Genomic DNA, 72089 nt, shown 5'->3' with positions numbered 1-72089 from the left:
ATTGAATAATCATCTAGCACATTATGCTTTGAAAGGTAATTGCATTTAGATAATTCTCAGAAGTTAAAGTTATATATACGTATACAGTGTCTTAGAGCCAGATCAATACCAGAACTAGTGTCAAGACCTATACCTAAAATACAATAGCATACCAGGAATTATTGGGCTAATTTCTGTGGCACTTCCACTGATGTTAGAAATGAGGTAGGGAATAAACAAACTTGTCAAATTTCTCATCTGGTTTCCACCTACCTATATAGGGTAAAACATTGAATGGGCAGTGGCCACCTCCCAAAATATTCTTCACGAAGGATGTAAATTCTTCACAAAGGTTGTAATAATCATCATCCTAAAACATAGATCTGAAAGAATGATATATCCCTCTTGAAACCTTGCAATCATGGATCCGCAGTGTCTGTAATGAGAAGTCCAACCCACAGTTCAAGGTGCTTCATGGTCTGTTTCTGCCATTTCTTCAGCCAGATCTTTCATCACTTCCAATCTGACACTCAGTTATGCCAGATCAAAATATTTAATGCCTTTATAGATTCTGTACACAGTACAGCCCTCCTTGAAAGGCCCTTCACCTCACAAACTTCCACTCATTCTTTAAGACGCAGCATAGGAAAGTTTACTTGAATTTTCTCATGGAGTGACCCTTTTTCTCCCTTGTACTTCAACTTCTATCTTTCCCTATATATTCCCATCGTACAGCACTGTAGATATACCTACCTCCCTATTAAATTGTGAGCTCCTTGAATTCAAAAACTGTGTTATTCATCCATTGGTCCCCATTGTGTGGTACACAAGTGGGAACCATTAAATATTTGGTTCTTTAAACATTCTGTGGGTCTAGGCAAACAAGGGATGGAGGCCAAAGAGCCAAGTAGCATGAGAATGAACAAGTCGTTTAAGTGGGTACCACAGACCAGGATTTCAATCTCTGATTCTAGGACAGAGGGTGTTTATAATCCTCCCTAACTATATGATTTCCTAATATGGGATGATGAGTACAGGATGGAAAGATGGCAGGACACTTGGGTGGATATTTGCACCTATGAAGTAATGGTGTCTTTCAGATGAGCTGCAGGTACAAAAACTGGATGTCCGAAAACTTCCTTTAGTATTCATGTTAAGGACAGTATCCTTCTCTCATTTTCAGACTTATGGGGAAACCATACACTTTCACCTCTCCTTCTCTTCTTAGCAAGCATTATTTTGGACCCTGACACAGTTTGAGAACCGGAAGGAGAGAGAGTGAAAGGAGAGCACAGAAATTCTTTCTTGACTGTCCCATTTGTGAGGTGGCTTCAAAGTCTCCAAATATCTGCCCTGTGAATATTGGAAGATGACCTCTACTCTCTTGGGCATTTCATGCCTTCTCTTCAGTTCCCACTGGGAGTTCGTTACTGTACTGCTGGGCTGCAAGGGACGCATCTCCTTATGGCTGCTGCTCAGCCTCTGTCCCTACGTTTTCAGCATTTCACCCCACACAGACTACTAAGATCTCAGGACCTTTCCAGGCAGTATTTTTTATTTTATTTTTTAACTGATAAAAACTTTATATATTAATGATCTACAACATGATGTTTTGATATATTTATGCCTTGTGGAATGGCTCAATCAAGTTTTGTGGGGAGAACATTCAATTTCCAAGTGTGCAATGCAGTGTTACCGATCATGGTCACCATGCTGTAGAGTAGCTCTCCTAAACTTATTTCTTCTGTCTGTTTTTATATCTTTGACCAGCATCTCCCCAGTGCTCACTCCTGCCCTCATCCCCACCCAGCCCTTGATAGCCAGCATTCTACTCTCCCAGGCAGAACTCTTAAACAAGATATAAGAGAGCATCAGACCAGCTCTCTCCACCTGTCCCACGTCAGGTTGGTAGGAAAGCTCAGGCCTTCCTGCTGCCCACCACTGTGAGAGTGGGCTAGTTCCTCTCCCTCTGCCACTTTTGGTCTTAGTCACAGATTTTTGTCCTTAAGCTCCACATGCTATGTCAAATGAGGAATTGATAACTCCACTGTGGCAACATTCAACTCCATGTCCTCCCAAACACTAGGGACGTGTACTAAGCTCTTCGGGGGCTTCCTTAGGCCTTTCTCACCAGAGCAGAAGTGAGGAACAGACACTCTCCACCCTTCCTCCTTGAAGTGGGACCAGGAATGGTAGCATTTGACTCCCTACAAACAAACCTGCCTTCACAATTCACTCTCTTCTTTCCCTTGTATATGCTCCTCTGAAAGGCAGTACCTATTGTAATATCTTTGTATTTCAGCTGTCCGTTCTAATGTAACATCTTATTATCATGTAACATTTTAGTAAGAACCTAAAAGTTGCTGTGAGAAAGGAGTAACAGAATCCAGTAGAGCACTTAGCACATGTTTACAAAGCCCTTTACTGGTAACAATATTATTATTACCACTGATACAAAGACTATTACTTTTAAATAAGCTACTACTTTAAAAATCTGTTTAGGCATTTCCTTTTTAGATTTGTTACAGATTTTCATTTCCTTTAGGGAAGTATATTGTAGTCTCCGGCATACTTGAAAGAACATTTGCTAACTTAAAAGGAACGAAGTTTCATTTCAAACTTTCAGGTGTCAATTTAGAAAAGTATTGGCATGAAGGATCCTTTTGCTGGTACTAAGCATTTTAAAGTGGCATTCGTTTCATTTATATGGATAATGAAACTTCTTTCAGTCAACTCCAAAACTTCCTAATTTAGCTTACACTAATATTTGCATACAATATTTTTTAATGAAAGTGAGGGGCATTTGTGGCAATATAGCAAGGAGACTTTCCACTAAAAGAGCATAGAAATTCTGCATAGATTAGAACAGAAAACATTTTTTCCCATAAATAACTGAGGTTGAATAAAAAGGGAAATCACAATGTACTAGAAAATAGAAAGGGAACAGTGATTTTAACTGACATTGTAGAGGCTCAGGGAGAGTATCAGACTGGAAGAGGATGCTGATGGAGCCTGTGGCTTGGGGAAACTGGGAGGAGGCTAGAGGTTTCATAACCACAGAAAAACCTGTGGGAATGGCATATTTGGGAAAGTAGATAGCTGGTAATGAGATCCCTGTTCTTTGGAAATGTACACTGAACATTAACTAATATTGACCTCATGCTAGGCTGGCTATCAAGCAACTCTTGATGAATTTCAAAGTATTTAAATCTTACAGAATACATTTTCTAAGTACAGCAGAATTAGGCTAGAAATCTATCACACACACACACACACACACACACAGACACACACACACAGACACACACACACACCGCTATGAAATCCTCATATTTTTCAGTAATAAGAAAAAAAAATAACTTCTAAATTATCAATGGGTCAAAGATGAAATCACAAGCAAAATTGGACAATATTTTTAAATGACCAGTAATGGAATATTACATATCAAATACTGCAGCTAAAATATGGCTTACAGAGAAATGTAGAGCCTCACATTTAGAATATTAAATATTAAAAATATTAGAAAACAAGAAAAGTGAAACATGAATTAGCTAATTATCCCTCAGGAGATAGTTAGAAAAAGAATAGAAAATTAAACCCAAAAACAGAAAATAAAGAAAATAATAAAGGCAGTTTTTATACAACAATGACTAATTCAGCTTGTATTAAAACAAATGATAACATACAATACCATACACCTGGTTCAGCAATAGAATGAATCAGGTAAATAAAACATAAAACCAACATATAACAGAATTAGCAAAGCCAAAAGTCAGTTCTTTGACTGAATTTTTATGACTAATAAAATTGAAAAATTCCTGTCAAAACTATCAAGAAAAAAATGAAAAAAAAATAACAAATCATCAATATCAAGAAGAAAACAAGAGAATATTATTATAGATCCTGCAAATACTTTAGAAGTTAAAAGTGGACAACATGTTCCCTTGATATGATGTGATGAAAATGGCATTTAGTCTCTTCGGTCTTCCATTTAAAAACAAGTAACCATGAGAAAACATCAGGAAACCACGAGAAAAACATCAGAAAATCCAAATTAAATAACATTCTACAAAAGGCCTGACCAATATTCTTCAAAGCTGTCAAGGTCATCAAAAACAAGGAAAGGCTAAGAAAGTGGGGATATAGCAACTAAATGTAATGTAATATTCTGGATGAAATCTTTAAACAGAAAAAGGCATTAGTTATATAATACATTAACAACACTATGTTATAAACTTAAAATTTTGTTAAGAGAGTAGCTCTGATGTTAAATGCTCTTACCACCAGAAAAAAAAAAAAAAAAGGAGGGAGAAAACTTTAAAGAGTGATGGCCATGTCTATGGCCTTATTTATGGTAAGGATTGCACAGGTGTATACTCGTCTTTGAACTCATTAGTAAGTATACATTCAATATGCAGACCTTTTTTATATGTCAGTCACACCCCAATTTTCAAAAACACACTAGGGGCAGGGCACAGTGACTCACACCTGTAATTCCAACATTTTGGAAGACCAAAGCAGGAGGATAACTTGAGCCCAGGAGTTTGAGAACAGCCTGGGTAACATAGTGAGACCACATCTCTAGAGAAAAAATTAGAAACGAGCCAAGCATGGTGGTGCATGCCTGTATTCCCAGCTACTCTGGAGAATGAGGTGGGAGGATTGATCGTGCCACTGCTGTCTGGCCTGGGAGACAGAGCAAGACCTCATCTCAAACACACACACACACACACACACACACACACACACACACGGGAAAACTAATGAAATTTAAATATAGTATGGAGTTTAGTTAATGATAATGTGTCATTAGGTATGACAAGTTTTAGCAATGGGCAAAGTGAGGATGGAGTATTATGGGAAATCTTTGTACCAGCTTCTCAACATTTGGTCACTCTAAACTATTCTAAAATAATCGCTTTAATAAAATATTATAAGTGGATAGTATTAACATTATAATATTATGAATAGAATCCCAATAAATTATAAATTTAAATGAGCTAGAAAAATCCCTAGAAAAGCATAACTTACAGAAACTGACATAAGGAGAAACAGAGTATGTGAATAGTCCTATAAGTACTTTAAATATTAAATTTATCATTTAAACCCTTCCTACTAAAACCTTTGGCCCAGAGAACTTCATTGGTGAATTGTAGCAAATATTAAAGAAAGAATGCTAGTCTTGTACAAACTGTTCCAGAAAATTTAAACAGAGAAAATAATTTTTAACTCATTTTCATTCTATATAATTTGATATAAACATTTCAAAAAGGATAATTGTAGGCCCATCTCACTAATAATAGATACAATAATCTTAAATGTTAGGAAACCAAATCCAGAAATATATAAAAAGGTTAATGCCATATAACACAACCAAGTTGAATTTATTTCAAGAATGAAAAGTTGGTTTCAAATTTGAAAATCAATTTGTATAACTCTTCACATTAATGGGATAAAGAAGACAAAACCACAAACATCTCAATAGATGCAGAAAATCTCCTGTTTATGTTAATGATAAAAATCATTAGCAAATAGGAAAAGAAGGGAGTTTCCTTAATCTGATAGCATAATTATATATATATATAAATTTAGATATTGATACATAAAATATTAGAATTAATAAGTTTGCAAGGTCACTGGATACAAGATGAATATATAAAATGCAATTATATTTTTGTGGGACAAGAGCAAGCAGTTAGAAAATAAAAAAAATTAAAGGTACCATATTTAATACCATAAAAATTCCTAGATACCTTGAAACAGACATAATGTAAGATATATTAAAAGTCCTGTGCACAGAAGTTATACAATATTATTGAAAAAAATTAAGAAAACTTCTTAAATCCATCTGGGATCAATTTTGGTATAAGATGTGAGGTAAAGATTTAATTTGACCTTTTCCTATTAGTGAAGAAAACTGAGCACAAACTGGATATTTCTTTGCTGATTTGAAATGTCACATTTCACATATACACTAAGATTTTGATTATTCTTGGGGCTGTTTCTGGGCTTGTTCCACTGCCTAGTCTAGTATTATAATTATACAAAATTAGTATAGCTGTTCATATTGTATAGCTAACAACTAGTACAGATGTTAAAAAGCAAAATGTCAAGCAATTTAGTTTAACGATCTAATTGGCTTTCATTAGTGATTCATGAATTGTGCAACATTCCACCTTAAAAACAGAAAGAGGTTCCTTAGGCGTGGCAAAACAATTGGTTTTTGTAAGGTGGATTGAACAGGAACAAGGAAACAGCATAATATAAAAAAATGGATAAGTTAACATCAGGTTACTTCAGATTGCTTTTCTTCTAGGGATAAAGCAGCAGGGTCATCTTTTTTGTGTCAGATTAGGCTGACTGAGTTAATCTTCATCTCTTGGGGTTGTTTGTTTGTTTCTTTGTTTTGTAAAAACTGTCCTGTTTGCATATTTTCCTTTTCTTTAAGTTTCAGTTTGACTTTATGGCACTAAACATAAGTAACTCCATTACAGTTTGTCTGCTGGGGCCTACTTCAGAAACTCAGTCCAAAATGATGGCTTGCCATAAAATTTTATTTAGCATAGCTTTATAATATATTTCATTATCCAATAAGACAATTCCATCATTGCCGCATTTTTTAATGTCTTGGCTATTTCTGTGTATTTGCTCTTTGAGATGAGCTCTGTAATACTCTTGTTGTTTTGAGAATTGTAAACAAGTAGTTTTTTGGTTTTTTTTTTAATTGGAAGTGAAAAAAATCCTGTCAGGAAACCTGAAGAGGGCAGGAATTGAGGCTTATGTATGATTTTGAATCTGTAATATACAGTACAACTAGCTATTCTTGGCAACTGAATATGAGCAATATTAAAACAAGAATTTAAAATTACTAAATCTTAAAGACCAGTATGGTGGCTCACACCTGTAATCCCAGCACTTTGGGAGGCCGAGGTGAGCAGATCATTTGAGGTCAGGAGTTTGAGACCAACCTGGCAAACACAGTGAAACGCCTTCTCTACTAAAAGTACACAAATTTTCCGGGCGTGGTGGTGCATGCCTGTAATCCCAGCTGCTTGAGAGGCTGAGGCAAGAGAACTGCTTGAACCCAGGAGGTGGAGTTTGCAGTGAGCTGAGATTGTGCATTCCAGTCTGGGCAACTGCATTCCAGCCTGGGCAACACAGTGAGACTCTGTCTCAAAAAAAAACATTACTAAATCTTCCTTTGTAACAAGAACCTTAACTAATTCATGCAGGGTTTTTATTTAGAAAGTCCTAGATTCAAATCATAGCTCCATTGCTTTCTAACTACGTGACCATAAAATACATAAGCAATCTTTCTAAGCTTCAATTTCCTCATAGAAAAATACTTTTGTGTTACATACAAAGTTCTTAGCAGCTCAAATTATAGTAGTTGCCGTTGTTGTTACTTTTATTCTCTACAGCATCAGTTCAACTTGTTTTATTAGAAGGTGTCAAAGGCAATAGAACTGGATAAGGTGGAACCTACTGGGTTACATTCCCAGGAAGTTAGGCATTGTTGATCACAAGATATTTATGGTTGAGGGAACAAGTTAATGGAAAAAGGTATTCTTAGTTTAAAAGCAGGGTTTGCTTTAAAGATAATAGTTCACTCATAAATTCTTGCTGAAATTAATAATTACACAAAAGAATAACTATACTAATAGCCTGCCATAAACCGACCACAAATCTTTGTGATAAAGAACACTATGCTTAGCCCTAATACTCTATGTAATAAGCAAGCATTAAGTTTGAGGTAGGGGTGTTCCTCCTCTTACTTTCTGAGGATACCCTACTCAGTAGTTTTTAATAAACTATTTTGACTTTACAATACTTTGTGACTCACCCTGAATTCTTTCCTGTCCATGATCTAATAACCCACTCTTGGTGTCTGGGACAAAACCCCTTTTCTAATAACAAAGGCACTCAATAAATACTTGGCAAATGAATGTGAATGCATATGTTTTGCTTAGTGACATTTGAAACAAGAAATTAAAATTCTCTTTACTCCACTTGTGGTTTTACTGAAAATATTGCAGGGAACGAACCGTGTGCTTTCCTGATATCCTAAAGCAGGGGTGTCCAATCCTTTAGTTTTCCTGGGCCACATTGGAAGAAGAATTGTCTTGGGCCACACATAAAATACAGTAACACTAATGATAGATGATGAGTTTTAAAAAAAAATTCACACACAAAAAAATCTCATAATGTTTTAAGAAAGTTTACAGGCCGGGCATAGTGGTTCATGCCTGTAATCCCAGCACTTTGGGAGGCTAAGGCAGGCAGATCACTTGAGGTGAGGAGTTAAAGACCAGCCTGGCCAATGTGGAGAAACCTCTTCTCTACTAAAATACAAAAATTAGCCAGGCCTGGTGGCATGCACCTGTAATCCCAGCTACTCGGGAGGATGAGAAAGAAGAATTGCTTGATCCTGGAGGTGCAGTTTGCAGGGAGCCGAGATAGCATCATTGCATTCCAGCCTGGGCAACAAGAGTGATGCTCCATCATAAATAAATAAATAAATAAGGAAAGTCTACAAATATGTGTTGACCTGCCTCAAAGCCATCCTGGGCCATATGCAGCCCGTGGCCACGGATTGGACAAGCTTGGCCTAAAGGAAAATGTGCTGCCATTCTACTCTCCTATCCCAGAGAGTCTTTCCCGTTACCTAAATGGGGCTCAAGGCAGACAACAATACATTCCCAGCTTAAAAAAGAATGACAAAAAAAATCCCTCATTTTTTCTAAGAACAAACTTTTGTTAAAAAAATAAAATAGTGGAAAGTATTTTTTGTTGGGGCTGTTTTGGAGAAAAACAATTTATGTCAAAAAAAGACTAACACTTATCAGGATAGACCTAGATGCTGATCGTGAAGACTTACGTGTTAACATACATACAGAAATCTCAGACACTGGAAACCCCATGAAGAAGATCTGCAGAGGGTTAAGTAACAGAAATGTGATAAGGAAAATGGAGTTTCTCCAGTCCTGGCGCCTCAGCTCCCCCTCACAGAGCCTGTGCTTACATTGTGAGTGAGCAGAGAGCATGGTGCCTTCTGATTAAGCACGAGGAGATAACAACAACAACAAAAAATAAACCTCTCGGGTTCATTCGGTATTCAAGGTGGGCTGCTGTTGAACAATTTGTTTCACAACCAAAAGCTGACAGAACAAATCCAAAACATTTCTGTGTACATGTTTACATGGGCAGCGATTGGCACCGCAGTGGGTCTGAAGGTGTGCCTGAAGTCCCTTATGCTTTTTGTAACATTTTCAAACTCATTGCTGTCTTCTAGATGACAGGAAATTCAGGTCTGCCTTCCTCCTGGGAGATCTTTATTCACAGACAAGTCAAAAACCCTTGACAAAAGGCAACCAGGGGAACTTGTTGACCTTTTAGCTGTCTGCCTAACATCAGTGCAAGTATTGTTCCCTGATAAAACAAGAAATTCAATTTAAGGGGAAATTTAGAAGGCATTTGAAGCACTCTCATTTTATTTTACCTCTTGGGCTGTCTTTCAAACTGAGAACAAATGTAAATAAACAAGACCTGTACTCTCATTCCAAGGATTCGATAACAAATATCTGGTCTCACAGCTTGATGTAAATGAGACGTTGTCTGTCTCCTTATTTATCTCTCTTTTCAGCCATTTGTTGAATTTTTTTTCTTACCCTTTCCTGTCCACACAAATTCACACACACATACACACACACACACACACACACATACACAAATAACAAAGAAGTTAAAGCTTTACTTCTTGGGGTAATTTTTTTTTCTTTCTGTATATCATTTGTTACCTCTTGAAAAACTGAATTAGTTTACAAATTTATCTACAAATTTAAAAAAAGAGAACAAATCACATCCCAACAAAGCACTGAGATATTATCTCAGATACTAAAATGAATATTGTAAAATTCATTGTATTTTATCCAAAGTAAAGATACTCAAATGAAGAGATTGTTAAACTTTTAATTACACAGAGGCTTATTTAGGTTATAATAATTTTTATTTTAACATATATTGACTAATCGAAATAATTTTCTTCTCTTAGAGTTGATAGAACATTCATTCACCAAACAATTATTTAGTGTTAATAATTGTACTGGGATTACAAAGTGAAATAAGACCAAGGTGCCTCCTTCAGGAAGGAAGAGCCTGAAAGAAGACAGTTACAAGACCAGAGCCAGTTCACCGAAACGCATGAGCTACATTCACAGCTATAAAAGGAAACTCGCCTACAAGAAGCACTCACAACGTATTCTATTTCTGAGTTTCATATTCCCATCATTTCTACAGAGACCTTACATTTGAATCTGCCCCCACTAAGCTCAGCAGTTTTGAGTAATATAATAATTCAATTCACTATTGGGGTGCCTTGAAAAGGGCTGAGTAGGAGAAAGAAGTCTTCTTTTAAATCTATCAAACCTTATTTTTTTAAAGCAGGTTTGAAGTGCTTACATGACATAGTACAGTAAAGCATAATAATGAAAGACTCTGAGAGCCTCTTAATGTCTCTGGAATTATCAGTTATGAAAGGAATGTACTGTGCGTGCCCGCATTAAAGAATTCTACCTTCCTAAGTGCTAAAATTGTTGGGGTGGAGGTGGGGAACTTGAGTTATCTTCTTTCCATTATACTCTCCATTCCATCACATCTACTATGATAATTTATCATAGCTTCTAACAACAAAAAAAGATAGAAACACAGTGCACTCTGGGCAGCATGGTGAAACCCCATCTTTACTAGAAACATATTTTTTAAAATAGCTGGGCTGGTGGTGTGCGTGTGTAGTCTCAGCTATTCAGGAGGCTGATGTGGGAGAATCACCTGAGCCTAGGAAGTCAAGACAGCAGTGAGCTGAGATTGTGCCAATGCACTCCAGCCTAAACTATAAGAGTAAGAACTGTCCCCCTGCCCTCCCAGAAAAGAAAGAAACACACAGTGATAACTGCTAAGCTAGAAAATAAAGAACATTTTTTGGTTCGGTTCTCCCATGAAATCTAGTTCTTTGCACATAAACAGGTGCCTGAGTCTGAACTCATGAACATTCATGGAGTATATCATTGTTCCATTTGGCTCCACTTCAACTCACCCGCTAAGGGGATAACTCCAGTTCAATTCATTAACCCAAGGACACATAATGTGGGACTGATTGGGACAGGGAACATGAGCCAAATGGAAAATGTGGTTCCTGCAGGGTTTTGCCACTGAGTGACTCCTGAGGGCTTCCAGTGCAGCTGGGAGCCAGGCTTCAGAACCAACCTGTCCCACCACACCATGGCAAAGGAGAAACTGAGCAAAAGTACCCATGCATCACTATGCACACATGGCAGTCTCTGATTAAAATATAATTCTCAAAACACCAAGGCCACTGCTATGGTTTGAATACTTGTTTTCTCCAAAACTCATGTTGAAATTTAATTGCCATTGTGACAGTATTGGGAGGTGGGCACTTTAAGAGGTCGTTAGGTCACGAGAGCTCCACCCTCATGTATGAAGTAATGTCATTACATTCAACACCTCTTGCTCTCTTACCCTCTCTTTTCCTTTCTGCCGTGTCATAATTTCTGCAATGTTATGATGTAGCAAGAAGGCCCTTGCCAGAAACCAGCACCTTGATGTTGGACATCTAGCCTACAGAACTGTGAACCAATAAATTTGTTTATTATAAATTATACTGCCTGTGGCATTCTTTTTTTATATTAGTACAAATGGACTAAGACAGCAACCCTACTCTCCTTGAAAAATTCTAGAATATCAAAGCAAAATTCTCAGAAGTTCTCAGGGTTACAATTAGAATGTCTGCATACCCCAGTCGCAGGAATTTCAGCTCAGGTTTTCTATCATGTAACACTTAGCCTACAGCCTGCAGCAGCAACTGTGGCATGCCATTGTCATTGCCTTACCATGAGGCCAGACACCAGGCAAAGCCAAGCCTCAGATCTGTTCTGAGGCTTTACCAGGAGGATTGACACCAAGGGCTTTCAATTTGTTTTTACCTTGACACAGTAAGAAATACTTTACATTGTTCATAAGAAACACTGTAGCCGGGCGTGGTGGCACGTACCTGTAGTCCCAGCTACTCAGGAGGCTGAGGTGGGAGGATTGTTTGAGCCCAGGAGTTCTGGGCTATAGTGCACTATTGCGATCGGGTGTCCACACTAAGTTTGGCATCAATATGGTGACCTCCCAGGAGCAAGGGACCACCAGGTTGCCAAAGGAAGTGTGAATCGGCCAAGGTCAGAAATGGAGCAGGTCAAAACTCCTGTGCTGATCAGTAGTGGGATCTCTTCTGTGAATAGCTACTATACTCCAGCTGGGGCAACATAGCGAGACCCTGTCTCTGCAAAAAAAAAAAGAGGAAACACTGTAAACACACTCTCTCTCTCACACACACACACACACACACAGAGAGATAATCATAAAACTGAAATAGAAGTTTTACCAAAAAATAATAATTTTACTTACAATATGCACTGTACTCCAATTTTTTCCACTTTATTTTATTTCAATTTTGAATTTCTGGTTTTGATCAACTAAGTTGATTTCAAGACCCAGTGATTCACTATCTGTGGTTTTATAAATAATCCCAATCTACACACACACATACACACACACTCTCTCTCACACTCACACACACACACACACACACACACTCACATACTCCTAGCTTGCTCAATACAGTTTTGAGACTACTGAGTCCATGGAACAGAATGAAGGCATGTGGTATAAACAATGAAATGCCTACCACATATAAGACTTTATATGCCCATTTAGATGTAGACAAGAATGTGACAAAGATTCTTTGCTTGGCTAAACTTTAGTCAGGCTATGAATATTCTTCTAAGCCCATCTGTATACTTCCTCATAAAATCCAGTTTTAGCAATCTCTACTAAGTCAATTTAATAAGAAACCCTCCGACTCCCACCCTCAATATCTTATCACTCTCAATATCTGATTGGGCTCCTCGTCTCTACCATTTCCCATGAAATATCTGATTGGTCTGGCCTGTCTTCAACAAGGACCCTGTAAGATGAGTTTAGCCATAATCTTCCTTATCTCTGTTGTTTCCTCCTAGTAATCTTCCATCCACTGACCCTTCCAGTGCTTCTTAGCTATGAATTCCCATATGCCCATTCTGTATTTCGAGTTGAGCCCAATCTCTCTCTCCCACTTCAAGACCTGGTTGCAGTAGTCCCTGTACTTATCTTGATGGTCCTGAGTAGAGTCTTTCTTACCATGCTTTAACAAATATTATGGAATAATTTTTTCTTTCACAGATGCTCAGTAAGATCCTTTAATGGGATTTGCCTGCACAAAGTGTGAAAAGTGTAGGGCATCATTCTCTAGCTCTGCTGTCTACCCATAGATGCAAAGGCAGAAAATGAATCTGAAATGGTTAATCTCTCAGTCTCTGTTTGTGCCCCATCCTTTCTCACATAGTGTTATACGTGTACATATACACGTATAACAAAAACATGTCTTCTCTTTACAATTAGGCCGTCTAATGTCAAACCCTCCATCATACCTGATGCCTTTAATTATCCACCTTGTTGAAAGTGCCCATTGCATTAGACTTTAGCTATCAGCCCCAACAGGGTGTGGTATGGCTCGACTGCTTACTCTGTGCTTCCATAGTAACTTGCATGTTCCTTTCTGACTGCCTTCCTCACAGTGGTAGCAATGGTTGCAGCAAAAACAGGTACTTCATATGGGTAATAAAAGGGAGGAATTATGCCTCATTCACCTTTGTATTTCCATAATATAGCTTAGAGTCTGGGTTATGACAGTTGTTTAGTATTGATTGAGTAAATGGATAATAGAGGATATCAAAAGCCCTTTCTATATTCCTTACCTCAACCATGCTAAGTATTGTATTACAGTCTCTCATTGGGGAGAAATCTGCCTTTAAGGTAATTATTTTCTTTGGTTCTAATTGTTTGGATTTCTCTAGAACTACTGCCTACTTAAACAGTAGAACAAGAAGGACTATATATATTAATTCATTTAACAAATACATCTGTGCCCCTGCTATATGCTTTGCCCTCTGCTAGTATAATACATGTTGTAAGTCCTTAATGTCTATTTGGATCAAGGAATTCATCATGAGAAATTCATATGTGAGATCCACACCAAAGAAGATTGTAAACCTCACTGCTTAATTCACCCTGCATCTTATTCAGCATCAGAATCCACTACAACAAGGCCAGGAGCAGTGACTCATGCCTGTAATCCCAGCACTTTGGGAGACCAAGACAGGTAGATCACCTGAGGTCAGTTTAAGGCCAGCCTAGCCAACATGGTGAAACCCCATCTCTGCAAAAATACAAAAATTAGCCAGGCATGATGGTAGGTACCTGTAATCCCAGCTACTGAGGAGGCTGAAGTGGGAGAATCACTTGAACCCAGGAGGCGGAGGTTGCAGTGAGCCAAGATCATGCCATTGCAGTCCAGCCTGGGTGACAGAGCAAGACTCAAAAAAGCTTTTAAAAATCCACCACAGCAGATGCCTGTGATCCTGTCCACAGGCAACTCAACTTTTATTTTAATACATCAATATTTCAATGGGATTCAAGTTTAAGAACAATTCTTTTCCTCACCTTCTCCTGTAACCCTTTGAATATATCTCAGCCTCAGGCAATAATGTCTAAAATTTTAAACAAGGATTTATCGTTTATAAAAGTAGTCCTGCAGATAATCTCAATTAGTCCTCATAACAACTCTGTAAGGTAAGAGGGATTCTATTGATTTAAAGCCACCTTGTCCTATTTTTGTGTTCCTGGTCTTTAAGGCCAATCATGAATTTTGGTGAAGTATAGCTTCGTTCTCTATACTGTTCTAGGACTGGTTAAGTATCAGTAGATTGCCAGGTTCTCAACATTGGCCAGCTTCCAAGATTGTCCAGAATTTATTTCTGGCAGCATTCAGTAAATTATAAATGTCAATTTAATTTCCCTTACCATCTTTATGGCCCTGATCCCATTTTTGAATTGGGCCAACTGATATCACTCATCTCTACTGTAAAAAAATTAAAATATAGTACTTAGTGAATAATGTTCAGTGCAATGATACAATTCTTGTGGGGTTTTTATTCTTTTAAATATATATACTAAAGAAAAGGAATATGTACACACATTTTATTGAATAGTTATTTTTAAAGCAAGAGCAAAACATGAAGAGAGGTTTGTGTAAAAGAGCTCCCAAAGTGAAAGCAAAAGGGCAGGATGTGTAGAAGAAAGAATTGAAAACACAGACCTGTCGAATTCCACTGAGGAATCAAGGGAACCGATTAAATGTGGTGAGTAGAAAGAACTCTTTCTTCCTATACATAATGCCCTCATACTGACCCCATCCTGACTGAAGTTTAATATGCTTTATATCTACCAATTCTGGGAAATATTTCCATCACTTTTGAACTAGGAGTCAACTGTGGTTTAAAAAAAAAATTAGACACCGTGATTTTGAATGGATTAAGATGGCATTGGACTGTGTCGTGCCCTGAACAGACTTATCATCACTCACTGAGAGATGACTCCCTTGTGTGATGCTGAGCTCCTGTAGTTTCTATGTGGAGATGGCATGCTCTTACAAAGGCCACTGAAGTCATTTGTAGATGTACTGTTACCTGTAATGGTCAAGTTTAACCATCTGCTTCAAACTCAATTCACAGCCCTATAGCTAAAATTGAGAATCGCCCTTTCAGGTTGGAGTGGCTGGTTAGTACCCTAGAAAGATATAAAACATGTGGTCATATAACTGATAAAAAGGGTCAAATGGCCTTTCAAAATGATCCATTTCCTTGGCTTTACTGACTGTTCAAAACTGCCTTTTGTGCAGACAGTATAGAAAGAAATGAAAGTCTAGCCATTCATATTTTACCAGTTACTCTACACATCCCTAAAAGTTGACTTCATGGGGTTTAGATTCCTGTGGGGAAGAAGCCATATTGTCTTTCCAAAACTCATAGGCATCTCATGCAGACAAAACCCCCTCCACACTCATCATGTGGAAACTCAACCTGGTGCACTGTACTACCTGTCAGAAATGTAACTTGTATAGATGTGTAAGACCCTGAGGTGGACTCCAAGAAGCTAATGAAGCTTAAGCTTTAGTATCTTAAAGCCCTGAACTTGATTTCTTATTTGTAATGTTGTAGAAAACTTCAGGTTCCATACAACCTGAACCCACCAAGAACAAAGTCACTAGGGCAACCAGGTGGATATTCTTATCTATAGTAAGCCTCACAGCCCATAGTTCAAGTTCCTCTTTCAGAGACATTTACACAAAGGCTGAGAGAGACAGAGATAGAGTCTTCTTGAAGTTTCTGCTCTCATCTGTGATTCCATGGCCTGAAGAGCTATACCCATGATCCTTCTCAATTGTGGCTTAATCGGGACCCAGAAACCGTCTCTGAAAGACGCTAGTTAAGGAAATAGAACCTAGGCCTTTTATTCTGCAGTTAGCAGTAAAGATGTTCTCAAATTAGCATGTGGGATCCCAAAAGATAAACTTCCATTATCGCTACCTTTCATTTGCTAACATGACAAGTAGAGCATGAATACTTGAATTAAGAATGTCTTCAGGCTGGGCACAGCACTGTAATATTAGTACTTTGGGAGGCCAAGGCAGGTGGATCACCTGAGGTCAGGAGTTTGAGACCAGCCTGGCTAACATGGTGAAACCTCATCTCTACTAAAAAAATACAAAATTAGCTGGGTGTGGTGGTTCATGCCTGTAATTCCAGCTACTCTGGAGGCTGAGGCAGGAGAATCACTTGTACCTGGGAGACGGAGGTTGCAGTGAGCTGAGATTGCACCACTGCATCCCAGCCTGGGCAACAAGAGTGAAACTGCATCTCAAAAAAAAAAAAAGTCTTCAAAGGTAGCATCATTTCATTCTTATTCTTTTAATTGTGAGGTGCCAACGTGCCCTTTTCTTCTTCTTAAGAAGTTAATTATTCATAGTAGCTTATTAAATTCAAAAACTGCATAATCAACTGCAAATTTTTTAAACATGGCTGTAAGTTCCTATCTACCTTCAGATACATAAAATAAGCAAAAATTGTTTTGATTTTCAAAGAAGAGGTGTTCTCTCTGAATTTAAAGTCTGCAAAAGCCAAGGAGATTTTCAAATTATTTTAAAGACCCCTTGTGTGAAATTTGCAATACATTTTTGAAATATGCCGCTGTCACAGCTGCCGTCTGATGAGGCTTGGGTTCCAATCTGTGCCTCTCCAGCAGTCTGTGCTACCATCGCTGCCAGGTGGCATCAGCTCCCGCGCAGCATCCTCCTCCTGTCTGCCATGAGGGAATAAAGCCGCATCTCCCTGGGAAGCTCCCACTGGTGACTTGGAAGAAATCTGTCTGCAGAAAAGAGATGGCAAGCATACTTGGAAATTTGAATTATTGCTGTAATCAGCACATTCCTTTCCCCCTTGTATTGAACCTTTGACATTGAAACAGTTTGCTTATACGTGGTTACAATATTTGGGTTGACTGAAATATAGATAGTTATAGTTAGTTGTTTGTGGCTTTGCAGGAAGCACAAAATATTTGCCTGTAAATTTAATGAAAAGGAAATTAGCAAATTGGTACTCAAGTAAGTCACCTTAAAACTTTGGTAATTACCGATTTATTATTTATTTTAAGAAAGGACCGTTAGAAGTGTATATTTTAATTGGGCTGAGCCTAAAATTTAAAAAAACAAAAACAAAAAAATCTTAGAAAACATCTTGGTTGCTCTAAAGAAAAGTAGATAATCCTTGATTTAAGGCTAAGTGTTCCCATAAAGAAAAACAGAAAAGGGAAGAAAAATGCTGAGAGCATCTGTACGCTTGGGCCTGCATCTTTTGTACTCCAAGGACAATTGCAGTAATTGTGCTGATGAAAGAGAATTTATGGATATAAGTCACTTGTGCCAATATAGCTCTGGCATATAGCTGTGGGTGCAATTGGTGACTACAAAATCAGCCATTTGCAAGAAGACTTTTTTTCACCTTCAAAAGCTCCTCAAAGGTTTTCCATTAATCCTTCACTATTAAATAATGCATATCTTACTTTTTTCTTCTTAGACCATTGGAAAGGCATCGGCGAGATTCCCGATCAATTTATACCCCAACATTGTATGACATTAAGGAAGAAATTTTCAATCACTTCAAAATTGATTTCCTAAGCAGCCAACTTGCTTGTACTATTATGGTAAGAATTTATAAAGCAAATCTAATCACCTTCTACCTATAAAAGTGTGACTTAAAATCAACTTGCTGTCTAGTCACAATATGTGGTCATTAGAGAAATGCCAGCAAAAATAGCTCTTTGGAAGAAAGATTATGCAGCCACATCATAAAGTCATTTTCCTACCATTGGTTCTGCATCAACTCTCCCAAATAAGCACTATTTTACATTTCTTAAATATTTAATTTGTGTAATCTGAGCACTTTTTGTACATGGTGGAGAACAAAATTAACATAAGTGCAGGATAAAGTAAAATAATTGATTACGATTTCCAAGGCTGTGCTTCCATTTTAGTTTTTAGATCTCTTACATACAAATATTCTTCAACATACACAATACACTTAACTCATGTAACTAATTTTATTTTTCAGAGCTAGGAGCTGGGGAGGCAAGTGAGATGCCTAAGGCACAAAACTTAAGGAGGTAGACGTTTTTGCGGTCCTATCTGTACACTTATGCTTTGCATCTGAAATGCCTCACCTGCCTCACCATTATCCCAGCACTCCTGCTCCAGTCCCACGGGAGTAATAGCCAATCTACCAACTTCATATTCAGATAAATGTTATTGTCCAATCAGAAGACATAGTTGCTTCCTAGCTCTTCATCCACCGGAAAGATAATAATAATTGATGGCTCTCTTTGCAGATTCTAATTCCCAACTAAGAATTATAGAAAAAAAAATCTCTATTTTATGTTGACAGAAATTTCATGTCATTTTGCTAATACAAATTTCTTCTTAATTTTTGCATAGAAGGATCCTGAGTGCATACTATTATGTCACCTGTTTTTCTAATGACTTGCGGTCATCTATGGCTATGCCAAAAACTGAAACTTAGACCACAAGATTAATGGCAACTTTTCTCCATCACCGATTGTGACTAAAACAAATTATAATATTATGATTTTCAAAGCCCTCTGCACTGTATTTTGGTCTTCATTGTTGTTTCTGTTTTGCTTTTTTGAGTCATGGCCTCACTCTGTCACCCAGACTGGGGTGCAGTGCCATGACCACGGCTCACTGCAGCCTCAAGGCTCCCGGGCTAAAGTAATCCCCTCACCTCAATCTCCCAAGTCCCCTCACACTGCAGGAGTACATCGCAACACCTGGCTAATGTTTTTCAATTTTTTCAAAGCACTCCACATTATTTCAGCTTTTTAAATTGATTCATATTTATGCCTTACATTTAATGCTGAAATATACTTTCTAAAACTTATTCCTACCACTGTATTAATTCAGGCAAGTGGCAATCTGGCACTTTTTGTGCAAGAATACAGTCTGAATAGGGATGAGTCTATGAAACAATAAAGTATTTTGCTGTAAGAACACATTAAGTAGTTTTGAGAGAATTTAGGAAACACAACTAAATCCCAAAATAATGGTTTTTTTTTAAATTTTTATTGCATTTTAGGTTTTGGGGTACATGTGCAGAACATGCAAGACAGTTGCATAGGTACACACATGGCAGTGTGTTTTGCTTCCTTTCTCCCCTTCACCCACATTTGGCATTTCTCTCCAGGCTATCCCTCCCCAGCTCCCCCTCCCGCTGGCCCTCCCCTTTTCCCCCAAACAGACCCCAGTGTTTAGTACTCCCCTCCCTGTGTCCACGTGTTCTCATTTTTCATCACCCGCCTATGAGTGAGAATATGAGGTATTTCATTTTCTGTTCTTGTGTCAGTTTGCTGAGAATGATGTTCTCCAGATTCATCCATGTCCCTACAAACGACACAAACTCATCATTTCTGATTGCTGCATAATATTCCATGGTGTATATGTGCCACATTTTCCCAGTCCAGTCTATCATCAGTGGGCATTTGGGTTGATTCCAGGTCTTTGCTATTGTAAACAGTGCTGCAATGAACATTCGTGTGCATGTGTCCTTATAGTAGAACGATTTATAGTCCTTTGGATATATACCCAGTAATGGGATTGCTGGGTCAAATGGAATTTCTATTTCTAAGGCCTTGAAGAATCGCCACACTGCCTTCCACAATGGTTGAACTAATTTACACTCCCAACAGTGTAAAACTGTTCCTTTTTCTCCACATCCTCTCAAGCAACCAGTACTATATTGAATAGGAGTGGTGAAAGAGGGCATCCTTGTCTAGTGCTGGATTTCAAAGGGAATGCTTCCAGTTTTTGCCCATTCAGTATGATATTGGCTGTTGGTCTGTCATAAATAGCTTTTATTACTTTGAGATACGTTCCATCGATACCGAGTTTATTGAGGGTTTTTAGCATAAAGGGCTGTTGAATTTTGTCGAATGCCTTCTCTGCATCAATTGAGATAATCATGTGGTTTTTGTTTTTTGTTCTATTTATGTGGTGAATTACGTTTATAGACTTGTGTATGTTGAACCAGCCTTGCATCCTCGGGATGAATCCTACTTGATCATGATGGATAAGTTTTTTGTTTTGCTGTTGCAATCTGCTTGCCAATATTTTATTGAAGATTTTTGCATCTATGTTCACCATGGATATTGGCCTGAAGTTTTCTTTTCTCGTTGGGTCTCTGCCGGGTTTTGGTATCAGGATGATATTGGTCTCCTAAAATGATTTGGGAAGGATTCCCTCTTTTTGGATTATTTGGAATCGTTTCAGAAGGAATGGTACCAGCTCCTCTTTGTGTGTCTGGTAGAATTCGGCTGTGAACCCACCTGGACCTGGGCTTTTTTTGTATGGTAGCCTCTTAATTTCTGCCTCGACTTCTGACCTTGTTATTGGTCTATTCATAGTTTCAGCTTCCTCCTGGTTTAGGCTTGGGAGGACACAGGAGTCCAGGAATTTATCCATTTCTTCCAGGTTTACTAGTTGATGTGCATAGAGTTGTTTGTCATATTCTCTGATGATGGTTTGAATTTCTGTGGAATCTGTGGTGATTTCCCCTTTATCATTTTTTATTGCATCTATTTGGTTGTTCTCTCTTTTCTTTTTAATCAATCTGGCTAGTGGTCTGTCTATTTTGTTGATCTTTTCAAAAAACCAGCTCTTGGATTTATTGATTTTTTGAAGGGATTTTCGTGTCTCTATCTCCTTCAGTTCAGCTCTGATCTTAGTTATTTCTTGTCTTCTGCTGGGTTTTGAGTTTTTTTGATCTTGTTCCTCTAGCTCTTTCAATTTTGACGATAGGGTGTCAATTTTGGATCTCTCCATTCTCCTCATATGGGCACTTATTGCTATATATTTTCCTCTAGAGACTGCTTTAAATGTGTCCCAGAGATTCTGGCATGTTGTGTCTTCGTTCTCATTGGTTTCGAAGAACTTCTTTATTTCTGCCTTCATTTCATTGTTTATCCAGTCAACATTCAAGAGCCAGTTGTTCAGTTTCCATGAAGCTGTGCGGTTCTGGGTTGGTTTCTGTATTCTGAGTTCTAACTTGATTGCACTATGGTCTGAGAGACTGTTTGTTATGATTTCCATTGTTTTGCACTTGCTGAGGAGTGCTTTACTTCCAATTATGTGGTCAATTTTAGAGTAGGTGTGATGTGGTGCTGAGAAGAATGTATATTCTGTGGATTTGGGGTGGAGAGTTCTGTAAATGTCTATCAGGTTTGCTTGCTCCAGGTCTGAGTTCAAACCCTGGATATCCTTGTTGATTTTCTGTCTGGTTGATCTGTCTAATATTGACAGTGGAGTGTTAAAGTCTCCCACTATTATTGTGTGGGAGTCTACGTCTCTTTGTAAGTCATTAAGAACTTGCCTTATGTATCTGGGTGCTCCTGTATTGGGTCCATATATGTTTAGGATCATTAGCTCTTCTTGTTGTATCGATCCTTTTTCCATTATGTAATGGCCTTCTTTGTTTCTTTTGATCTTTGTTGCTTTCAAGTCTATTTTATCAGAGATGAGAACTGCAACTCCTGCTTTTTTTTTTTTTTTTTTTTTTTTGCTCTCCATTTGCTTGGTAAATCGTCCTCCATCCCTTTATTTTGAGCCTTTGTGTATCCTTGCATGTGAGATGGGTTTCCTGGATACAGCACACTGATGGGTTTTGGATTTTTATCCAATTTGCCAGTCTGTGTCTTTTGCTTGGTGCATTTAGTCCATTTACATTTAGGGTTAATATTGTTATGTGTGAATTTGATACTGCCATTTTGATGCTAGCTGGCTGTTTTGCCCATTCGTTGTTGTAGATTCTTCATTATGTTGATGCTCTTTAGCATTTAGTGTGATTTTGGAATGGCTGGTACTAGTTGTTCCTTTCTATGTGTAGTGCCTCTTTCAGGAGCTCTTGTAAAGCAGGCCTGGTGGTGACAAAATCTCTGAGTACTTGCTTGTTCACAAAGGATTTTATTTTTCCTTCACTTCTGAAGCTCAGTTTGGCTGGATATGAAATTCTGGGTTAAAAGTTCTTTTCTTTAAGGATGTTGAATATTGGCCCCCACTCTCTTCTGGCTTGTAGTGTTTCTGCCGAGAGATCTGCTGTGAGTCTGATGGGCTTCCCTTTGTGGGTGACCCAACCTTTCTCTCTGGCTGCCCTTAGTATTTTCTCCTTTATTTCAACCTTGTTGAATCTGACAATTTGTCCCTTGGGGTTGCTCTTCTTGCGGAATATCTTTGTGGTGTTCTCTGTATTTCCTGCATTTGAGTGTTGGCCTGTCTTGCTAGGTGGGGGAAATTTTCCTGGATGATGTCCTGAAGAGTATTTTCCAGCTTGGATTCATTCTCTTCGTCACATTCTGGTACACCTATCAAACATAGGTTAGGTCTCTTCACATAGTCCCGCATTTCTTGGAGACTTTGTTCATTCCTTTTTGCGCTTTTTTCTCTGATCTTGGTTTCTCATTTTATTTCATTGAGTTGATATTCGACTTCCGATATTCTTTCTTCTGCTTGGTCAATTCAGCTGTTGAAACTTGTGCATGCTTCGCGAAGTTCTCGTATTGTGTTTTTCAGCTCCTTTAATTCATTAATATTCCTCTCTAAGGTATCCATTCTTGTTATCATTTCCTCAAATCTTTTTTCAAGGTTCTTAGTTTCTTTGCATTGATTTAAAACATGTTCTTTTAGCTCACAAAAGTTTCTCATTATCCACCTTCTGAAGTCTAATTCCATCATTTCATCACAGTCATTCTCCGTCCAGCTTTGTTCCCTTGCTGGTGAGGAGTTTTGGTTTTTTGTAGGAGGCGAGGTGCTCTGGTTTCGGGTGTTTTTTTCCTGTTTGCGCTAGTTTCCTTCCATCTTTGTGGATTTATCCACCTGTCGTCTGTGTAGTTGCTGACTTTTCGATTGGGTCTCTGAGTGGACGCCCAGATTGTTGATGATGAAGTATTTCTGTTACTTGGTTTTCCTTCTACCAGTCTAGCCCCACCACTGTACGACTGCTGAGGTCCACTCCAGGCCCTGCTTGTCTGGGGTGCACCTATAGCAGCTGTGGAACAGTGAGGGATACTACCAGTTTCTTTTTCTGCTATCTTTGTCCCTAAATGATGCCTGCCAAATGTCAATCTTCTGGATATAGAGGGGTCAGGGAGCTGCTTGAGGAGACAGTCTGTACTTTATAGGAGCTCAAGTGCTGATCTGTGAGCCCTGTTGTTCATTCAGGGCTGTTAGGCTGCTACGTTTAATTCTGCTGCAACAGAACTCATTTAAAAAACCCTTTTTTTCCTCAGATGCTCTGTCTCGGGGGCGTTGGGGCTTTCTTTGTGAGTGTCCGTTGTGCTGTCCTGCCCAGCTAGGAGGCAGTCTAGTCACTATTTGTCTGCCGAGGCTCCGCCCTGCTGGTGTGAGGTTCGCCCTACTGCTGCAGGCTCTGCCCTTCTGCTGCGGTCTCTGCCCTGCTGCCACGAGCTACGCCCTGCGGTGGAGTCTCTCTGTTGTAGTGGGTTGCCTCGGCAACGGCAGGCTGCATCAGCAATGGGCATGTACCTCAGTAGGGGCGGATTGCCTCGGTAATGGTGGTCGCCCCTCCCCCATGGAGCTGTATGGTACTGGGTTCAGCTGTGTCCTAAGGGAACCTCTCCACCGGGAGCGTTTGGAATCACCATTTTGTTTGTCCCACTGCACTACCCCAAACGCTGCTTTCCTGGAATCTCCTGGGCTGGCTCACTGTCCAAGTTCCATTCAGTCTCAAGTTCAGCCCTCTCAAGTCTCAGATTGCCGGTTCAACAGGGCACCCGGACCAGTGTGCTTTGTGTGGAGTACTGTGTAGTGCCACTGCGCTACAGCGCCGGCCACCGGCCGCACCGGCTGTTGATTGCACCAGCCAAAACCTCTGCCTGGCATCCCGCATCTCTTTTATACCTGGGAATTTCCCCATTCTGTGGGCAACAAAGATCCATGTGGAAATGCTGCCCTGACTCACTCCCTCCGCGTATTCACCAGAGCTTCAATCCTGGGTTGTTCTCACTGCGCCATCTTGAGTCCGCCCCCAAAATAATGGATTTTTATTTCTTCTTTGAGACAGAGTCACACTCTGGCTCCCAGGCTGGAGCGCACTGATGTGATATCGGCTCACTCTCACCTCCGCCTCTGAGGTTCAAGTGATTCTCCTGCCTCAGCCTCCTGAATAGCTGGGATTATAGGCATGCAGAATCATGCCTGGCTAATTTTGTGGTTTTAGTAGAGATGGGGTTGAACCATGTTGGCCAGGCTGGTCTTAAACTCCTGACCTCAGGAAATGCACCAGCCTCAGCCTCCCAAATTGCTGGGATTATAGGCGTGAACCATCATGCCCAGTCTGTATTTTATTTTAATAATACTTATCAAATTATGGTCTGAAAACTTTTTGGTAAAAAGGTCTAGGAGGAACCTCTGGCAATTGCTTCCATAATAAGTCATCATTGCTTTTCAATCAAAGATTACAAATATGTTGTGCGATCTTTGCATTATTTCTTAGTAAGGAATTCTGTGTTTCTGAAGCATTTCAAAAAGACTACATTGGGACTAATGGGCTATTTTCCCATGGAGAAGAATTTAGAACTGAAGTTCAGAAGAGTGGACCTGAAAACCTGCCCAGAGAGCTTGTCCATCTCTACTTTCTAAAGATCTTTGCCTCCAATTATCTGTCCTTTTCTGCAGAACCCACCTGGCTAACCTTTCCTCTTACTACATTATATTCTTCGTTAGCATGGTTAGTGAATGCACTACAATAATAGCACATGACATTCATTCTTCAGTGACTGTGGCTTGAGTGGTTAGTGGTGTCAAGAAGTTGACAATTACAGCCAGGATTTCTGGTTAGGGATTGGGCAAAAGTGGGCCTCTCCACAATCACAGGGTTGTGTTAATGCTCCTGATACCTGCAAGGTTGCAGAGAAGCCAGTAAAAATATCTGTATTCCTGACTCCCAGACCTCACCTCAGGCAGAAGCTTCTGGAAGTTCCTCAGCAGAAGCCTGGGCTCTCTGGAGACCATGGCGGACACCTAAAAATACAGTGAGGACTATTGATCAAAGAGATGAACAAGCCCTGATAGCAAATCCAACGGAAACCTCACCACTTTTTTTTTTTTTTTCTGAAGACCTTTTCAAACCATTCCCTATTCACTGAGTAGAAAGCAATAAATTAGAGCAGCAGGCTCAGAACCTGGAAGGCTGTGGCGGACAGGGTTAGGCTGAGTTATTGTTTTCTGCAACCCTCCTGCCTGCCCAGGAGTCATACATAATGGAGAAGGAGGTAAATAAGAATTAAATACCTGAAGTCTCTTTTTTCTTCTGTCCTTTGATTACACCACTATTTTATTTATGATTCCCCAAAGGGAAGGAAACTTCCCTTATGTGCCACTGCTTCTGTAAATTGTTAAAGAATCACAAAAATGAAATACACCACAGAAGGTTTTTCTCTATTACCTCTTACCTGCCGTACTGACCCTTTAGAAGTGATGGTTTACCCACACATGTTCCTACTCGCCTCTGCCATAGTCACCCTATGCCCATCACCCCCGACAACAGCTGGCTATAATCTCGTTGTATCTTATTTGCCAGTGGAGATGAAACATCTTAAGTCCGCACGGAGCTTGGTGTCGTGTTCACTAGCAGCGTCCAGGTTCTGCTTTATATAATACTGTTTTGCATCTCAGGGAGAGTGTGCGTGGCACACGGTACACATTCTTTGTTTCATCTCTGCATGAGAATTGAATGCACAAAAACATGTGGGAGCAGGGAATGGGGAACCGCAAACAGCTCAGGTCTGGTTTGGTTTTCAATACTATTCTCAATAGTTTCATGGTGGATGCGAAGTAGGAAAGGTTTGTGTGAATTCTTCGTGTAGTCTCTCAAGATGTCACTTTCCTTTGCCCAAATAGAATACAAATGAGAGTACAGGGCTCTCTCGTTCTGAATGCTTTTGGAAGTTTCTAGCATTTGGTTATTTCCTGTAAACCAAATTTCAGGATTTTTGTTTCATACCATTTACCCCTACCTCCAGGAAATTTAAGAGATTGGAGATACAGGTTCTTCTTGCATGTTATCTTTCAGCTAGAGGAAATGCTTTCTTAATAGAAAGGATTTGGAGTGTGAATAACAGGTTAGATGATGTCAAGGAAGAGACCAGCATGATACCAGAATTGAAAGTCTTTGTGAAATAATTCTCCACAGATTCATGGGGGGGAAATGCAATGGAAAATAAAATCTCCCACACATGGCAGGCAGGATTCTTTAAGGGCTTAAGGTAACCAAATATTCTCATTTTCTACCCTTTGAGACTTATTGTGTATGCGACTCTATCAAACAAGAATAAGGCGCACTTGAGGGAGAAATAAAGCCCAAAATGGAGGATGTGTTACACTGAAATTGCTTTAAGGAGTGGTTTATTCACGGGAACACAGCTATATGAACTCTGGGTCAGAGAAATCAACAGTGGGCAAACTTGCCCACATTCATTCACTGAGTTCACATCAAGCTCCGCAGTTTGCCCTACACGAAGCCTTGGAGTCTTTGCCCCTCCATGAGTCTCAGCTCTGTGTGCCCCCATAGTGACTGCACTGTATTTTTTTCCACAGAAACTCTTTATTTTATACTATGTACACTATATATCTATTCATATCATATATATATATATATATATATATATATATATACACACACACACAAACGTATTAGCTTTGCAAAGCCAAATCATATTCTGTATAAGCAATTTAAGGGGATTTCAAGAGCGCTTTTGGCTTTACTCAATTTTCATTTTAAATACTGACTTTACAAGTTAACTTCCATGTGTGATCACTGTACTAATTGTTTTGATTAATTATTAAAAATTACCACAACTGCAGTAACTGAAAGGCCTTTTGCATTCATGCAAAGTTTGCTAGTGATGCTTGAAGAATCACAGAAAATGCAGAGATGCCAGAAGAGAGAGAAACAGAAAAATGAACCAATTTTCTAAAGAAAGATAAAAATATGTTCTGGAAATTAAAAGCCATCAAATTAATTTGACATCAATATCTAGAAACAAAATACAATTTTAAGATATTTGAATAATTCAGAGACATTTGGGAAATATAATTAGCCAACATAATTGTACTAAGAATAATTCATAAAAAACAAAGCTAATTTAATTTTTTAACCATACTTTCACTTGTTTTTTTAAGCAAAAGTCATAGAGATGGTATATCTTAATTTTGTTCTATTCTAATAAACTAAGTGGAGAATAACATTAATTTATGAATTGCATCAAATTAGTGGGAACTTTCAGTGACGTCCTTTACAATTTTGCACTTAGTAGACCTTGCCATGGATTAAATATTTGTCACCTCCAAAACTCATGTTGAAATTTAATCCTGAAGGTGGCAATATTGAGAGGTATGGCTTTTAAGTGTTATTTGGGTCATGCACTAACCCATGCATGGATTACTGGATTCATGGGTTATCATGGCAGTGGAACTGGTGGCGCTATAAGAAGGAGAAAAGAGACCTGAGTTAGCACACTTGGCCTCCTTACCATGTGATGTCCTCTGCTGCCTCAGTACTCTTCAGAGGATCCCCACCAGCAAGTAGGTCCTCAACAGACGTGGCCCCTTAACTTTGCACAAGTGAGCATCCATAACTGTAAGAAATAAATATTGTTTCTTTATAAATTTCCCAATTTTAAGTATTCTGTTATAAGAAACAGGAAATTGATAATGACAGTCCCATCTTGTTCAATATTTCTCTTTAACATCTTGGATGAAAAGCATAGAACGATTATACTTTGTTTGTGAATTATAAAAAGCTGAACAGGAGAGCAAATACAGACAATTAGTATCACCCACCACCCCCCCCACACACACACACAAATAATTAAAATTCAAGAGAAAACCTAACAAAACTTTATTTAATCAGGAGAAACAAAAACTCTTCACTAAGGTGCAAAATTTAACTTTCCATGCACAGAATTAAGTAGATCCATTTTGAAAACATATCTTGTGGAAAAAAACTGTACTTTTTGTTGACTGAATGTGTAACAGGAGCCAATCATGTGTTGTATCTACCAAAAGACACCTGCAATCTTTGGTTACATTTTCAGTCCCCAAGATAACGGGAGGTTATCTTCCCATACTAGTGACCACATGTAGAGTATCGTATTGACTTAAGGGGGATGCATCTTAAATCTAATCCATTTTTAACAATGACAGCTTTTCAAATATTTGAAGACAGCTTTCAAGCTGCCTTTTCCAAGCTAAGCATCCCTCTTCCCAATAGAACAAGTTGTTGTGTCACCAGGACAATTCCTTGGTAATGACACTGCCCTCTACACATTTGTCAGCAACTCTCTGTAGTTGTATCATACAACTGAATGGGATGAACAGGATTGAACAGGATGTTCCAGATGTAGAATGACTAGCAGAGAAGAGAATAGGACCCTCACTTGCCCTGTGCAAGTTATTCTTCTATCAATCAAATCTAAAATTACAGTTCAGCTTCATTATACATGCTTTTAATTTATACTAATTACACTCTGTGTTTCAGAAAAAATAAACTTAAAAGAATACTGCCCACTCAGTGAACACAAGTTCCAGAGTAAACATGAAAGGAGCAAAGTGAATAGGGCATTCACATTTCATAAATTTAACACCTTTTTTTGATGCGGCCTAAGTGTCACTCAATAGTGACACTTAGAGACCTGTTTAGCCCTACCTCTAAATATACTGCTGGCCTTATGGGAAATTTTAGATTCTCAAGATACCTGACTTGATGAGAATTTTGTCTTTTTGTGATTTTTGATAACCACGTGAGATGCAAATCTTCTGTATTTTTTTCTTTTTGGCAGTCACGTCACTTTATTGAATTTATGGCCTTTTATTTTATTTTATTTTATTTTTTTGAGACAGAGTCTCACTCTGTCACCCATGCTGGAGTGCAATAGCATGATACAGGCTTGCTGCAACCTCCGCTTCCCAGGTTCACCAGATTCTCTCCTACCTCAGTCTCTCAAGCTGGGATTATAGGTGCACACCACTACACTCAGTTAATTTTTGTGTTTTTAGTAGAGACAGGGTCTCACCATGTTGACCAGGCTGGTCTCAAACTCCTGACCTCAAATAATCTACCCACCTTAGCCTCGCAAAGTGCTGGAATTACAGGCGTGAGTCCCTGCACCTGGCCTATAGTCAATTTTTAACAACACTCTTTTCATACAAATATATTTGTATGAAAATGTAAATCTTTCTGCTCTTACACTTTTAGAGTTGTTTTGTTTTGCTTGAGCCTAAGTACAGGATTTTATATTTATTCCTATTACATTTCTTCCTATTATATATGACTCATTATTCCATATTAATGATTTAGGGGATCGAATTGCTATTAATATTATACTCAGCCTTGTGTCATCTAGTTTCCATAATAAACCAAAGCCTACACCCTCCCTCTTGGTTGCCATTGCTGGTTCATTAAGACCTTTGTACATGTAACAAACCTGCACGTGCATCCCTGAATCTAAAATAAAAGTTGAAAAGGACTTTTGCATGAATTACTATATTTCACTGATTCTAAAGTGAATATCTCTTTCACATTTTGCGTATTTAAAATTATGGCTTAAAATCAGTGGAATCTTCAAGAGAATGAGAAGACAAGCCATAGAGTAGGAGAAAATGTTTTCAAAATACATATCTGATAAAGGACTATTATCTTAAAGATACAAATAACTCTAAAAAACTTAACAATAAGAAAATGAACAACCCAATTTAAAAACAGGCAAAAGACCTAAACAGCATGGTACTGACATAAAAACAGAGGCATAGACCAATGGAACAGAATAGAAAATTCAGAAATAAATCTACATATTTACAGCCAACTAATTTTCAGCAAAGATGCCAAGAACATTCAGTGAAGGAAAGACAGACTGTTTAATAAATGGTGCTGGTTAAACCTGATATTCATATGCAGAAAAATGAAACTAGACCTCTATCTCTCGCCATATCCTAACCAAAATCAGTTAAAAGCTTAAATGTAAGACCTGACGTTATGAAACTACTAAAATAAAACACTGAGGAAACACTTCAGGACACTGGTCTGGGAGATGATTTTTTGGATAAGACCTTGAAAGCAACAAAACCAAAAATTAACAAATGAGATGGTCTCAAGCTAAAAAACTTCTGCATAGCAAAGTAAACAGTCAACAGAGTAAGAATCAACCTTTGTAAATTATCCATCCAGCAAGAGATCAATAACCAGAATAGATAAAGAACTCAAAACAACAGAATAGCAAGTAGTCTGACTTTAAAATAGGCAAATGACTTGAATAGACATTTCTCAAAAGAAGACATACAAATGGCCAATGGGCATATGAAAAAAATTATCAACATTACTAATGATCAGGAAAACACAAAACCACAATGAGATATCATCTCACACCTGTTATAATGACTATTATATTATCTCACTACAAAAAGACAATAAACAGCAGATGCTGGTGAGGATGCAGAGAAAGGGGAATGCCAGCACAGTGCTGATGGGAATGTAAATTAGTATAACCACTATGAAGAACAATATGGAGATCCCTCAGAAAACTAGAAATAGATCTACCACATGATCCAGCAATCCTACTGCTGGGTATATATCCAAAAAAAAGGAAATCAGTGTATCAAACAGATATCTGCATATCCATGTTTATTGCAGCACTATTTACAATAGCCAAGATAAGGAATCAACCCGTGTCCATCAACAAATGCATTGGTAAAGAAAATGTGATATACAGGCCAGGCGAGGTGGCTCAAGCCTGTAATTCCAGCACTTTGGGAGGCCGAGGTGGGTGGATCAGGAGGTCAAGAGATCGAGACCATCCTGGTCAGCATGGTGAAACCCCATCTCTACTAAAAATATAAAAAATTAGCTGGGTATGGTGGTGCGTGCCTGTAATCCCAGCTACTCGGGAGGTTGAGGCAGGAGAATTGCCTGAACCCAGGAGGCGGAGGTTGCGGTGAGCCAAGATCGCGCCATTGCACTCCAGCCTGGGTAACAAGAGTGAAACTCCGTCTCAAAAAAAAAAAGAAAGAAAATGTGATATATATATATATATGGAGAGAGAGAGAGAGAGAGACACAGATATAGATAACAGAATACTAGTCAGTCATAAAAAAGAATGAAGTCCTGTCATTTGCAAGAATTTGGATGGAATGGAAGTCATTATGTTAAGTGAAATAAGTCATGCACAGAAAAATGAATATCACATGTTTTTATTCGTATGTGGGAACCAAAAAGGTGAATCTCATGGAGGTAGAGAGTAGAATGCTGGTTACCAGAAGCTGTGAAGGGTAATAGGAGAAGGAAATGAAGAGAGATTGATTAATGGATATAGAATGCAGTTCGATAGAAGTAATAAATTTTAGTATTTGATAGTACAGTAGAGACTATAGTTAATAATATATGTAGTTAATAATACAACAGTAATTTGTTGTAGATTCACAATAGCTCAGAGAGAAGATTTGAAATATTCCCAACGCAAAGATACGATAAACATTTGAGGTGACAGATATCATAATTATACTGATTCGATCACTACATCTTATATGCATACCCCCAAAATATCACATGTACTTCATAATTATTATGTGCAATTATTACATATTAATAAAAATGTATCTTCAAGTCAAAGACATATGATCTTATCCACTTACATACTTGATCCATACATTTATTGCAGATACAACTTCCATGGTTCTTTAGAACAACCAGGAGGGAACCAAGAATTTTCCCTTGGCAGATATGAAAGCGATTGTAAGACAAGTGCACGAGTGAAGTCTACAAAGGACGATGAAGGAGCCTAGTGCATGGTTGTTAGAAAGTGAATGCAATCAATGGAGACAGCATAATTAGAGGGCAACTAAACAGAGGAAATTTGATGCACCTGGATTAGACATAGCATAACTTCTCTTAGATATAATATTTTGGCTAAATTTGTGCATGTGAGTTTGCACACTGAAACATTTATCTGTTGAAAGAGCCTAGAAACCTGATTCAGGAAGCGTAAATTTTTTAAAGCAAAGTTGATAGCTATCAGGACATCCTAGTCTAAGGCCAAGCACCTTCACAACTACAATAGCCTCCTAACTTTCCTACCTGCATCCACTTTTGAGTCCTTAAATCTATTCTGCATGCTTTTCTAAATACAAATGCACACACATTAAAGGGTTTAGACATCTGCATGATTTTCTATTGCTCTTAAGAAAAATTCAAAACTCCTTCGTGTGACTCTGTCTGGACCAACTCTAGCCTCGTCTCACCGCAAGATGGCGATGTTGGTGCCAGACTCTTAAATTCTTTCAGTTCCTTCTATGTGCCATGCTCCCACTTATTGGTGGTGTCTCTGCCTGGTGTTCCACTTACCACTTCATTTGGTAAGCTCCTCTTCATCCTTCAGTTGCCAATTCAATGGTCACTTTCTCAGGGAAGTCTTTCCCAGCCTCCCTGACACACACGGATAGCACCATGCAAGTTTTCTGTACACACACGTACAGCGCCATGTCTTTCTTCTTCACGGCAGTTAACACAGTTAAAATTTTTTCACTTATTTGTGTGATTATTTGATCAATGCTTTATCTGCTCCTTCCCATACACAAAACAAAACTGCAAGCTCCAAGGATACAGTAACCATCTTTCTGCTTACTATTGTAATCCCTACTACTCTTCCATTATGAAGTGGGTGCTCCCTAAATATAAAATGAGTTAATCTTAAGTAAAGACACCTCTATATTTCTTCTTTATTTTCTGTAACTACCTTTCATAAATCCTGGAAGTTGGCAACCCTAATCAAATATGGTTTATTATAATTAACAAAATGCGGTTAAAGTCCTCAGAAAGATGAAGGCGGAGTGGTCTTCCCATTAATGGTTTGCAATTACATAAAGACTAATGTTTTAAGGAGGACAAGATAGATAAACAATGAATGGTTGTGATTCCACTGATTAAGAATGCAGTTCCTTGGCCAGGTGCTGTGGCTCACTCCTGGAATCTCAGCACTTTGAGAGGCTGAGGTGGACTTATCTCTTGAGGTCAGGAGTTCCTGGCCAGCCTGGCCAACATGGTGAAATCTGTGTCTACTAAAAATACAAAAATTAACCAGCTGTTGCGGTGCACACCTGTAGTCTCAGCTACTCAGGAGGCTGAGGCAGAAGAATCACTTGAATCCAGGAGGTGGAGGCTGAAGTGAGCCCAGATGGCACCACTGCACTCCATCCTCGGTGACAGAGTAAGACCCTAACTTAAAATGAAAAAAAGAAAAAAAAATTGCAATTTCTATCTTCTTTTTTGTCATATTTGTGATTAGCTTCTAAAAAGAAAAAGAAAGAAAGAAAAGCTACCCAGACAGATTAAACAGATGTTTTCTTGGGAGAAAATTTCTAGTGAGAGAGCTTCGACTTTAAAAGTATTAGCTTAGTCAATGTTCTACATCACTTGAGAATACGTAGAGAGGGAATGCCTCTATGATTATAGGGATTTGTTTTTATAAAATCTCAACAATGTTTATGTATCTATGTGAATGTGAAACCATTTTGATCTCAGTATAAAAAATACTGGATTGTGGCCAGGTATGGTGGCTCATGCCTGTAATACCAGCTTTGGGAGGCTGAGGCAGGAGCATCACTTGAGCCCAGGAGTTAGGAGTTGCAGTGAACTGCGATTCTGCCACTGCACTCCAGCCTGGGTGACAGAGAGAGATCCTGTCTCTAAAAAAATAAACAAATGAGTGAATAAATAACCAAAAGTAATTAAATAGTAGACTGTATTGGTTTTATACCTGTTAGATATTAGCAACAGAAGTTGACTTTGGCAACCAGACAGAAAAGAAGCTTATTAACAGCATGTTGGAGGTTCTACTCTTTCTGACATTGGAATTGCCTACATGCTTTGGGAGACCTTCAACTACAAAGAAATTAACTCCTGGTTTGAGACACCACTTCTGTGTAAAGATACCTTCCAGAAAGAAAAATGTACTTAGCTAGGCTTGGTGGTGGTGCCAAAACAATAGGAAATGGGGAAAGATGCTTCTAAGCAGTAATCAATGGTAGTGGTGCTGTCTTGAAAATTAGTCTTGGAAAAATAAGACTGGTCTAGCAGTTGGGAAGAGAAGGGATCCTAAGGTTTCCCCCAGTAAGTTGTGAGCATCAAGAATAGTTGACAATGTTCCACAATTAATATGGCTACCTCTGGCTACTGGCAGAGGCAAAGTGAATATTTTCTGAAAGAAAGCTTCCTTAGTTATCGACTTGCCAACAGGGACTCCCATTGAATAAAATCAAGAAACGAGCTTACAATCCAATAGCTCAAACACAAAAGAAAGCAATCCATTACATCTGAGACACAGTGAACAAAACCAATAATGTTAGACCCATTTCTCAACTACTGCAGTTATTAAAATGGTCAGATAGAAAAATACAGAACTGCCATGTAGGTAGCATTTTGAAAAATTGAGGATGCATCACATAAAAGACAACTAGGAATAATCCCAACAGATTGGAAAAGAAATAAATGCAGCCTTTAGAAATTTTTAAATGGCATTGTTAAAATTAAAAAACTAATCCACAATTAAAGAGCAGATAAGACATTTTAAGAGAGAAGTTATAAACCAGAACATGCATTTTAAAAATTACTTAGCATATAGCACAAAATGATGAGATGGAAAAATATTTTTAAGAACATTAAGTGAAGTGGAAGCTTAAATAAGAAAGTCTGCATACATCTAATCAGAATCCCAAATGGAGAGTGTAAAGAGAAGGCAAAAGAGGAAACAAAAAGCGATCTAAGAGGCTCTCTAAAAAGGCATGACGAGAGAATTACAGCATATCTCTTAACAAAAATAATGGAATAAAAAAAGTATATTCAGAAGAACTCTTCTTTAAGAGAATGAGGGTAAAATAAAGATTTTTTTTTACCCAGAGGAAGTAGATTTCCACCAAAGAACCAGCCAAAAGAACTTCTAAAAGATATACTTCAAGACAGAGAATCATTCCAGAATGATAGTTTGAGATGCTGGAAGAAATAATTTTTCAAAAAGGTAAACATATATATAAGCACAAATATTATATAAAATAATAATAATACAGGTAGAATTAAAGTACTGGAAAATAGCAACATATAGGTCAGAAGGGGAGTGATGAAAATTAAAACATTCTAGGATCCTTGTATATTCCAGGAGAGAAGTTATTATTTAACTTCAAACATTAATAGATAACATTAAGTTAAGTATGCATGATAATATCTCAAGGATATTAATCAAAAGAATAGAATAAATTTGGAGTATATAAGGCCAAAGCATGAGAGATAAAAATACAAAATAAAACAAAAATAAACTAACAAAAGTTCAACAAAAATGTGAACAGATTAAACTAATTAGTTAAAAGATGGAAATTATAAGATAACATTTTTAAATCCAGCTATATGCTGCAAAGAAGAAAACATCTAAGCATAAGCATTCAGAAATGTTGGACAGAAAGGGATAAAAAATTATGTCCTGGGAAGCTATTAACAAAAAGGAAGCTGGAATAACTATTTGAATGGTAGTTGCAATAGGTTTTCAGACAGAACATCTTAATAAAAGTTTCAATTCACCAAAAATATGTTGCATTATAAAGTTATATACATCTAATGAAAAACAGCCTCAAATATACAAAGCAAAACTGATGCAACGTAGGGAGAAGTTGACAAATCCACAAATTCTCCCAATTCTTGATAATCAAGCAATAAATAGCAGTAGTGAATATGGTCATGAACTAGTAAATATTTAGAGATCTTTATGTGCAACAATTAGAAAACACACATTCTTCTCAAGTAGACATATAACATTTATGAAAATAATATCTATGCAAGATCATTTAAAAAACAAGATTTAAAGAACATATAATATTGCCTGACCACAGGATAATTAAGGTCCAAGTAAATCACAAAATAAATAAATAAAATGTTTTATGACATTTGTCTGTTCAAAAAACAGTTCCTCAAAAAGCTAAACATAAAGTTACCATGTGACCCAGCAATTCCATTCCTAGATATGAAACAAAAGAATTGAAAACATATTTCCTCACAAAAACTTTACATTAATGTTCATAGCAAGAATTGCCCAAAGTGGGAACAACCCGAATATTCAACTGATAGACTAACAGACAAAATACTGTATATTTGCACAATTCACTGTTATGCCACCATGGAAAGGAATGAAGTGCTGATATATGCTTCAACACGGATACATTTTGGCAATGCTATGCTAAGTGAAAGCAGCCAGACCATATATTGTATAATATGTTTCCATTTAAATGAAATACCCAGAATACAGAAATCTGTAGATAGAAACCACATTAGTGATTGCCAGGGAATGAGAGCAGGAGGTTTGAGTGGGTATGGAGTTCCTTCTTTCGGGTGATGAAAATGCTCTGTAATTAGTGGTGATGGCTGTGCAGCATTGTGAATCTAATGAAACCACTGACTTGTACACTGAGAGTGATATAAGTGGAACTACTTACTTCTATTTCCAACCTTGGTTCTCAGACCCATGTAATCATCCTATTGAGCATGATGATTACATGCTCAATAGGAAAACCTGTTTTTGTATGTCCCATAAAAAAACATCTTTGATTCAAAGTATTGCTGGGTGCAGTGGTTCACACCTGTATCCCAGCACTTTGGGAGGCTGAGGCAGGCAGATCACATGAGGTTGGAAGTTCAAGACCAACCTGACCAACATGGAGAAATCTTGTCTCTACTAAAAATACAAAATTAGCCAGGCGTGATGACGCATGCCTGTAATTCCAGCTACTCGGGGGGTTGAGGCAGAAGAATCGCTTGAACCCAGGAGGCAGATGTTGCAGTGAGCCGAGATCGAGCCTTTGCACTCCAGCCTGGGCAACAAGAGCAGCACTTTGTCTCAAAAAAAAAAAAAGGTAAAAAGAAAAGAAAAATCTACATGACCTGAAGCATTGGATTCTGGTAAAGTATTTCTTCCAAGCTTGCCCTTCAGTTTTCCCTTAACCAGGCCATTCTTACGCTCTATCAGGCCAGCAGGTTCTAGGTGGTGTGAAATGAGATAGTTCTGGTGGATGTCCACTGCCTGCACCTCCTTTTAATTAGAGGGAGTCCCCTGATCTGATGCAATATTATGTGTGATTCAATGCCAGTTAATTAAACAGGGTTAGCCCCCAGACAGTGGTACTGAAGTAAAGCCAAACTCATCTTAGAAATAAGTCTGTTCCTGTCTCTGTGAATTGCTGGTCCTTCCAATGTGGAAAGTTTCCAATGTAAAACCCTGCAAACGTTTTCTTCCCTCTCCCTACCTCTGACTGGATTACAAACCCACTTGTAATTAGTCATAGTGGCCCAAGTGATAGACTAAGCTGACTGGTTTAAGCCAATTATATCCCACCAAAATCACAACTTTAATAACATTGAGAGGAGTTCACCCCCACAAATTTCATGTAATTAGGAAAAGAAAATGGATGCTAGGTAGCTAAAAATGACAAAACAGAGAGTACATAGATCATCTACTATATTATATTACATTACATTACATTACATTACATTACATTACATTACATTACATTACAAACTGGTTCCTCCTCCTGCTGTTCAAAAAGAGGCTTTCCTGTTTGGGACAGAACAATGTAGAGCTAGAATTCCACTGATGAAGAACAAATCTGTACTAAAGCATTCACTACCAAAAATGGCTATCTACATATAAAGATCATAAGCACAGAGGAAAAAAAATTTCCAGCTTTGATGGGAAACTTGTTTATCTGAGATTCAAGACAGCAAGTATGCAGAGCATAAGATATACACCAGATACCACAGAGGAATACAAGAATGAGAAAAACACAATCCTGCTTACAAAAAAAAAAAAAAAAAAACCTTTAAAATTCAATGGAGATTATTGGAATTTCAGACAGGGATGTTGTGCAGTCTCATGGAAACAAGCACATGTTTCTGCCCTACTGTTTCAAAGTTCCATTTTCTGAAGATCTTAGGGCATCAGCACTGCCTTCTTCCTTTGTTCTTCACCAAATTAAATGTTAGATCCTGACTAATGTTGCATATTAGCTTGTTGACCATAATTGCCAATTTAAATTAACAGACATACTTAGCAGGAAACATTTGAGGGGAAAAAAATTCCTTCAGGGGTAAAGAGTTCAATGCAACTAAAAAAAAGAGAGAGAGAGAAAAAAAAATTATAGTCTGGTTTTCCCGATAAAAGACAAGGTAGATAAAATAAAAGAACTGACTGCCTGTAGACTGGGGTTTTCCTGACCCTCCTTGAATCTACTCCTAGAATCACTAATATCCTTACTTCTAATGTTCACACTACATACAGAAGTCAGGTAGTAATTAGTAGCAAACTCTACCTGGCTTCCAGTGTTTTTCAAATCATCAACAAATACACTGTCGACTTCTAATCAACTTGACAAACTAAACTGAATAAAATATAGCAAAACATTTTTTATCAGCCAGTTTTAAAAGAAACAAACAAAGAAAAAATACTCCAAGTAACAGATATAAAACGAGAATTCAGAGTCAGAAACTGAGCGGTTGCAGATTTATAGAAATATCTAAACCAATCAGAGCTCTTAATTTGGCTAGATCCTGGAGCTTTAAAGCCTGTACCAGGCAGAGAATCCATGGTTTAGGGCCATGCAATGGAAGCTGGAATGAGATATCTACTGAAATCCAGGAAATAAAGACAGACTTCTCAGTTCATGAAACAAGACACAGAAAATTTCTAATCACTACCTGGAGAAACAGTAAAGAAACTTGCTATACACTAACAGCAAGGAGAGAAAAACATTTTCTCTTGAGAAATTAGAATCCCAAGCTGCACCATACATGTATGTGAGGTTCTCGCATATTTAACCCATATAGCATGCATTTCTACACCAAGAAATTTGCATAAAAACCAATTTAGAATCAGTGAAAGCCATTCGGCTCTGACAGAGGCATATGCAGAGTAAAGATGATCCCCTAGTCAAGGAGATTATATTCCCTAAAATATAATCACTGCTAAAATTTTGGTATGTGTTTTTCCAGGCCACATTTTCTATGGATTAAAATACGCACATCATACAATATAGTCTGTGTGTTGGTGGAAGAGGACTTTTGTTTGTTTGTTTGTTTGTTTGTTGTTTGTTTGTTTGTTTGTTTTAGAGACAGAGTCTCACTCTGTCGCCCAGGCTGGAATGCAGTGGCGCAATCTCAACTCATTGCAACCTCCGCCTCCCAGGTTCAAGCCATTCTCCTGCCTCAGCCTCCCAAGTAGCTGGGATTATAGGCACATGCTGCCACAGCCGGCTGATTTCTTTTGTATTTTAGTAGAGATGGGGTTTCATCGTGTCGCCCAAGCTGGTCTCAAACTCCTTTGCTCAGGCAATCCACCCACCTCAGCCTCCCAAAATGCTAGGATTATAGGCATGAGCCAAGGCGCCTGGCCAAGAGGGTCATTCTTATTGTCATCTTGAGTTTTGACATGGAAACTTCCTCTTTTGCTTTTACTTCAAGTTCTGGAGATACTGAATTGCTTTATCACGTTGCTTTATTTTGATCCCTTTTATGACCATGATAGAATGTGTCTCTCATAATGTAAAATAATCCATATTTTAACATAATTTTTATTAATACCACAATCCCTGGAATTTCAGTTAAATATTTTTCAAAGGAATCTCCCCCATCCCTCCCTTCTCTTTGCAAGGCCACTGCTTGATCCAGTTATGTTTTTATATGGAAAACATTTCCAGCAGCTCCAGTTGCTGATTTTACGTAGAATGAAAACAGAAATGATCGGAGCATTTGGCAGGAACCATTAGAACTGAGCAGCAACCCACTGATACATTCCTGCTGCAGAAGTGATTTGTTTTGTTTCATGAACTTGTACAAGCAACTCTTTCTTTTTCAGTGCAAATGTAGTCGCAAAAGGGAAAAAGACCAGCACACTGGGGGGAGCACATATTCTGCTCTTTCACCAACTTTTAAAAATATGTTTTATGTCAATATCTAAATTACATAGAGCAGACTGACACACTCTCCTTTCCTTTCATTTATGAACTCTATTCTGAAAGTGGGTGTGAAATAATCCTTTTGCTTGTGCTTCTGAATTGGCTTTGATGAGTCAGATATTAAATATGACTGGTTCAGATGTCACATATCGATGCAGGGCATAAATGTCAGCGTTTAGATGGAGAATAATTGGATTCATATCTGTGTTATGTTTTCGAATTGCTGGGTCAGTTCTGGGTCTCCGGCTGTAAATTCTTCATTGCAGACCCAAGTAAAAGGAATGTGACAGATTTAATACCTTGAGTAAGTTATTAACTGTAAGGATGCATAAAACAGTGGCACTGCTGAGCAGAGAACATTATACTGCTCATAATTCTGTAAATAAAAATTAAGGCGTTTTTTTCATTTCAGTGAAATATTTTCTTCATTAGCTCTCTTGCTTTACTCAAGAAAGTTCTTTGTGTTTGATCTAATGTAGAATAATCACTTTTATTTGACCATTTAATTTATGAATGCTTAAACTCTAACATCCAAGTGTGAGAGAATGAGTTTGATAAGAAAAGGGAGTTGTTTACAATGTTTCACTTCCCAAAATGTCAAGTGGCAGTCAGATGGCTACTGTTGATTGCAACTGTAATCTTTCATGAGCACAATATCTTGTGCAAATGCCATTATAAAGACTTCATGAAATATAACCATTTATTGTCACAGTGTATTTACCTTTCTGTTATGACCTAAAAGAAAGAGAATTGAAATATAGCCACACCTATTAATTTTAAAATTATTTTAAAATAAAGAAAAATAAGCAAGAAGCCAAGAAGCCAGGAGGAGAAAGATGGGTGTTTTTCATACCTCCCAGCATCAGCACCAGAGTCTTTCATGGTGGCTGGTGCTGGTGAGTAGCTTGGGTTTTTCTGTTGCAGAATAATAGCTGTTACTGTCTTATGCCTATGACACCAGGCCGTCCCCACTCCAAGAAAATATCTCATTTCTACACCTTCTATTATGTAAGCTCAGAGTGGACAGGACAATTAAACACAATTACATTCACTGAGCCATCCATTTTATTACTTAAACATTGAATACCTCCTATAGAATAAGTCAGTCCCTGCCAATAAAGAACTGTACTATAAGTTATGCAAGAGTTTCTCAAACTTGACTCATTCAGCACCACCTTCTCTACTTATTTAGCACACACTTTCACAGGTGCTGTTCCAAGTACTTTATGAATACTAGCCCATTTAATCCTCACAGCAATCCAGTGACCTCTTTTGTCACCAATCAAGAAATTGAGGTTCACAGAAATCTAGTACTTTTCCCAAGACTACACCTTCACAAATTTGGAAATATCCACATCTCATCTACACATTATTTATCTACTAATTTTCTTTAAGTGACTTTTTTCTCCTTAAGTCAAAGTATACTTAAGGAGTCTTACTGCTTTCATAAAGGGACAACAAACATTACCATGAGCTTAAAATGGTAATAATGTTTTCAAATGTAAATTAAAATAAATACAGATTATCACTTCACACCCACTAGGATGGCTACAATCAATAAAATGGAAAATAACTAGTGTTGGTGAGGATATGGAGAAATTGGAACACTCAAACTCTGTCAGTGGTGATGTAAGATGCTGCAGCTACCATGGAAAAGAGTTTGGTGGCTCTTTAAAAAGTTAAACAAAGAATTATTATACGAGCCAGCCATCCGACTCCTAGATATATTGCCCAAAAATTTGAAAATAAGGACTCAGATGCTTGTGCATGGATGTTCACAGCAGCGTGATTCATAATAGCCAAGAAGCAAAAACAATCCAAATGTTCACTGACTGCCGAATGGATAAACAAAATATGATACAGCCAAAAAATAAATTTTCAAATAATGGGAATTTTTTTACCATAAAAGGGACTTAAATACTGATACATCATACAAGATAGACGAACCTTGAAAACATTATGCAAAGTGAAAGAAGCCAGATAAAAAAGGCCACATATTGTATAATACCATTTATCAAAACTATTCAGAATAGGTAAATCCATAGAAACTGGAAGTAGATTCGTGGTTGTCAGAAGATATTGGGAGAGAAGAATGGGGAGTGACTGCTGAATGCCTAGAGGATTTCTCTTTGAAGTGATAAAAATGTTCTGAAATTAGATAGTAATAATCAATGGTCAGTTTTGTGAATATACCAAAAACCACTAAAATGCACACTTTAAAAGGGTGAACTTGATGATACGTGAATTCGATCTCAATGCTATTTTAAAGATTGAAAATAAAAGAAAAAGTTTTTAAAAGATGCATCAGGGATACTGCAAAAATCTTCTTTCATTTGTAAGACCACCATTTTTTGTATGTGAATAAGGATTTTTCAGGTACTATATGACAGAAACAAAACACAGAATTAAAAAATGGATGGAGGAGATGGTTTTTAAAAATACACATATATTACATTTTTAAAGATGTGTTTGCGTTCTATCTAAAATAATTTAATATGTACTACCAGAGGTAAACGCACCAAGATTTGGCAAACACTGTTGAATATCACAGTGGTCAGCAAGCCTCGGTTTGAAGCCCAATTCTAGCACTTACTGTGTAAGCTGGGAAAGTTCTTTAGTGTTTCTAAAACTTGACATCCTCATCTGTAATATAGGGATAATTTCTGGGAGTGCCAATATCAGGGAAGCCCGGGCCATTAACTTAATACAATAACATGTCTTAGACCCTCGTTACAGGCCAGAAAGGCAATGTGCTAGAAACATTATATGTAATGTCATTATATGCTCCTAAAAAGTGTATGGTCCAATTTATACATAATAACCAAGTATATATATAGTCTTTACTGCACATGATACCTCTAGGTACTATTGAAATCTAATGTCTTCTAATGTCATACTCGCTAAAAGGGTTATTGATACAGAACCATTGTCTTCTTCAAATTCCCTAAATTCAGACTCTGTTGTCTGACAGATCACAGTTTGTTTTTAAAATTTTAAAACATCATCTTATGGTAAAGTAAAAAGATTGTATCATTCTATACTCTAGTTAAGCTATGCCAAAAAATTATTTATATTCTATTTATATTTATGTTTTAAATTTACAAGTTTTGGGGATCTTGCATATACCCTCAAAAGGATTACATCTTAGAATGCTGAAATAATTTGCTCAAAAATCTATAAACTTGCTGAAAATAAAAGAAAAATAAAGTACAGAAATCATTACTCAACTCTTAATTGACACTGGGTCTTGGAGTATCCTATTGGCTACTGAGAGACCCACTCATGTACAACAGCATTCATTAACTAAAAATAAATTTCAAATGCAGATTCAGTGACAATAATAATAAACAAATGCCAAATTACTAAAATATATTATACCCTTGCACCAGCAATCGAAATGAGCTTGGAGTCTTTGAAAGTCCATGTAGCAATAAAAGTATGGCCCCCAACTGGATCAGAAATGTGAGTGTGAAAACATGTTTTCTTTTAGAGTCTATGTAACAAGTCCTGAAGTAATAATTCAAATAGTAAGCATACTATTACTCCTATCTCTTAGTCTCACATTTGATGGAATGCTTAGGAACCTACCTCACAGGGAGATGTTATGTCAATCAGTCAACCTTTGCAAAGCAATCAAGGTTACCAAAACAGGCTATGTTTATAAGACAAGGTCAAAAAAAGCTTCAACAACTCTTAGCATCTGAGTTAATCCCTAGTTTAATTTTTTCAAGTGTTTCCAGTCTGTCCCTAATTATTTCTATTTAACTCACCCTTTATACATACAGAGCCAAGTAAAGTGAATCGGGCCCATGGGTTTTACATTAGTATCAAAAGACAGAGGTAACATTTAACCAAGTTGAATTGTGGGCAGCAGCTCACTTCATGATTTTCTTCAGAGGAAATTTGACTGAACACATGGAGCTGGGTGATGCAACTTTACAAGTAGGTGTATATAAAACGGTATTTGGCAAGTATTCACCAAAACCCCTTACATTGTTTCACAGCTGAATTATTGTCCTTCTGGCTACCTTCAGTCACCAAAATAAAAAGGTCAAACTCATGACACTTTTTTAAAAAGTGCCAATGTGAGTTCTGTTAGCAGTTCTGTTGCTGTAACAAACTTCAATTTCTATTAACCACATTAGGACAGTGGTAGTTTCCTATGTACATTCTGTGAGCTCAGTAGTTGCTCTCTGACAATGCTGAGCTCCAGTGTGTGTGTGTGTGTGTGTGTGTGTGTGTGTGTGTGTGTGTGTATGCAAATATACAAATTGCCAAGTTGTTAACTGTCTGTTTATGTGTTCCCACAGTAGTGCTACTCTTCACAAGTGCCTAAAATGTAAAAATATATGGAAATAGGTATAAAGACCCAGGTTTAGAGACTCTGAATCACAATCAAATTAGAAAAGTAAAGCAGTGTATGTGTCTTACGGTACACACTTTAACGGGGGGCGGGGGATTTTAGTTTGAATTTTGATTAACAGCTAAATATTTAGAAAGTATTATCTACTATCAATGACAAATACTGAGTACATTTATTATTCAAATTACAAGTATTCCCAGATTTCATTAATAGGCTTATATTAGATTTGTTTTCTGTAAATTAAATCAACAAAGAAAAGTAGCAACAAGCAGGGACTTCCTAGAAAAACTTTTCTTTATCTAACTTTTTAGAAATCATAAATATAAAAGTTCTATATAAAACAAGAATACATAAGTGAAGATACAAAATGAACTGGAAAAAATCTGTGACACATATGACAAACAGAAAGTAATATAATAAATATATAAAGAATAATTTTAAATCTATAAGAAAAAGATAAATATCGAAATTAAAATGTGGGCAAAGAACATGAGTGGGCAAGTCACAAAATAAAGAATTAAAATGTCCATTAAACATGTAAAAACATATTCTATCTTACTTGTAACTGACAGAAAGCACATTTTAAAGGAGGAGAGAAATTTTGACCTAGAAAAGTCCCAAGTGTTTTTAAATTGGTAATATGAGGAGAGTTCAAAAAGCTCATGGAAAATGCATATTATGAAGAAACTATACATGAATTTCAACTTTTTTGCACTCATACTAACTTGTAACATATCTGAACAGGATCTAGTTTGAAGCACGAAGAGGGATAAGGCATCAGTTTGAAAAGATCCACTATCAGAACAACATAATTCTGCTAAAATTGAAGCAAGAACAAAGATTAAATTTATGGTGAAGCTTGGGAGGAAGAATGAGGAAATCACTGACGGGATGAAATGGTGTGAAAATGAAGCTCACGGCAGCAGACAATCCACATCAACTTGAGAGGAAAAAATTAATCTTTTTGCTGCCCTAATTGAGGATGACAAACAACAGCAGAAACAATAGTCAACACCACAGATATCTCAATTGGTTCAGCTTACACAATTCTGACTGAAAAATTAAAGTTGAGCAAATTTTCTGATGGATGGCTGCCAAAACAGTTGCACCCAGATCAGCTGCAGAAAAAGCAGAGCTCTTGATGGCAATTTTAAACAAGTGGGATCAAGATCCTGAAGCATTTCTTCAAAGAATTGTAACAGGAGATGGAACATGGCTTTACCATTACAATCCTGAAGATAAAACACAACCAAAGCAATGGCTACCATGAGGTCGAAGTGGTCTGGTCAAAGCAAAAGTGGACCAGTCATGAGACCGGGTAATTTATGAAGAAAAGAGGTTTATTTGACTTACAGTTCCACAGGCTGTACAGGAAGCATGGCTGAGAGGCCTCAAGAAACTTACAATCATGGTGGAAGGCGAAGGAGAAGCAAGCATGTCTTACCGTGGGAGAGCAGTAGAGAAAGACAGAGAGAGAGAGAAGATGGAGGTGCCACACACTTTCAAACAACAAGATCTCATGAGCACTCACTCTCTATCATGAGAACAGCAAGGGGAAAACTGCCCCCATGATTCAGTCACCTCCCACCAGGCCCCTCCCCCAACACAGGGATTACAGTTCAACATGAGATGTGGGTGAGGACACAGAGCCACACCATATCAAATGGTAGAAGTTTTTTGGAAGACTCAAAGCATTTTGCTTGTTGACTTTCCGGAGGGTCAAAGAACAATAACATCTGTCTATTATGAGGGCATTTTGAGAAAGTTAGCCAAAGCTTTAGCAGAAAAATGCCCAAAAAAGCTTTGCCAGAAGAGGTCTCTGCTCTGCTCATTCTTCTCATCAAAGACAATTATGCAAGAATTTCAATGGAAAATCATTAGGCACCTGCCTTACACTTCTGATTTGGGTCCTCCTGACTTCCTTTTGTTTCCTAATCTTAAAATATCTGTAAAGGGTACTCATTTTTCTTCAGTTAGTAATGTAAAAAAGACTGCATTGACATGATTAGATTCCAAGCTCACTCACTTCTTCAGGGATAGACTAAATGACTGGTATCATGGCTTACAAAATTGTCTTAAATTTGATGGAGCTTATGTTGAGAAATAAAGTTCATATATTTTTATTTTTATCTTTTAATTCCATCTTTCCAAGAACTTTTTGTAAATATAGAGAGGGAGTCTCACTATGTTGTCCAGGCTGGTCCCAAACTCCTGGGATAAAGCAGTCCTCCTGCCTTGGCCTCCCAAAATCTTGCCATTACAGGTGTGAGCCACACACTCAGCTTCCATAAAATTCTGAATACCCTCATACATAGTATTGGTGATATTAGTCTCAATTTTAAAACTCCCATGTTGTGGGTCAGGGTATAAACTGACTATACCTTTTGGGAGGGCAATTTGGCAATATTGTGTCAAGACATAAATATGCCTACCCTTTGATGCAACAATTCTAATTCCAGGAATTAATCCTAATGAAATAATCGAATTAATGATCAAAATACATACATATACATGTTATATAAATATAAACATAAATATATGTGTGTATCTATGTATGTATGTATGTATGTGGTGGTATTGTATATAAGGTCCCATAAAACTTGAGAAAACCCAAATCTCTAAAAAGACAGGATAAATTTAATAATTTATTATGGTACTCCCAAACAACAAAATGAGCAACAATTTAAAAAGAAAATATAGAATTGCATGTATTAACAAAAAAATTTAAGGTAATATTGTTGAGAAACCAAGTTTTAAAAGTTTTGGTCTCCTTTTTTTTTTGCAAGAAATGTGTGTAACATAAGTTTAGATTTATGCTAAAATAAGAACATCAGTTGCTCTGGGCTATGAGGTTTTATATAATTTTGTTCTTGCTACCACTCTGTATGGTTTAACTTTTTGGCAGTGTAAGTATTATGTTTAGAATCAAAAAAAGATCTCAACTTTATCTTATTGAGATTCTTTCTCCCAATTCCCCAGTTTTAGGAACAGCAAAAAATATGACCCTACAAGTCTAACTGTTGAATACTGAACCTTCAAATTATTAATTGTTGCCCTAACAATTCCTTCCTCTCTATTGGTAATATCCAATTTCTAAATTGCAAAGTCTAACTTTCCCTTAATCTGTAGAAAACAAGAAATCAATGTGAGTGACAGAAGTGACAGGTATTTATGTTTCTTTTCCTTTCCCAACACTCCTAGCACAGTTCTGCTGGAAATACATACGGTATTTATTCAACAAACACTGCTTCAATTGTAGTATCACAAGGATCCCGATGACTTTCCAGTGCGGTCCATGGTAATCTGATATCAGTTAAAGAACTAAGTTGTTGGATTATCCAAAATAATAAAATAAATTATACTTCCCTGTGGTTTCTTCTACATCTAATTGATTAACGAAAAACAAAGCTACACTATAATGTACAGAAGAGGAGAATTTTTCTGATTTGTAATTGACGTAATTTATAAAACAGCCAAGCCATCAGACTGACGGAACTGTTGATTTTCTACATTACTTAGCAATCATGAAGCATGACAATGTGAATTTTGAGGGCATTTTATAAAAGCTCTTAGAAGAGTTGGACTTAAAGATTACAGTTCAGAATACTACCCTTCAAGACCTTTCCTCCTCATCCACTGAGAAGATAACCAGCTAGAGCACTGGGAACCCACCAAGCAGACCAAGTGTAGGGCAGTGTTTTTAGGTATCCAGGTGGTGAGCAGAGCATGGGCATGTTCACCTAGTAGACTTGCACCCCAGGATCTTTTAACATAATGAATGCAGTTGGCTCTCCATATTGGTGGGTTCCCCATCCATGGATCAAACCAGCTGCAGATCAAAAATATCCAGATGAAAAAAGTTGATGGTTGCATCTTTACTGAACATATACTGACTTGTTTTGTCATTATTCCCTAAACAATACAATATAGCAGCTATTTACATAATATTTACATTGTATTAGGTATTACAGCAATCTGTATACAATTTAAAGTATTTTGGAGGATGTAAGTAGATTTTATGCAAATAGTATACCATTTTATATGAGGGATTTGAGCATCCCTGGATTTTAGTATCCCGTGGAGTCCTGGAATCAGTCTCCCACAGATACCAAGATGGTACTATACAAAAATTATATTATCCATTCTGTATAGTTTACCTTTAACTACTATTATCCATTCAGCACCATTCATTTTTTAAACTGGATACACTGGATCATAGGATCTGCAAGCCATTAGATACACTGGATTATATTGCCAGTTCTTTGCCACTGACTCATCTTTTAGTAGAGAACTCACTACATTGCAGAGTTTTTATATCCTTATCAGTAAAGTTAAGAAAGTATGTAATCCTTAAAGATTTTTGTTTAAATTGCTAGACTGAATGCTAAATAGCATGATATCATTTGAGACTCTGTTGCATTTATTCCTCGGTGTGAGAAGAGTTCATTTTCATCCAAAATTTTGTCTTTCTAATTTGAAAGTCATATAGGCTGATTGAAGAAGAATTGTAACAAACCATTAAAGTATAAAGAAATGAAAACAGCTCATACTATACCATTCTCATATACAATGAGTATTTTGTACACATCTTATCACATTTCTATGTAGAACATTTTTTTTTTGTCATGGGAGACTATAAAGTTTGTGATCTTATAGGAATTTTTATTGCTGATGTATAGCATTTACAATTCTGATGTAGAAAAAAATATAATCTTCTCTGCCTTATCACCCAAGGTTTGAGTTCATAGTCATCTCAAACTTCCAGACCAACTTTCCAAGTTTTAAAGCCATCTTCTTATAGTCTGGGGAGGATTCACATGGCCAGGAATATAATTGCAACAATCTTAAAGACCAATCCAAAAAATCCTCTCAATTTCAGAAATATTTCAAATCCCTTCCATATTCTTCAAAAATCACAGGTTTGTGCTAAATCTGAAAAACAAAAGTATGCTCCTCTTTTTTCTATATACGAAAATAACTTTATTGACCTACCTTTAGGCCCAGTGCTTTGGACTGGACCAGGCTCATTCACATCTGTGATGGATTACAAAGGACATGTGTTTTCAAGGATAGAATTTAGCTTGTGACCATGGAATAGAAAACCTTAGTTAAGGGAGACCAAATGTTAAGCTTTGGTCTTATTTTTATTTTTTAATATACCAACCAGAGATTCCTAAACCAACCATGACTAAGAATCCCTTGGGAAATTTTCAGTGCAGATTGTCAGGTCCAACCCTAAATCTATATAGTTGGAAAGTCCAGGATCAAAACCCAGGATGTATTTATAACATTTTAACATATATATTTATCTTATATATAATATATATGTATAATATATATATTTATCTTATGTATATATATATTTTTTCCTTAAGAAATATTAATGCAAGACAGCACATACCCATCTATGGACTGGAATTCGGGAAGCACTGCTCTAACTACCTGGGTAAGACAGTATATTCATTTAGTCAGCTATTTCTAAGAACATATTATGGTTATGTCTCTGGTAATACAAAGGAAATAAAGCGTGAAATGCCTGTAAACAAGCTACTGAGCCAGCATTCCCCAAAATGTTTTCCATGAGACATTTATAGGTATTACATTTAAAAAAAAGATTCATGATCAAATAAATTTGGTAAACTCTAAGCAAATTTAACACATTTCTTTACTTCAGAATTTTTCAGGGCCTTTAATATGTTGTGACTTTCTAAGAGGAAAGTCAAACTTCTCTCTACATGGAGGTCTTTTATCATAGAGTATGTCTTAGAACAAGTGTTTCAAAGACTACAGTTTTGGAAATGCTGAACTAGGTTCTCAATTTCTTACAGACAACGATCATGACTTTCTACATTTTTAAACTCCTCATAGAACCTAAAACAAGGCTTACTAGTACATGGAAAGTCAGTTGGTCAAATGAATTCTCACAATCTGAAAGGTGGGTTTATCATCCAAGATGTTAAGGAAATCGAGGCTGAAAAATTACTAAATATTGCCTGTGCCCACAGAGTAAATCTGTCATTAATTCCATTACTTCTTTGAATTTCATTTCCCCTTATGGAGTGTTGGTTCGTATTTATGCTCCATTGCTTGTGAACTGCCAGTTTGTCTCTTAAGAACATTTTTAAATTAGCCTCCTTAGATGCTAATAATTTTACTAAGAAGAAAGCTGTGTCTGTGGAATGATGCTGGAACTGGGACAGCAGAAACATCATGGGAGCCAAGGAGTTCAGCCTCAAAAGCTGAGAATGGTACACATATGCACCGATTTTTCTTATCAAAACATATCAGAGCTTGTACAGGAATACAAGAACACTGAAGAGAATAATCACAGCCTAAGGGAAATAACAGGCTAGTCTTGGAGCTACTTCTAGCATAAGGACCTTGCTGGGCATTATCTGCTAGGCTGTGGTGCAGGAAACCATTATACAGCATGGCAAAGTGAACTTGGCAAATGACGGGTAAGAGGAAAATCAAAAGAACAGTTTCTGTCATCAATTCTCCTTTTCCAGGACTGAAGCAAACTTGTTTGATATTTTTAGTTTGCCTGATTCTAAATGGCATGGAAATGCTTCCATTTCACTGGGGGAGGGCCAGCTGGAGTGAAAATCAAATAGCTGAGAACTGAGGTTTTACTGTTTATCTTTTAATATAGAAAAGAAAAGAAAAACTGCTATATCTCAGAGTGGTTAGAAACCAAATTGTTTTTTATAGTCTGCATCCTGCTTTGATGAAATGGGGGTGGTTTTCATGATGTCATCCACATGGTTTAAATAAACAGTATACTAAGGTTAACAAGCTACAATCATAACAGAATAGTGGGGGATTATAGTTGGGCTAATTTGATCAATTACTTTCAGTTCCAGAGGTCTCTAGATGAGACAGAAGCCAGTATACACATTTTGGCAGATGAAAAATTAGTTTGGTCAACACATACCCTGATGGTAATGAACATTCTTTCAAACTTCATTTTTCATCCCCAAGAGAGGAGAATCCCACTAACGCCAGTCACTGCCACTCAAAACCAGCCAAAAAGATAACTGTATTTTAGGTGCCAGAAATTTGCAATCCACAGAGTAGACTATGACTAGCCCTTTGGCTTCTCCATTGTGCCTGTAAATGTTATAGTTTAAGTTTTCCTCTCATTATTTTTCTATTCAAAATTAATTGAAACTAGGAATAACTAAAGGTTTTGTTTGTTTGTTTTGGTTTTTTGAGATGGAGTTCTGCTCTTGTCACCCAGGCTGGAGTGCAGTGGTGTGCTCTCAGCTCACTTCAATCTCCACCTCCAGGGTTCAAGCAATTCTCTTGCCTCAGCCTAGAGTAGCTGGGAATACAGGCAGCTGCCACCACATCCAGCTAATCTCTCGTATGTTTAGTAGACACAGGGTTTCACCATATTGGAGAGGCTGGTCTCGAACTCCTGACCTTAGGTGATCCTCCTGCCTAGGCCTGCCAAAGTGCTGGGATTACAAGCATGAGCCACTGTACCTGGACAACTATCTAAAGTTTTTAGTCATCAAATGTTATGCCTTCAACCATTGATATTTTCTTTTATATATATATATATATATATATATATATATATATATATATAAACATTTTTTGTGGGAGGGGCAGGCTGTTGTTTGTTTACTTTAAGTTCTGGGTACATGTGCAGAATGTGCATGTTTGTTACATAGGTATACATGTGCCATGGTGGTTTGCTGCACCCATCAACCCATCATCTACGTTTTAAGCTCCACATGTATTAGGTATTTGTCCTAATGCTCTCCCTCCCCTTGCCCCCCACCCCAGACAGGCCCCAGTGTGTGATGTTCCCCTTCCTGTGTCCATGTGTTCTCATTGTTCAGCACCCACTTATGAGTGAGAACATGTGTTGTTTGGTTTTCTGTTCTTGTTTTAGCTTGCTGAGGATGATGGTTTCCAGCTTCATCCTTGTCCCTGCAAAGGGCATTAACTCATTCGCTTTTATGGCTGCATAGTATTCCACAGTGTATATGTGCCACATTTTCTTTATGCAGTCTATCATTGATGAGCATTTGTGTTGGTTCCAAGCCTTTGCTATTGTAAATAGTGCTGCAATAAACATATGTGTGCGTCTTTATAGTAGAATGATTTATTACAGTCCTTTGGGTATACAACCAGTAATGGGATTGCTCGGTCAAATGGTATTTTGGCTATAGATCCTTGAGGAATCTCCACACTGTATTCCACAATGGTTGAACTAATATACACTCCCACCAACAGTGTAAAAGCTTTTTTATTTCTCCACATCCTCGCCAGCATCTGTCGTTTCCAGACTTTTTGATGATTGCCATTCTAACTGGTGTGAAATAATATCTCATTGTGGTTTTGATTTGATTTCTCTAATGACCCATGATAATGAGCTTTATTTCATATGTTTTTGGCCACGTAAAAGTAAACAGTTTTTTTTTTAACTTTTATTTTAAGTTCAGGGGTACATGTGCAGGTTTGTTACATAGGTAAATTTGTGTCATAGGGGTTTGTTGTACAGATTATTTCATCACCCAAGTATTAATTCTAGCACCCATTAGCTATTTTTCCTGATCCTCTCCCTCCTCTCAACTTCCACCCTCTGAAAGGCCCGAGTGTGTGTTGTTCCCTTCTCTGTTCCCATGTGTTCTCATCATTTAGCTCCCAGTTATAAGTGAGAACATGCAGTGTTTGGTTTTCTGTTCCTGTATTAGTTTGCTAAGGATAATGTTCTCCAGCTCCATTCATGTCCCTGCAAAGGACATGATTTCATTCTTTTTTATGACTGTATAGTATTCTGTGGTATATATGTGCCACATTTTCTTTATCCAGTCTATCATTTATGAGAATTTAGGTTTATTCCTTGTCTTTGCCATTGTGGATACTGCTGCAATGGACATAGGCATGCATATGTCTTTATATTAGAGTGATTTCTATTCCTTTGGGTTTATACCCAGTAATGGGGCTGCTGGGCCAAATGGTATTTCTGTCTTTAGGTCTCTAAGGAATTGCCACACTGTCCCCCACAATGGCTGAATGAATTTAAACTCCCACCAACAGTGTGCAAACATTTCTTTTTTCTCCATAAGCTCGCCAGCATCTGTTATTTTTTACTTTTTAGTAATAGCCATTCTGACTGATGCTAGATGGTATCTCATTGTGATTTTGATTTGCATTTATCTAATGATCATTGATATGGAGCTTTTCTTCATATGTTTGCGGGCCACATATATGTCTTCTTTAGAAAAATGTCTGTTCATGTCCTTTGCCTTCTTTTTAATGGAGTTATTTTTTTTCTTGTAAATTTCTTTAAGTTCCTTATAGATGTTGGATATTAGACCTTTGTCGGATGCATAAATTGCAAAACTTTTCTCCCATTCTGTAAGTTGTCTGTTTAGTAAATAGTTTTCTATCCATGGAGTATATGAAGGAACTGAGCAATGAGCTTTAAGTACATGACTTTATCAGCTTTGTAAGATTATGAATACAAGGAAATAATTTTTAGTATGTAAATAGAAGAAATGGATGATAAAGGAAAACAAGGTATTTAAATTCCACAATTGCCTACTATTTAAAAGGCACTAGCATGGTGGTACAGGGTACAAAATTGTGTAAGTCATGGATCTGACTTCATTGTCTCCTAGATGAGATGCCATCCATAACACAAATTATAACACACAGTAGATATGCCACAGAAGAGTGCAAAAATTTGACTCCTCATTCTAAAATCAGAAAATGGTAATACTTCATTTGGGGGCAAGAATCAAAAAAAAATCAAGAAAAAACATTTGAGATGTTTAGGCTATGATATAGACATTTTAGCATAAGGAATAAGTCATAAATAGCATGAAGTGAGGAATTAGGGAATGCCAAGGAATGCTGAGGAGGACCCTTTGGCTTCCCCAGAGAACTGTGCTCCTAAAAGGCAGAGATCAAGACAGAAAAATAAGATATAATCCCTTTGAAGGACTTTGGATTCCATGGGATTTGAATTTAGACAAAATAGTGTAGGGAGTTGTTGAAAGTTTTTGAGAAAAACTTATCAGAGAGAGAAAAATTATTCTACAAACAGTATCCATTTTCTAGCACAGCTGGGAGAGCCCAGAGGTGGGGAAAGCCAGAAGTTGTTATGACAGTAAGTCTAGTTGAAAGGTAATTAGAATCGAAATTGGAGTAGTGGCAGTGGGAAATGAAATAAAAACAGCAAGGTTTTATACAAGAGAATCTATGGGGCTCTACCACTGGTTGTGTGGAATAAGAAAGATTGAGGAATTTTAAAAGGTGGATTTCAACCTTGAGTGGATAAAAAACGGTGGTACCAACAATAGTGACAGGAAAAATGAGAAAGTAGGGATCTTTTCGTGGGTTTGGTTAGATATCTTTGAAATTTGGCTGCTCCAACCCCATCTAAAAATGTATAAAAACTTAGAGTATTTTCTAAGTTTAAATTGAAGGGTTTGAGAATCTGTTGAGGCAGAAAAGATTATGAGTCCCCTCCAGAAAGAATTTTGGGTTCTATTCAAGAAATATTTAATGAGCTCCTAATAGTGCCAGGGACTGTGCCGGGCATGGTAAGGAAAACAAATACACAAAACAGATCCCTTCAAGAGTTCAGAATTTAGTAAGTTTCTCATTCTGGTTCTATCACGTCTTTGCTGTATTACCTAGGGGAATTATCGTTTCAGGATTGTTCAGCTTGCTTCTATTCTGGGAATATTGCAGTGTACGTGTCTAACCACTTAGGTGGTGGTGTTAGGTTTGCCAGGTGTAAAATTTTTTAGCATCATGGGGGTGCTCACAGGAAATGTTATTATGAACAATCATAAGGGCTAGTGGAGGCAAGAAATTAGGTGATAGCCAAAAGCCCAGTCAGAGTGGAGGAGCACAACACATGGGAAACATTTAGAGAAGTCTCTGAGGTTAGAACCAAAGCCAAAGCTTTCCACTAGTGCGTCACTTTCCGACAGGACAAGCCAACAGTGGCCTTGGAGCACTCCCATGCTGAGCTTAAGCACTGGATCCAGAACTGGAGGAATAACATGGACATTTCTAAAAAACAAATCCCGTATAGCAGAGGACAGTGGAGAAGTGTGAAAATTGCAGGTATTTCACACTGTGCTGGTGTTTAGTCATTCAACTCACACTTACTGAGTACTAACTGTGTGCTCAGAGCTACTTTCTGAGTGCACAGTGATAAGAAAAGCAGACATGCCCCTGCCTCAGTTCATTTGCATTGTGATAAAGGAACACCTGAGGCTAATTTATCTAAGAAGCATGGCGCCAGCATCTGCTTCCTGTAAGGACCTCAGACTGCTTCTACTCATGGTGGAAGGCAAAAGGGGAGCCCATGTATCATGGTGAGAGAGGGAGAAAGAGAGAGGAGGCACCTTCGCCAGGCTCTTTTTTAACAATCAAATCTCCTGGTAACTAATAGACTGAGAACATGCTTATTACCATGAGGACAGCACCATGCTATTCACAAAAGGTCCACCCGCATGACCTGAACAACTCCCACTAGGGCCAACCTTCAACATTGGGGGGTCAAAATTTCAACATGAGATTTGGAGGCAACAAATATTCAAACTACATTGGTCCCTGATATCATGAAGTTTGTAACTATTGACGAAGATAGCTATTAATCAATTTTTTACTTGACTGTAATAGGTGCTATAGAAAAGAAGGATACAGTTCAGTGAGAACCTCTAAAAGGAGGACTTTCATTTAGATTGAAGTATCCAAAGAGCTGTTCCAAGTGAATTATGTTTGAGCAAACAGCGAATGGAGGTAGCCTTCAAGAAAGTCCTCTATTGAAGTGAGAGACGAGGGGTGGACTGCCAAACAGATCTATCCCTGGTATGGACTGCCATACAGATCTATTCCTGGTAACTAGAGCATCCAATTATAGAATCCTAAAAAAATAAAATATCGAACAGTCCAAAAACACCAAAGGTGAACCCAGTGACCCAAATACAGAGAGAACAGGACATTATTCAAAGTCTAGTTGTGCTTATTACAGAGGCTCTATCGCATAGCGGTAAAAACCTAAGTCTGGTATCAAACCGAAACTGAAGTTTGTCATTAACCCCCATGTGACTTGGACAAATTAGTTAGTCTCTGTAGGCCTAAGCTTCCCCCTCTGGGAGGTAGAAATGATAAGAGTCACATACTCCTATGACTGTTAAGAGAATTAAATAAAATAATTCATAAAACTTATGGCATAATTTCTTACACTATCCTTTAATAAATGTTAGTTGTTATCGTCATCTTGGATAAGGATTTTTTACTAAGATATACAATGATCCACATATCATAAAATTCACTCTTTTAAAATTTTCAGTTTGGTGCATTCAGTGCATTCACAGAGTTGTACAAGCATCACTATCTAATTCCAGAACATTTTGTTATCTCAAAGATAAACCTAATATCAATTAGCCACTCCTCTTTCCCCTTCTCCTTCAGCTCCTCAAAGCCACTAACCTATTTTTTTGTCTCTATGGATTTGTCTATTTCAGACATGTCATATAAGTGGAATCATATATTATGATTCCTTTTGTGTCTACTGAGCATAATGTTTTCAAGGTTCATTCCTGTTGTATCATGTATTAGTACTTCTTTTCTTTTTATAACTGAATAATATTCCATTGTGTAGATGTAATGTATACATTATTAGTATACAATTTTTTGTGTGGACATATGTTTCCAATTATCTTGGGTATATATCCAGAAGTGGAATTGCTGTATCAAATGGTAACTCTATGTTTAACTTTAGGGGGAAGTGCCAAACTGTTTCCCAAAGCTGTTGCATCATTTTACATTCCCACCAGCAAAGTATGAGTATCCCAATTTTTATACATCCTCCCAACACTTGTTATTGCCTGTCTTTATTATTTTAGCCATCCTGATATGGAGTGGTATCTTGTTGTGGCTTTGATCTGCACTTCCCTAGTGACTAATGATATTTATTGAGCATCTTTTTCATGTGTGTTGGAAACAGATGCTTGGTGCCACAAAGAAAAATCAGCACTGAGACAAAGGCTCTTTCAGCAAAGCAATTTTTACTTCCTGAACTGCAGGAAGGGTATCCTCACTAGTCATCTTGCCATGAGAGTACAAGGAACAAAGGAAAGCAGACATATTCATCCCTTACACATTTGGGGTTGTCCTTACTGCTGTGTCTGATCTCCATTGGTTGGAGCCAGACCTCACAATCTAAACTAAAACCCGATTGGCTAACAAGTTAAAACTTTTCTAAACAGGTAAAAGCAATGGAGAGCTGGGACATGCCTGTCAACACAGCCAGCACAGATATTTTGGTTAAAGTACAAGGATATAGAATATACTATGTGCCTGTAAGCATGGCACGTCTATCAGCTACACAGAATAAGGCTTAACAAAGAGTTATTAGCACACTTATGATTTGTTCTTTAACAAGAAAGGAAACTTTAAAGAGGAACTCTTCTACTTCCCACAATGTGCTTGTTGGCCATTTATGAATCTTCCTACAAGAAATGTCTATTCACATCTTTGCCCATTGTTTAATTGAGCTATTTATTATTTTATTGTTGAGTTGGATACAGATGTTATTTAAAAATTTTTATTTGTGCCCACTGATCCTAGAAAAAATCAGCTCTCCAAGAAGGAGCAGATCATTACTACTTGCTATCTGCCTTAGCAAACAGGAGATGCCTCAGAATTGAGAGGCATGAAGGTTCTTTCATGGCTAGAAAAAGCACTACAGATATGTTACATGTTCTCCCTACTGTCATCTCCCATTCTCCAAATCCTGGTCCTCCTCCTTCTCCATGTTGTAAACTCCATCTAGCCCTCTCTTTCTCACCTCTAAGCACTCATGTGTCAATCTCATGCTGCTATCTTAAGACATTTCCATATATAGGTAGAGTCTTGAGGAATGGGAAACTAGAGACAGGGGGGAAGGAGCATGCCAGGGTTGTTTGGCCCATGACCTTTTACACAGAGCCTTGAAGGTAACAAAAATAAGTACAAACACCTTCCCTTCTCTGATCTCTTATGCTCAACTCTGAACCTTGTCATTCCGGAGACTGGCAGAAAGGCACCACGAGGGGAAAATCCAAGAACTAGTGATAAAAAGGGAGTTTTTAACCCTGTCGGAAATTCTGTGGCCTTTATTAAGCAAGTTACTTTTCTTCTCCAAATTCGGTTTTCTCCAGTTGCAAAGTAAAGGTAGTAACACATGTTCTCCCTATCTTGCAAGATTTTTTTGAAGATAAAATGTGCTAAAGTATGCAAAAGGGACTTGTAAAATGCTATATAAATGAAATTACTATTACCCAGGAGTAAGAACTCAACTTGTGTATAGCATCAAAGTTATAGTTGAATAAGTTCCAGGATATTAAATATCTTTATACATCACTTCTGGGTAACTTGTGCAATATATAGTTTATAAATGGAGTGTAATTTTTCAGTTGGGGTATTGTTTTACTGTGTAAGCCCTAGTTATTTACAAAGGCTTTATTTGAAAATGAGCTAACACGTTAAAATTCCCCACATTCAATTTATTCACACATAGACATGTTAAATAAGAACTTATTTCTCTGCTCAGATATTTCATCAAACTAAAATAGATGTTTAGTATTATGTACTTTAAGTATTTCAATATCTGGACTAGAATTGTTACATAATTTATTCTGAGCACTTAGATAGTGCCAAGTAGTATGTTAAACATTATGTCACATAATCCTTACCACATCCAAATGAGAGTGTAACCATTATTCCCACCATTTCTGAGAGGAGAAAACAGACTAAACAAAATCACATCACCACCTAGTAAGAGACTAAGCTAGGATTGGAAATAGAGTCTGCTTGATCCCAGATCCCACCCTTTTAGACTCCATGTTTGTAATATGCCAAGGAGAAAAAGAACACTGAAGAACTGGAGGGTGATTCTTCTGCATGCATTTGGACTATTTATTTCCACATTTCGTTATAGGATTACCTTTGGCAGAACCCATGAAAGAAAACAAACCAAAGCAACTGGAGAAGATAATTAATATATAGACAGGGTTGGTTCCCATTTGAGATTTACTTAAGAAATACAGAAGAATTTACTGAGAGTAAGAATTGTTAAGAAAAGATATAAATTATTACAGGAAGTTACAATATCTACTCTTCTGAAGAGTGCTAAGCAGATTAATCTCACCTGTTATAGCCTCAGCTACATTCAATTAGGAAACTAGAGTCAAATAAGTGAATAACAAATTATAGCCAACATTAGAATAGTATAGAATATGAATGGTTATAAACAAAATTTAAAATACTAAGGAGAAAAAATGGAAGCACTAAAAATCCTCTAAATGCCAATAATGTTACTAAGAAAAAAGACATTTCAAAAGTTACTACAATTAAAAATAACTGAGGTTACCTAATTTTTTATACTTTTACATATAGCATAAATATAAATCAATGAATTTTTAAAACCACACACCACACACACACACACACACACACACACACACACACACACAACTTTTAATCAGGCTATATGAAAATCACCATGGGTATTTTTTTGTATAATAATATGCATTCATATTAATAAAGGAACTAAATATGTACCTTATATGATAAATATGCATATATATAATTTTAAGTAATTTTCAGCAGTAAGGGTGTATATTTGTTGTAGAAACAATAAAATCAATTCAAACTAAGTTCTATGAATATACTTAGTGTCACACTCACCCTATACACTAACTCCTGCATATTGGACCTGTTACATCTTCTATAGTCTTGATTTTGCTCTTTTTACTTTATCTCATCATCTTGCCAATTACAAACTTGCTGCTTTTAAATTATCCACTTGGGTACATATACACATGGAATACTATACAGCCATAAAAAGGAACGGGATTCTGTCCTTTGCAGGGACATGGATGGAGCTGAAATCCATTATCCTCAGCAAAGAAACACAGAAACAGAAAAACAAACACCACATGTTCTCACTCTAAGTGGGAGCTAAACGACGAGAGCACATGGACACACGGTGGGGAATAACACACAATGGAGCCTATTGGGGGTGGTAGAAGGAGAGCATCAGAAAGCATAGCTAATGGATGCTAGACTTAATACCTAGATGATGGGAGGTTCTGTGCAGCTAACCACCATGGCACTTGTTTACCTATGTAACAAACCTGTACATACTGCACATGTACCCTGGAACTTAAAATAAAATTTGAAGGGGGAAAAAAAGAAAACAGCATGTTGAAAAATCTTAAAAGAAAATGAAAAGATAAATTATCCACATGGAGTTCAGCCTTTACAAGAGAGAAAATGAACTTACTTTTATAAAGTAAAATTTTAAATATTTATTGCTTCCAAATCACCAGTTTAAAATAAAAACCGGCAGTGATAATTTTTTTAATTGAATGATTTGTTCCATTAGTTTTACCTGTTTCATATTCAATGCTGGATGCAGCATAGATTCTAACATTCCAAGTTGTAAGTGAACAATGAGTGTAGAACTGAACTTCTAATGAGCTGCTACCTAATTGTTTTCCCAGAAGTTTAGACTACCAGTTTGCCCAGCAAGCCATAAAGAAGACTTTCCCGAGATCCTTCCAATTCAACACTTTCCTTGTATCAACTATAGTTTCTTATTTCCATTCCAGTTGGAGAATTAAGTTTGAAAGACTGTCCAGAGTATTCTCTCTTAAAGTATGATATGCTACGTTGTTTGATGAATGTCGAGTCTATTAAACATAATCACATAGTAATGCATTTACTGTGGAAGAAGTTGAATCATTCAAATAGTTCCAACAAACCAACTGCCCCTGTGAATACGAACTAGTTCTATAAGTACTTCAAACAGGCCTAGCCCTATTTAGCATGAAAAAATGCAGGTAACTCATGACTAATTATCAATGGGTAGGAAATATTTTCACAGATGGTTTTCACTGCACTAAAACATGCACTTTGGGACACACACACACACACACACACACACCTTAAGGATTTGAATCAAGGGTAAATACATTTAAAATTTTCCAGTTTAATGACCTTTCCAGATATATTTAGGTGTAGAAAGAAAAGTCTACTGCTAAATTTTGCATGTACATATCCTTCCCAAATACATTTTGGTAAAATAAAATGGACACTAATGAAAGCACAGATTTCAAATGTAGTAATTGGAGATAGAAAAAATAAGACATAAATTATCTCAAGAAAATAATTAAGTTACCTAAGTTTTCTCTACAATTTGGTTCACTCTTCATTTGGGGAGGTGGGAGTGTGCTACATTAAAAGTATTCATTGAGCCCGTGTTCACATGAACTCCTAAAACAAGAATTTATATACCTTTTAGTGGGAAAATATTATCCTCATTGCTTATTTCCCTTCTCTATCCAAGACATACCTCATAGGTATTATAATTCCTGGTTTCCAATTTGCTTGTTTGAGATAAATGATGCCAGAATTCAGAAAATCATTTGGGGCTACTCAAAACATTTATAAAAAGGGTCTCTATTTAAAAAAAAAAAAAAAAACTTTGTCATCACAAACTTTAATCAGAATAAATGAAACAACAAATGTCTTTGAACAAACTGGAAGACAGAAAACTTGGCTTTGCTGCTTAATAACTTTGTTTGGATGCTTCATGAGGGAATGGGAAGAGAATTGGGCTAGAAATCAAATGACCTAGATTCTCATCCTGGCTTCACTACCTATTAGCTCAGTAGACTTGAGAAAATATTCTTTCCAAGCCTCTGTTTCTTCATCTGTTAAAAGAAAAAATAATAGAGATATGGTACCTATTCTGCTTTCCTCTTGATGAATGACACTTCAAAACCAGTAAACACTTCCAAATCCTAAATCTCTTCTCCCAATGCCCATTATCACTGGCTCTAAATAAAGCCTGGATCTCAGGTGAGAACACTTCACTCAGACTAGTGCTCCTCCAATTTCATTTTAAAATAAAAATACTGAGGCTGGTTGTGTTTGGCTCATTAATTCTCTACTTCCATCTTTGCTATTCTCATCAACCTCGCTTGTCATTCTTCCTCCATCACCAAAGCCTTGGCTCTGGTTCACCACGTGACTCTGCAATGCAAGTCTTCCTGTCATCCTGATGACATGAAGCTGTAATGTTCAAGAATTCATGCAACATGTTGAATCAAATCTACTCTATCTATAGAGTAGCCATTCTTTTATTCCTTTACTTTCTTAATAAACTTACTTTCTCTTTGCCAAAAAATAAAAAATGTTGAATCGGGAGCAAGAAAAGGATGCCCACTCTCACCACTTCTATTGAACATAGTACTAGATATAGTCCTAGCCAGAGCAATTAGGCAAGAAGAAGAATAATAAAAGGCATCCAAAACTGGAGAGGAAAAGTTACGTTGCTTTGGCTTACAGATGACATAATCTAATATACAGAAAACCCCAAAGACCCCATAAAAAATAATTAGAACTAATAAATAAATTCAGTACAGTTGTAGGACATGAAATGCACATTGAAAAATCACTAGCCTTTCTATACACTAGCAACAAACCGTCCAAAAAAGAAATCGAGAAAACAATCCCATTTACAATAGCATTCCCAAAATAAAATAGGAATAAATTTGACCAAGGAGGTGAAAGATCTATACACTGAAAACCATAAAGCTTTGATGAAAGAAACTGAAGAAGGCACCTCAACTAATATCCTGTGTTCACAGACTGGAAGAGTTAATGTTGTTAAAATGTCCATACCACCCAAAGCAATCTACAGAATTAATGCAATCCCTATCAAAATTCCAATGGCATTTTTTACAGAAATAGCAGAAATAATCCTAAAATTCATACGGAATCACAAATTTATTTTAAAGGTCTAGCAATCTGCCCAGGTCACATCATGTCTTAAATATCCCCATGGTATTTCAAATTCTACATGTTTGAAATTCAACTCATCATGCTCTCCAGTCAAAACTAGGTGCTCCACAGTATTCCTTTTTCTTTTTTCTTTTTAAATAAGAGACAGGGTCCAGCTCTTTCACCCAGGCTGGAGTGCAGTAATATGATTATAGCTTACTATAGCCTCAAACTCCTGGTCTCAAGGGATCCTCCCATCTCAGTCTCCCTGGTACCTGGGACTACAGGCACCTGCCACCAAAACCAAATAATTTCTTGGTAGAGACAGGGTTTTGCTATGTTGCCTAGGCTGGTCTAAAGTTCCTGGCTTCAAGCGGTCCTCTCACATTGGGCTCCCAAAGTGCTGAGACTACAAGTGTGAACCACCAGCATGCCTTTTTTTTAAATTAAAAAAAGTACCATCTTTCTCTTTGTCCTGCCTGAATTGCTTTTCTTTTCTCTTTATCTAATTAATGTAAGGTTAATTAATTAAGCATTCTTCCTTCAAATCTCGATTCAAATACCTCTTCTTTAAAGAAACCTTCCTGAGCCAAGCTGACACTCATTACATTAAAACTATATTTATTTGTATGATCATTTGATTAAAGCCCATCTCTCCCATTATAATCTAAGTTACATGGAAACAAAACTATATCAGATTGGCTAAGCATGATATCCCCAGTACTTAACATAGTTCCTAGTATATTGCATGTATACAATAAACCCATTGAATGTTTGCTTATAAGATAATTTAGTGTTTATGTGGCAGATTTTGCTTACTTTGTCTCAGAATTAATCATCCTAAATGTTTTGAATTAACCTAAATCACTCTAAAGACTTAGATAAGACCTATATATTCATTCCTGAAAACAGAAAATTACTGGAAAGAAAACTGATTTCATATGAATCACAGCCTTAACATGAGGCCAATTCACAAGGAGAAGGAGTAGTCATTAATTATGTACAAGAAGGTAGAGAGGCCGGGCACAATGGCTCATGCCTGTAATTCCAGCACTTTGGGAGGCCGAGGTGGGCTGATCACTTGAGGTCAGGAGTTTGAGACCAGCCTGGCCAACATGGTGAAACCCCATCTCTACTAAAAATACAAAAAAATAGCAGGGCATCACGACACATGCCTGTAATCTCAGCTAGTCAGGAGGCTATGGCAGCAGAATCACTTGAACCTGGGAGGCAGAGATTGCAGGGTCAGAGATTGTGCCACTGCACTCCTGCCTGGGCAGCAGAGTGAGACTCTATCTCAAAAAAAAAAAAGAGGAGTGAAACAAGAATAAGAGCACACAGCCATGCTGATGTTCTATGTTGCTACAGAAACACTGTTCAAAGGGAAAAGTTATGTTCACACAAAGCCTCAAAGCTTAGTTGTCACTAGCTGCGTCCTGCTTCAAAACTAATCTCTCTGGGCCATGTCTAGTCAAGGCTCTCAACCACGAAGAGATTACAATATCACTGTTGCATCTTTCCCCTCTCACCCTGAAAATGCTTTTGTATGTTTTAGATACTAGGGAGATCACAAGGCATGTGAGAAAACACAGGATACAGAGAGGTAAAATGCTCAAACTTAGAAGGGTAAATCATGATTTACCATTTACTTATTTCTGCAATATTTCAAAATATGAACCACAAGGTGTATGTCACTACCATTAAAAACTGCAATACCTCTCCAGGAACAGCTGCATTTTTCTTAAAAAAAAAATGCAATACTTGCTTGCCATTATAAAAATAATTAAACTTTATGGATTTTGACAGAAACTAGATGTGGGACAGGGCCACTAACCTACAGAAAGATTTGTTTAGTCTGCATAAGTAACAAGTCAGAAATCTTTCTAACACTGACAGGTAATCAGTATGTCACAGCTTTCCCCCATGAGGGGAGACAAAACCTAATGATCATTGACTCTATCTGAAAACAGCCAAAATCGCATCAACAGATGGGTGGCTGTCAATGAGCCATTTGTTAACCAGTGTGGATTTCTTGGAAGCTCTTCCACAACCTCGAGCAAATAAAGAAAGTCCTGAGCAAAAATGAAGGTATGAGTTCTCCTGAATCCCATTTTTAATTTTTTACAACATTTTATATTCTTGATAGAAAAATAATTTGGTGGGAAAATAATAACATGAGAAAACGACGATCATGTCCAATGTAAGTTGGGGCCCTTTCTCTAAGATTTTTATGGGTTTCTACGTCTCTCAGAAAAATTATCTTTCTGGTTTCAAATCTGCTAATGTCCAAAATATGAAAGGAAGAGACTACATCCCTAAGTAATTCTATCGAGTTATTAAACTCAAAAATATACTGTTAATTTATAATAAAGCTTATTCAGTGTTTTTCTTCTAATAGCAGTCACTTCACTCCAGTTTCTTCATTAGAACCTTAATAAATATTAATGGTGAAGGGCAAATCCAAAGATTTAAAATAGAGAAAAACTATCTTCAAGACAAACATTCTTCATCTTTAGGCTAAAATGTATGAGAATCACCAAGATGCTTGTTAAAAATGCAGATTCCAGAACATATCCTCTATTTTGTAAAACTAAAGTATGGTTGAGGAATATGAATTTTAATCAATACTCCAGAAGATTCATCTGCTGAGCCCACTTTAAGAAAAATGATCACAGTAAGAAATATATTCATATTACTCTTACTATTAAAATATGGGAGATTAAGATAAAGAAAACCTGAGCTTTTAAAAATGTACTGCAAATTCAAGATACAATATTTTAACATCCTCTGTTTTCTCCTATAACTGATTACAAAGACATGATCATCTATATGGATTCCAGATCAAGTGTTTCTCAGGCTTTAATTTTTATAATTGTCCCCTGGGGATCTTGTTAAAATGTTGATTCTGATTCAATAGGTCTGGAGTGCGGCCCAGGGTTCTGCATTCTAAAAAGCTCCTGGGTGATGCTGATGATGTTAGACTGCAGATTATGTGCTGAGTACCAAGGTTCTACACATGGGTACCCAAATTTCAGCATGCATCAGAACCACCTGAAGGACTGGTTAAAACACAAAGTGCTGCCTCCACCCAACTTTCTCATTCACATGGCCATGGAGGCGGAGATCGACAAATGTAGATGCAAGTCAAGGAACACTGGCAGCCACCAGGAACTTGAAGAGTCAAAAAAAAAAAAAAAAAGAAAGAAAGAAATTCCTCCCCAGAGAAGCCCAGCCCTCCCAACACCTTGAGTCCAGGGTAGTGCCTGAGAACTGGCATTTCTAACAAGTTCACAAGTGGTACTGATACTGCTAGTTCCCTAACGACACTTTGTAAATTCCTGTTCTAGGCCATATTCTTAGGGAAGTCCTATCATTAAAAATAAATATCTTTCAGAACTTGGGTTTTTTTCTTTTCTCAAACTCTCTGGAATATACTGGCAGATGGCAAAAACCTTGATATCTCCACAAATTATAGAAAAGGTCACAATCGCAGCTGGGCACAGTGGCTCATGCCTGTAATCCCAGGACTCTGGGAGACTGAGGAAGGCGGATCACAAAGTCAAGAAATTGAGACCATCCTGACCAACATGGTGAAACCCTGTCTCTACTAAAAATACAAAAATTAGCTGGGTGTGGTGGTGCACCAGTAGTCCCATCTACTAGTGAGGCTGAGGCAGGAGAACCACCTGAACCTAGGAGGCAGAGGTTGCAGCGAGCCGAGATCACGCCACTGCACTCCAGCCTAGGTGACAGAGCAAGACTCCGTCTCAAACAAAAAAAAAAAAAAACAAAAAAGGAAGAAAGAAAGAAAAGGCTTTTTTCTTTTTTCACACTTCAAAAGAAAAGGTCACAATCTCTGTCTTCTATTATTTCCCCTTCTTTGGTCTTCTTGGGAACAGAAAAGACATGAAAGGTAAAGAACACTGCAGGTCTTCAATTTAAAACAGATGGATAAGGACTCATTTGGGGTACAGACAAGAAGAGATCATGTCCCTGGAATTTATACTTCATGTTACTTTAATTCAAAGCTTTGTAATGATGTGTCACTTTCCTCTAAAATATGTAACCTAACAAGTGGTAAACATTGTCAGATCTCTCTTTAGGGAGATGCTCATAAGATAGGGAATGGTGAATCTGGGCTGATAAGCTCTTCCCACTTCCTTCATGAGACCCCAATTAGCCGTTTTGGCCAGAAAGTTCTTTCTGTGATGGTGCACCCCAGGACCTGAGCAGAGCTCACACTAGTCACCTCCATGACACAACTGAGCAGTGCATGGAATGGTGCAAACACACTAGGGGCTTCCCCAAAGAATTTGAAATTCTGACATTTTTCATTCCTATGAGTTAGAGAACTAAGGGTCTTGTTAAAATGTATTTTGTCTGCCAGGCATGGTGGCTCACACCTGTAATCCCAGCACTTTGGGAAGCCAAGGTGGGCAAATCATGAGATCAGGAGTTCGAAACCAGCCTGACCAACATGGTGAAACTCTGTCATTACTAAAAATACAAAACAAAAAAAGCTGGGTGTAGTGGTGGGCACCTGTAATCCTAGCTACTCCGGAATTGCCTCCCCCTGGGAGACGGAGTTTGCAGTGCCAAGATCGCGCCACTACACTCCAACCTTAGCAACAGAGTGAGACTTCGTCTTAAAAAAAAAAAAGTATTTTGTCCTATAGGGTTAACTCATAAAACATTATCAACATTCACCTTGGCGTGAATACCTTCACATAGTCAGCATATATTTCAGGCCCCCTGTTATGTGTCAAGCACAGTTCAAGGCAAGGGAGAGAGGGCACAAGATCTCAGCTTGCATGGAGCTTATAATACTAAAGGTGGCTGGGAACTAATAAACAAATAAGTGAATAAGCCTATTTCAGAGAGTAGTAAGAATGTACGGAAAATAAACAAGAGTGAGATGATAAAGGAAGAGCTGCTTCTTTAGATTAGATGGTAAGAAGTTTCTCCGAAAAGATAATCAGTGAGCTAAGATGTGAAAGATAAGAAAATGCCAGCTGTGAAGCCAGGCACAGTGGCTCAGGCCTGTGATCTCAGCACTTTGGGAGGCCACCACAGGCAGATCACTTGAGGCCAGCAGGTTGAGACCAGCCTGGCCAACATGGGGAAAACCCATCTCTACTAAAAATACAAAAATTAGCCAGGTATGTTTAATTATGGTGCACACCTGTAATCCCAGCTACTCAGGAGCTGAGGCAGGAGAATCACCTGAAACCAGGAGGCAGAGATTGCAGTGAGCTGAGATTGCACCACTACACACCAGCCTGGGTGAGAGTAAGACTCCTCCGTCTAAGAAAAAGAAAGAAAGAGAGAGAGAGAGAAAGAAAATGCCACTGTAGTATTCATCAAATGACTTAGCCCCAGTCACTTATTATTTTCATGTGTGGTTAGGGCATAGGAGGCAATTTTTTATGGAGGAGGAGTAGGGAGAAATTAGGAGTCCAAAGAATTGGGTGCTGCTTGGGAAATAAGACGAGCGTTGTTCAAGCTGCCACAGAGGCCTTGGATTGCCAGAAACTGCAGGGGAGCAATCATTTTTTTTGAGTTGGTTACATTCTGAGTCATACTTCTCAATTATTTTTAAAATTCATACATTAGAAATAGGCCCCAGCCAGGCACGGTGGCTCATGCCTATTATCCCAGCACTTTGGGAGGCTGAGATAGGTGGATTGCCTGAGCTCAGGAGTTTGAGACCAGCCTGGGCAACATGGTGAAACCCCATCTCTATTAAAATATAAAAACTCAGCTGGGCATGGTGGTGGGTGCCTGTAATCCCAGCTACTCAGGAGAATGAGGCATGAGAATTGCTTGAACCTGGGAGGCGGAGGTTGCAGTGAGCCGAAATTGTGCCACTGCACTCCAGCCTGAGCAAGAAAGCAAAACTCTGTCTCAAAAAAAAAAAAAAAAAAAAGAAAAGAAAAAAGAAATAGGCCTCATTCTGGTGACGTTCTAACCCCAGCCGAGTCATTGCATTGGTGAAATAATTATTCTCAGCTTTGAGGAGCTCTGAGGCTTGGCCCCGCAGGCATACACTTCAAAGACTTGGCAGTTCTCAATCTTCTCATTTCTGATTCAACAGCAACCCTGAACGTCTGTCAGTCTGGACAACATGGTCAAAGGTTACCGAGCACCCTTGCTAGGCAGATCCATCCCTAAGGTTGTTCAAGAATTCAAAGGAACAATATATAGTATCTCAAGCCCCCAGTCTAAACACACCCAGCCTCTGATTTCTCCCACCTCTGTTTCCCTCCTCCTCAATTTCTTTCTATTATGCATTTCAATAGATTCAACATTAAAGGCAGGTAGAGTTTCCTAGTCATTCAAAAACAATACTTTACTTGACTCCGATATTGCTTATGGGTTTGCCAATCTCAAAGTCTATCTCCATAGTCAAAGGCTACGGTGCACAATGTTCTGAAAGGCTTCCATTCATAAGTGGTAGGTACAGGAGTGTTATGGGTGATGCTTGTGAGTCCCAGGGCTGTCCTTAATTAAATGTATGAAAGGGGGACATTTTGATAAGGTTCTGTCTCTGCCTTCCTCTATAATTCTTTCTTCACCCATGGGCTTCCCAGAGTTCTCTTCTGGGGAACCCACAACCATATTTGTCCTCTATCCACTATTCTCACTCTCTGAAATTTTTTTTCATTATTCTTTCTGCATCACAGTTCACTATTTTCTTTCCCATTCCCTCTAATTCCCATTTAATAACTGGTTAATCTGAAAATCTAATTCTAGAACAGCACTATTCAACATGTGGTTCCTAGCATTCGTATAACGTGGGAACTCGTAACAATGCAAATTCTCTGCCCATAACTGACCTAATGAATTGAGGGGTGGGGGCTCATAGTCAGGGCCTTTACATGCTCTTCAGGTGTCAGGTGATTCTTGAACACACTGAAGACGATTATTTTCACTTCAAGGTGTCATGTGTTTGCTTTTTAGAGGGGTCTTTTAAGTCATTTTCTCAAAACATGACTGTGTAAAAATTGCAGGAACCTCTGTGTGGGAATAGGGTGTTCCATCATGTATCGCAAAGCATACTATCGAATTCACAGAGGCTACCGGCTCCTACCACCCTGAGAACAGCACTGGTGGCAGGGAAGCTAGTTTCAGACAAAGACCTCTGAATGTACATTCAGAAGCCGTCAGAACATCCCACTTGAAATAAGATGACAGGTAGATTAGAATACTGTGTCGCTCAGCTACAGCCCCGATGTTCAAAAGAGAGAAAAAAAAAAATCTCCTAAAACATCCTCCCTCGGGATGTTAATGGTCCACCTCTAATCACACGTCATTTATTGAATGTGAAAGGAGGTCTGATATGGGCAAGGTGTGATGACCTGGCAATTTATTTTACTTCTTGGTGTCACAGACATGTTTCCATGAGCTTAGCAGGTCAAAGAGCTTAAAATGTTATCTAGAATAAGACAAACATGTAATTTTCCTCTGGCTTTATTCCATTTTTTCCTTAATGATTAATTAAGAGACATTCCTTGACTTAAAAAATTTGAGGTGAGGTTGAACCAACCCTTACGGTAATTCATAAAATCTAACGTCTACAAAATTAAGCTTGCTTGGGAACCCATGGACCAAAATTTCCAGCTGAGGAGGAATTTTTCCCAAAACATATGCATCCCCAAACCTTTTCTGGGCAATAACATCCTCCTGGGCTTAAATTTTCCATCAGGACTCAGCCTTCCCTATAAAACCTGTTAGGGTGATGTGTCTTCTGGCTGGCAGCATGTGAAAGTCAAGCAAACAAGCCTTCCAGGGCTCACATTGAGTTAAGAAAACATTTTCTGCGTGACATTTAGGGCCAAATTAGGGACCAAAGTCCTCATTCTTTTACTCAAGGCTAAGTTTATGTCTCCACAGGCAATGTGAAATGGAGTGTGGAGAAATGATCTCATGAAATAAATTAATTTAGACAGGATGCCTGGGTTGTTAGTACCCCCACGGAGTGTATGTGTAAGTGTATGTGTGCATGTGCCATGTGCATTTAACAGTGAGTCAGGGAAACAGTAACACTAAAGAGATTAACGGAAAGTGCTCTGCACCAGCAGTAGAATGGAGCTTTTCCTCTGGGCCCCACCTCTTACCAATCATGTGACCTTAGGCATAACTCCCTGAGCCTGTGTTTCCTCGTCTGTTAGATGATCTGGTAAGACCCGTTCAACTACCACCCAGGGTCATGATAAGCAGAAGGATAATTAACAGAAGTAGTCTGTATTGATATATCAAAGTTCGGTATTACTGCCACTAAATGTTTCCTCTAATATTTGCACCAGATTCTGTAGAAACACATGG

The sequence above is a fragment of the Callithrix jacchus genome, chromosome 2 (assembly GCF_049354715.1).
Source record: "Callithrix jacchus isolate 240 chromosome 2, calJac240_pri, whole genome shotgun sequence".
NCBI lineage: Eukaryota > Metazoa > Chordata > Mammalia > Primates > Cebidae > Callithrix > Callithrix jacchus.
The sequence above is the reverse complement of the archived record's forward strand: the minus strand, read 5'-3'. Positions refer to the sequence as shown.